At 46.0% G+C, this 72,089-nt stretch overlaps 1 protein-coding gene across 1 annotated transcript; it reads right to left on the bottom strand.

Moving 5' to 3' along the window:
• Positions 1–23,090: 23,090 nt before the first annotated feature.
• Positions 23,091–53,698, bottom strand: GOLM2 (golgi membrane protein 2). The gene is made up of 10 exons (XM_060259933.1): positions 53,331–53,698; positions 47,529–47,583; positions 45,798–45,900; positions 44,236–44,326; positions 43,864–43,999; positions 43,519–43,599; positions 40,987–41,085; positions 37,238–37,408; positions 27,810–27,977; positions 23,091–24,751 (listed from the first exon to the last, which is right to left on the bottom strand). Exons 1-10 carry the CDS (start codon positions 53,655–53,657, stop codon positions 24,681–24,683), a joined length of 1,302 nt encoding a protein of 433 aa, XP_060115916.1. The 5' UTR covers positions 53,658–53,698; the 3' UTR covers positions 23,091–24,680.
• Positions 53,699–72,089: the final 18,391 nt, after the last annotated feature.

The following is a 72,089-nucleotide window of genomic DNA, read 5'->3' as shown; positions in this document are numbered from 1 at the left end:
ACACAAATTTAAATTAATCTAACAGAGATGGTCAAATAAAAATAATTAATTGGAAGTTAGTACAGTTCCACAGCAGAGAAAATATGATGAAACCCCCCCCCCCCCACGGCCAAAATGACAGCTTTATAGTACTCATCCTTCCTTACAGTGAATTTTGCCAAAACTTTCCCTGAGGATTTTAAGATGCTGCACCGGCAATTTACAAAATTATCTTAAATTAGTGGACAAAATCTGCAAGGCTCCTATTGAGGTTCTGGAACAAAATGGTCGATTCTGGAGACAACAAACTAATTCCCTGGATTAATAATACATCACACTGAAAATTCAAAAGCTTATTTTTGGAAGTCATTGCGTTACAAAATTAGTATAATAAGGGCAGATCCAAGTAGGCAGCCGTGTCGGTCTGAAGTAGTAGAACAAAACAGGAATCAATAGCACCTTTAAGTCCAATTTAGTTTTATTCAGAACATAAAGCTTACTTTCTGAATAAAACTAAGTTGGTTTTAAAGGTGCTATTGACTCCTATTTTGTTATAATAAAGGCAGACTGCTAAAGCTCCCTCATGGAAAGTCGTGACCTCAAATAACAACTTTACAGGTATTTTTGAAATACATACTTTAGACATTTTATTACTTTTAAATAAAATGAAATGCTGGGTAATAATTATAAGTTTTAGAAAACATTTCAATGGCTTCTTTTGTTGTTCCTACACGTATTTGTTTGAGCTGATTTTTACAGTGCTCAATCAGTGTCTGTGTGTGTGGTTTTGCCTACTATTAACACTTAATCACCAACTATGTGCTCTGCAAACACAGAAGTGAAAGGGCTTCTCCTCAGCTAAACACCTGAGGCATTTCAAAAGTAGTAATCAAAGTCAAGACAAATTGCGCCAGTTCTCAGGGCTGTGTAAATTGTTTTATGATAGGCTGCATACTTCTACATTTCAGCACCTCTCTAGAGGATCTCATCTGATGATCTGCATTGAAATGGCCCTTTGTATCTGATGCTCTGCCAGAACATAAATTATTGGCATGAAACTACAATTGCTCAAAACACCTGTAGGAGAGGAGCAAGTCTGTAAGGGCAGGACGACAGACCAAGGACTCTAGCTAGGAAGAGCTATACTAAATGAAGAAGTCCTAACTGCTGACCACAATACAGTCCCTGTTCTGTGTGTTTTCACAACAGATTTACTGATTTATCTTTATGACAACATGAGCAAAGTACTTCTCTATTAGATGCCAAATTCTAGCCATGGCCTGTCAACTCCCAGGACATCCTGACGATTTTGCATCTACTGTACTGGGCAGGAAGCAACAAGGCCTGGCTCTGTGCTGCAGCCAGACAGAGGCTTTTCTGCTCCTGTACGAGTGTGACACGAGCTGGTCACTCACACAATATTCTGAGCAGGAGTGCCAAATGTTCAGACTGCAGAACAGAACCAGCCCGCCCAGGGCTTCAATCAGGCCCGTGGGGCTCCTTTCTCTCCCCTCCTCCCCAGAGACTGTTGAAGTTCCCTGCCATGTCTTTGCAGGCTGCAGCATGAAGCAAAGCTGCAAGGAAAACGGGCAATGGATTTTCCACGAAGGTTTCTGTGCCCAGACAGACTACTACAGATAGTCTATCTGGGCACAGAGACCTTCATGGTAAATCCTTTCCGTGGTTTCCTTGCAGCTTTGTCTGTGCCTTTACATGGCCAGTTAGAAGCTGTTCCTTGCTGGAGTTGTATGACCTTGAAAATAAAGGGTTGATGCTTTGAGCCAGCATGTCTCTGCTGAATGGACCTTAGAACTGGTGCCCAGTGAGTACTCTACCCTGTGCACCCACAGTTAAAGGGGGATATTACACTGAAGAGCCAATGTCAATCTGAGTAGACTAGGGGGCAGGGGGAGAAGCTTGCAATGCCCAGTCATTTCATGTTTTCCTAAGCCCGCAGCATTTTATATTTTCGGTTAATATTTTTAGTTTCTGCTGTGATCCTTGTGCTTTTTCTTGATGTTTTATTTTTTAAAATTGCATTGCCAAATCCCACTATTCATTCCATTTTAAGCAACGCTTTGCAAGAATTTTAAGCATGTTTGTATTTTAAGTAAAAAAATAGTATCTTTAATTGTGCTTGTCTGTATCCTTTATAAAGTTTCTATCTCCACTACCTGGCATTACATTTTATGTTACACACTGCATTGCCTAGCCCCACAAAGTCCGGCTTATGTCAGATCTGGCCCTTGTAATGAATGAGTTCAACACCCCTGGCCTGCAGGATTCTACGACAGTCATGTGCTGTTTTCCTGCCATCAAGATGCAGCCAGCTCATGGCGACCCCGCAGCATTTCCAAGGCAAGAGATGCTGCTCAGAAGTGGCCTGCTCTGCACAGCAACCCCCTCGCCTTCCTTGGTGGAGACTGGACTAGCCTGGCCGATCCAGGTGAGGGCAACCGTATGCTGCGCAGTACAAAACTGCTCACTGTGCCCCCACCTGCAAGAGGGGACAGAACACGCCCCCCCCGCCCCGCAGAATTCACTTTTGTCAGTCGAAGCCAGCACGTACATTTGCAAGATAACTGCGGTCACTATCGTCTTGCTCAAACGCTGAACATCCTTTTCTTCCCTCAAGCCGAGAACATTTTCAGTCTGCAAGCAACACCCCATTTGAACTGTTGCCGCCAACAGCAATCTTAAGGATCCATTAAAAATCAAGAAAGCACCCTTATTTTCAAGCACACGAGACACACTTATCTCCTGAAGAACATTTGCCTGTGCCCAGAGAGCTCCCTGCTTGGGGCGGGCATCCGCTCTTCCCAGGCGCAAGAGGCAAGCTGATGAAGAGGAAAATAAAGCCGGTGGCAGCAGGGAAGTGACCACCACGCCAGGCAGGAAAAGCACCAATGAACCTTGTAGGGCATACTCCTAGGTGGAAATGCTTAAGCAGCGGCGCCAAGAGGTTCTTGAAGCGTAATTTAAAATTCCAACCGGTACAACTAAATCAGTTCCCATGTACAACCACGGTAATTTTGGGAAATGAGCAATGAACCAAATGAGATGGCGGCATTAATACGTTCAGCAGAATAAAAGAAGTTAGTTAAATCTTAGATCCAGATTGAGGTCTACACCAGTGATTCTCAACTGCTGGCACATATACTGCTGGGTCACAGAATTAGTCCAGGGTTTCATAAGCGTTAAGAAATCGCTCACATTCAACTCCAATAGGCATGATTTTTAAAATCTGTATGCTTCACAGTTACCATAGCAATAACATTCGTACTCAACAGCATTATTACAACTGTGAATTACTTACGGAATTACTATTTTTGTTTGTCTTTTAAAGCCACGGCAATAAAATTTACCCCAAACAATACTACTGTAATATTTATATCCTTAAAATTTATCATCAAGGAGAAAATAAACATTGCCATTGGAACAAGAGAGCTTTTTTTGTTTCTATCCTGTTGAGACCGAGGCCTGCTGGAAGGGTGGCTGGCGGAGTGTAATCCGTGAAAGGCTGAGAATCACAGGTCTCCGCTGTGGTACGAATTCTGTCCCACGTGAGAATTACCTCTCTCCCTCAAACCACGGCTTAGACCAATTATTCTCAAAAAGAAAGGTGACATACAAGGTGCCAACTGCAGGGGGCAAAAACATTCTCAAAGGTCGCCAGGTTATCAAATCTGTGACAAATTCTGTGTCACTCCGGCACGTACCGGAAGGAAATGGAAGAGACCGCCAGGCTGAGACCAGGTGAAGTTGGGCTACAAGGGACTCTCTGCTCAGCAAGGAACCTTCTGGAGAGCTTTCTGTTCCCTGCCTAAGTTTCCCCATATGTAAACTAAGACTTTTGCAACCACCTAATGCGATTCAATGAAATAACAACTGGGGAGCACCCTTCTGTACCACCAAGTGCAACAGAAATGACACAGATAGATAGCATGGGGACCTTTCATTTTGAGGAATATCAATTAGTATGGATATCTACAGAGTTTACAGCAGGAGTGGCGCTCCCACGGAAACCAACAGTTCCTAAAGTCCTTGATTGAAAAATAAAAACCACTACATAGAAAAGGTAACAAAGAATTGAAAAATTAAGGAGCGCCTCAAAAGTTGTTTGGAAGCACCAGTCTTAATTATCTTCTCGCAAACAATCTTTCCCCCTATGTGACATTCTCAAATTACATTCCTCAAGGTTAAGATCATGGTAAACCCCCCGCCTGCCACGCTTGGTTCTTTATAGCTCCAGCCGGAGGTGAAAACACTAAGAGTAACTAGCAACAACAAAGGCACAATCCATGGAAAAGCCTTCGGTCCAAATCAGCTTCCTCCAAGCCATACAAGATGTCAATGATGGTGCAAAGAACTGGACTTTGCTCTTCCACGCTCCTGGTCAGTCTTAGAGCACCCAAGTTTTATCTCCTCAATTTGCATTTGACTGGACAATTAAGTAAAACAGAAACTATTGGGGGGGGAGGGGAGGTGCCCTTCAAAAAGCAAAACAAACAAACAAAAAGCCCTAACCTTTAGTTGGAAACAAGTTTCCAAATTTAAGTGAAAATTATTTTCAGATATGTACACTTCAGACTGCAACATGATGGAGGTTTGTGTGAAAAGTCAAGTCACTAATATTAACAGCTTAATATTATTAACAGGTGCTGTACTAACTGCACTGTGGAAGTGGTTCGGTACCCAAGATAAAATGCCACTGCCAAAAACAAGTCAATGCGACCCCCAGGCTGTACATCTGGCAGCTGCCTAAGGTGGGAAGACTTGCTGCCCGAGTACAAGCAGCTAAGCAGAGACCTGCAGGTCCAAGACTATCAGCTCTGTCCCCTCAACTCACTCTTCAAGAAGCCCAAGAGGCTTTTTGCTGCTGCCTCCTTCTCAGCACAGGTATCAACAGAGGCGTGGCCAATCTTCTCTTTAGGCACCTGAGCATGCAGTGAGAGACAGGACAGGGGCTCTAGCATACTCCTTCCTCTCCCAGCATGAACTGCATTGAACTTTCTTGTACATCTCAGTATTTGCTTCCTTTTCGTCTTGGCGTGCAAGCCAAAACAAGCACTTCACATGAAGAGGGAGCTCTTGGCACTGGGACCAGACTAGCTTCCAGATAGGGAGCCACCGAGAAGCCCAGAATTATTCTTGAGGCTGGAATTATTAGTTGTCTGTTCTTACAATAGTCAATAAATAGATGCTCTCTCTGGATCAAGGTAAGATCCACGACATGGATCTCCCTGCATATTTTAAAACGGAAGTATACCCTGCATAGAGGGTTGTGTGGCTGTGTAGAGGGCCACAGAAAGATCTGGATGAGAGCCACAGAAAGATTATGATTTCACCAATCAACACCAATCCTTCACCATGCTGCTATTAGCCTGCAAAAAGACAGGCTGACTTTTTTTTCCTTTGAAGGCTAAGAACAGCAGGGGGAAGATTAGCTTCAAAATAATAGACAGGCCGAAATGTAAGAAACATACTCTTCCACCCCAGCACTGGTTTTATTAGTATTTTTAAAAGGCAGAATCACAAACATCCCAGATTAAAGAAACAATGGAAAAATCAGAAATTTTGGAGAACACTGAAAAATAAAAAATTCCTCCTCCAAAATATTCTCTCTTTAGAAGGAGTGAAATACTTAAGACAAGATGTTATGCACTCAAAATGTGAACTATATAAAGATTTTTATATAAGACAATCTGCAGCAATAGCAAATGATAATCCTTGTTTATATGGTAGAGAAGCTCTGCCATATTTTTAAGGACTGTTTGTTTAAATGGGACTAATTTGGTCTGCAATCAATACACTGTCATGGGTATGATGAGGCTACATTGCTGACAAATTCAGGAATTCTACATTAAAAAGTACCCCAATATTCTGCTAGTCATGTTGTGACTTTGAGGCTGTTTCTGTCCAAAAAATACAAGTGTGCATTAGTTACACATTAAATATATAGCAACATATTATTAAACTTGTGTTTTGCTTGTAGAATAACTTCTTAATTCATAATTATTCCAAAAAACCCCAATTTTATATGCAAAGTTATAAATAATGTGATCAATGTTGCAAAATCAGTAAAATAAGTTTCGGTTGTTAAGTACAGCATTTATTTCAGTTTCTCCCAAAATTCCTGTGTTTATGGAAATTCTACATCCCAGAATCTCAGCTGTTACTTTGTTCTAAAAAGTTCCATTTTGTAATCTTTGGATCAATTCAAAAGAATGGTATGTTCTCCTCTTTTGAGTTTGATAGAAAAGGTAATACTGGATTCTTTTCCTAGTAAACTCTTATTGGCTCTCCTCTCTGGTTGTTTTTGTACATCCTTTTTTAAATTTTATTCTTAAATATACATTTTATATTGTTTTCAATGTTTTAAAGCCTCGATGTTCACCATTTTGGGCAGAAAGGAGGAACAGAATTTTCTTAAATAAATGGTATTTCTCCCCACATTAAGCCTTATTCCCAGTAATACTTTTTTAAAAGTGGCTTGTTTGTGCTAGAAGAAAGGAACATTATTTAATAGAATCATAGAGTTGGAAGGGAACTCTAGGGTCATCTAGTCCAACCCCCTGCACAATGCAAGAAACTCACAAACACTTCCCCCTAAATTCACAGGCTCTTCATTGCTGTCAAATGGCCATCTAGCCTGTCTAAAATCCTCCAAGGAAGGAGAACCCACCACCTCCCAAGGAAGCCCATTCCACTGAGGAATCGCTCTAACGGTCAGGAAGTTCTTCCTAATGTTGAGCCAGAAACTCTTTTGATTTCATTTCAGCCCACTGGTTCTGGTCCTACCTTCCAGGGCCACAGAAAACAATTCCACACCATCCTCTATATGACAGCCCTTCAAGTACTTGAAGATGGTGATCATAGCACCTCTCAGCTGCCTCCTCTCCAGGCTAAACATCCCCAGTTCCTTCAACCTTTCCTCATAGGACTTGGTCTCCAGACCCCTCAACATCTTCGTCGCCCTCCTCTGGACCCATTCCAGCTTGTCTATATCCTTCTTAAAATGTGGTGCCCCAAAACAAACACAATACTCCAGGTGAAGTCTTACCAGAGCAGAGTAAAGCGATACCATCACATCACGTGATCTGGACACTAGACTTCTGTTGATACAGCCCAAAATTGCATTGGTCTTTTCAGCCACCGCATCACACTATTGACTCATGTTCAGCGTATGATCCATTAAGACCCATAGATCCTTTTCGCACATACTACTGCTAAGACAAGTCTCCCCCATCCTATAACCATGCGTTGGATTTTTCTTATACCTAAATGCAGAACTTTACATTTATCCCTGTTAAAATTCATTTTATTGGTTTTAGCCCAGTTTTCCAGCCTGTCAAGGTCATCCTGAATCCTGTTTCTGTCTTCTTCTGTGTTTGCAACCCCTCCCAATTTAGTATCGACTGCAAATTTAATAAGCATCCCCTCTATTCCTTCTTCCAAATCATTGATAAAGATGTTGAACAAAACAGGTCCCAGGACAGATCCTTGAGGCACTCCACTTGTAACTCCTCTCCAAGAGGATGAGGAACCATTCACAAGCACTCTTTGGGTGCGATCTGTCAACCAGTGACAGATCCACCTAACGGTAACAGGAGCCAAACCACATTTTACCAACTTGTCAACAAGGATAATATGTGGAACTTTATCAAAAGCCTTATTGAAATCAAGATAAACGATGTCTACATTCCCCTGATCCAGCAAGGTAGTCACTTTCTCAAAAACAGAGATCAGGTTAGTTTGACATGACTTGTTCTTGAGAAAACCATGCTAGCTCTTAGTAATCACATCCATTCTTTCTAAATGTTCCAGGACCGACTGTTTGATGATTTGTTCTAAAACTTTTCCAGGTATAGACGTCAAGCTGACGGGTCGGTAATTACCCGGATCGTCTTTTTCCCCCTTCTTGAAGATGGGGACAACATTCGCCCGACTTCAATCTTCTGGCACCTCTCCTGTTCTCCAAGCATTCTCAAAAATAATAGCCAGAGGCTCAGAAATTACATCCGCAAGCTCTTTTAGAACCCTTGGAAGCAATTCATCTGGCCCTGAGGACTTAATTTAAAGAAACTAGGTGTTTATGTATTACCCATATGCTGATCCTAGGTTGGAACTTCATACCCTCCTTATATGTTCTGTTTTTGCCATGTTGAGCAACGTTTCCCTTAGAAGAGCAGACTGAGGAAAAGTAGGAATTGAGCAGTTCCACCCTTTCTTCATTACCTGTTACAATTTCACTTTCTTACCCTCGCAATGGGCTTACCATGTGCTTGCTCTTTTTCTTACTCTGAACATAAGAAAAGAACCCTTTTTTGTTGTTTTTAGCATCTTTGGCCAGCCTAAGCTCCTACTGAGCTTTAGCTTTCCTAACTTTTTCTCTACAAGCACTGGTGATTTGTTTATAGCCATCCATAGTTATAAGGCCCTCCTTCCAATTCCTAAAGGAGACTTTTTTATTTCTCAAGTCTTTAGAGAGCTGTTTATGGAGCCACTTCGGCTTCTTTAGGCTTTTTCCATTTTTTCTTCCCACAGGAATCGTCTGTGATTGCGCTTTCAGTATTTCACTTTTAAGAAACTCCCACCCCTCCTGAACCCACTTCCACCTAAGTATTTCTGACCATGGGATTTGATAGCTTTTTAAAATGATTTTACTGTTTGCTTGTTTTGTGAGCTGCACCGCACAGGCAGCACTTAATTTTCTAAACAAGATAATGGATGCCAAAAATCAAAACTCTAATTTTGTTTTAGGTCCTAAAATGTATTTATAAATATAATTTAAAAGAGCAGCTTTAAACAAACAACAAACGCTAATATTTCATATGATAGGGCCTGCCAGAATAGCATATGCCAGATTGTGGAAAATCAAACAAATTTATGTGTGAGCACATATTTAATTATGGCCACAGGAAACATCACTTCCGATAGTTAACTTAGCAAAAGGCTCAGCTGCAAAGACAGATGCCATTCATGAGATACTGAAATGCCCAATATACAAAGTTTTGATTTTGTATATTGGGCCCGTATCCTCTTGATATGAGGTCTGAGTTCTGTGGTTTGTACTCTGCAGTTGTATTTTCTCTTTGCGAGTGCTGTAAGCCTTTTTTAAAAAAAGAAATAGATGCTCAAAGTCAAGAACACGAATGGGAGGAAGAGAAAGACATAAATCAGGGAGAACAACTTTGAGATCTCATACATAGGTCAGATTTCACAGGAGTAACCTGAAACAGCATTTCCGCATTTTTGGCGCTTCTGTCCATCTTCCATTGACAAGACAACATGGAAAGGTCTCTTGCTGTCTCTACACCCTCTCTGAAAACTCCTTAGCCTTTTACATGCACAAACCATTAACGCTGTCACCTAAACTGTGAGGAGTCTTCTTTTGAAAACCTTACTTGAGTACTTTGGATTTGAAATCTTTTTCTAGCCCTGCTCCCAACATACCAAAGATTCATGCTGCTTGAACTCATGAAGAGGGCACTAATATGGAACTGGCAAATATAAGGCAAGAGAATCCTTTGAAAAGTGGACATCCAATGACTAATTTATGTCAATTACCTGATTATCAATATTGTACACCTACTACATATAAATATATACAAAGTATACTTGCTTCAGTCATATTTTCGTCATAAACCAATCATTCTAAAGGATCTCCAAACATCTACTTATTACAAAACTGAGCCTCTTATAAACGGCTTCGATAATGGTGATAAAACACTAATATTAAAATTCCCCAAACCTGTGCAAGCAATCAAGCCACTGAAGAGACCTTGAAAAAGTGAGAATACCTTCCTACCAGTTATAAAATCTGACATCGTAATCATGCAATTCTGCCAAACAGTCTTTTAAAGGTACTTGCAAGGAGTACACTACCTCGTTTGCTGTATTTTATCTCACCAGTCCTCTGAGAAGCTCAGGGGAGGGCATGCAGTTCCCACTTCCTAGTCATATTTCCTCACAACAACCCTATGAGGTAGATCAAGATGGGTAGCCATCTGTAGCAGCAGCAAAGAGCTAGAGTTCAGCAGCGCCTTCAAGACTAACAACATCTGTGGCAGGGGGGGAGGTTTGGGGAGTCACCTGAAGAAATCTGTCTGAAAGCAGTGACTCCCAAGAGTTCCTCCCCTGCCACAAATTTTGTTAGTCTTTAAAGTGCTGCTGGACTCTGGTTCTTTTCCACTGCCGTGAGTTTCACAGCAAAGCGGGGCTGAACCACTATCTCTGAAGGCCTAATCCAGCATTCTAACTGCATCACCTGACTAACTCTATTGTGTCCCTCTTCACACACCAGATTTGTAAATGGATAAGGGAATTGACCAGGCCTAGGAAAATGGGGCAAAGCAGCATTTCTCAAAGACAGGCAACTCGCTTGCAGCCAATCTATTAACGGCTCCGGGTTTTCCCTAAGTGTGGGAGGAAGACAACCCATTGAGCCTCTGAGGGGGTGGGTGGGGGTTGGAATCCCAGACTGCCAGAGGCTCAGGCTGGCAAGGGAGTGGGTGGGTGGTAGAAGTCCAAAGGGGAAGCCAAGGGAGACACTGGAGCCCTGTGCAGGATGGCTGTGAAGGCGCTCCAGACCCAGCTGCTTTGACTTGGCAAGGGGTGGGGGGGCAGGAAAGCCACAGGTGTACCACGGGGCTGCACAAAGCAGAGGCACACACCTGAAGGCGAAGGCCAGCCTTCTGTTCTCCCACACCTGGGCTTCCCCCCACCCACCTGTGGCTCCACCAGGTGGCTTTGGGGAACCAGGCACAAAGAGCTGGGGTTCTCCCCCCCCCCCCCCCCCGCCATGGAGCTTCCAGGCAGCCAGCAGCAGAGTCCCCTCTAAGCTGAGTGAGTGTGAGCCAGCCTTCAACTCACAGTTCTGTGTCTCAGCTCAGGAAGGAGGGCCCCAGAGCGCACCGATGGACGCAGGAGCTGGCCATGAATGCCAGGCGCTCCCAAGGCAGGGTTTTCCCTCTGCAGCTCAGAGGGAGAGCCCCGTCCAGATGCTCTCTGGCATGCCCTGGGTGGAGGAGGCTGGGCCTTCCGGCCCAGGGAGCCCACAGCCAGCCAGCCTCCCCTCCCCTGGAGAGCAAAGTTCCTCCGCTGCCGCACAACGTCCCCGCGGGGCCGGCCCTGCCCTCTGCACATGCTCAGAGGCTGGCCAGGCCCGTCCTAGGCCCGGGGCTCCCCTCCGTCCTTGTGGCGCGCGCGGCCCGTGGGCGTCGCCGGTTACCTGCGAGGCGAGGAGGCGCGAGGAGGGCGGCGGCCTCGGTGGGTCGGGGGCGCTCGGGCCGCAGGTCCCCGGCGGCGGGCGGGCGGGCAGGGCAGGGCAGGGCAGGGCGAGCCCCGGCCGGGCCCCCGAGCGGGAAGCGCGCAGCAGCAGCAGCAGCCGCCCCCCGCCGCCCCCGGGGGCTCGGTCGCCGCCGCCGCTCAGCAGCAGCAGCCGCGGCCAGTCGCCATTTCCCGCCTACCGACCTGCTGCACCGCACGCCAGGACCCGGATGATGACGTCGCCCCGGAGGGAGGGGCCGCGCCAGGCCGCCGCCCGACCGCGCACGCGCGCCCGCGGCCAGCCTCGCGCCCCCCCGCAGAGAGAGAGGCGGGTCACAACACACGGCAGCCAGCCTTTCTGCCGCCGCTGCTGCACACAGACTCACCCGGCTCTGGCTCAGAACCACTCCCTCCCAGCTGTTGGCTCAGGGGTTGGGAAGCAGGTTCAATCCCCAGCACCTCCAACTAAAACCTCAGCTTGAGAGCCCTGAATGGGGCTGTGGCTCAGTGGTGGAGCATCTGCTTGGGAAGCAGAAGGTCCCAGGTTCAATCCCCACTGGCATCTCCAACTAAAAAGGGTCCAGGCAAGTAGGCATGGAAAATCTCTGTCTGAGACCCTGGAGAGCCATGAATGGGGCTGTGGCTCAGTGGTAGAGCATCTGCTTGGAAAGCAGAAGGCCCCAGGTTCAATCCCCGGCATCTCGAAAAGGGTGCAGGCAAGCAGGTGTAAAAAACTTCAGCTGGAGACCCTGGAGAGCCATGAATGGGGCTGTGGCTCAGTGGTAGAGCATCTGCTTGGGAAGCAGAAGGTCCCAGGTTCAATTCCCGGCATCTCCAACTAAAAAGGGTCCAGGCAAATAGGCATGAAAAACCTCAGCTGGAGAGCCATGAATGGGGCTGTGGCTCAGTGGTAGAGCATCTGCTTGGGAAGCAGGAGGTCCCAGGTTCAATCCCCAGCATCTCCAACTAAAACCTCAGCTTGAGAGCCATGAATGGGGCTGTGGCTCAGTGGTAGAGCACCTGCTTGGTAAGCAGGAGGTCCCAGGTTCAATCCCCGGCATCTCCAACTAAAACCTCATCTTGAGACCCTGGAGAGCCATGAATGGGGCTGTGGCTCAGGGGTAGAGCATCTGCTTGGTAAGCAGAAGGTCCCAGGTTCAATCCCCGGCATCTCCAACTAAAAGACTGACTTTGATGGATCAAGAGTCTGATTCAGTATAAGGCAGCTTCATATGTTCAGAGAAAATGCAGTGCCAGAGGTGAACAACAGTACACGTCACTGGGCATCCGAGTTAATCACATTTATACCCCCACCCTTGGCCAGAATGGGAACCTGAAAGCAGCAGATAGCCTTCTCTTCTCCCCTCCCAAGGGCACCCAGCCCAGCAAGCTTTCATGGCAGGGAGTGCAACCTGGGCCTTTCACTCACTACAGCACACTGTCTCTCTTTAAGAAAGGAGAGTCACACTGAACTCCATAATGAGTGCAGAACGGTTAAGGCGGTGAATGCACTCACACCCATTGAGCAAGGCCAAAATCTTTTGCCAAGACAAGGATTGTGCACACTTTCAAGCTCACAAGAACTCTTCCCCAAACCAAACTAGAGGGGTGGGAAGCAGATTTTGCCGGCCCTGACATTACACCCATCCTTTTGGAAATTCTGGCAAGCATCAAGCAGCGCCTCAATCACTCCATTGGTTACCCATCAGGTCCCCGATTCAGTTAGCAGTCGAAGTTATCACTTCTCTAGTCTTTATAATTCCATTTCCTGCCCTGCTAAAAGCATGCCTAAGACAATGAACAAATCGGGTGCTTCTGCAATTCAAGGTGCGTTGCATTGTTCACTAATTGTTTTATGGAGTTTGACTGCACTGTCTGTAATCCAACCTTGAAGCAGAGCGAGAAAAGAGGCTATAAATAAATGGCGAGGAAACTGAGTGGGGAAGGGCTGTTTTCAAAGAAATTCTAATTCAGATGCATTCTTCTTTTAATACAACAGATTTTTTTGGAGTAGCTTCAGTATGTCTTGTGCAGCACCACAAAGCAGCGACAGGTTCACAGGCATTCATTCATTCTGTGGCTTTACTTTTCTCATATAACAGCAGCAGAAGAGCCCTGCTGGATCAGACCAGTGAGGGTCCATCTAGTTCAGCATCTTGTTTTCATACAGTGTAATACAGTGTAAGTCTCCCTTTTCTCCCTTTCTCACAATACAAGAACTCGTGGGCATTCGATGAAATTGCTGAGCAGAAAGGTTAAAACGGATAAAAGGAAGTACTTCTTCACCCAAGGGGTGATTAACATGTGGAATTCACTGCCACAGGAGGTGGTGGCGGCCACAAGTATAGCCACCTTATTTATTTATTTATGACTTATATCCTGCGCTTCCCAACAAGTGGCTCAGGGCGGCTCACAACACAAGAATCTGACATAAATACATTTTAAGCATAAAAACATTTAAATTTTAAACATTAAACCATTTAAAACATTTAAAACCCCTTCAAGAGGGGTTTAGATAAAAATATGGAGCACAGGTCCATCAGTGGCTATTAGCCACAGTGTGTGTGTATGTATAAAATTTTTTGCCACTGTGTGACACAGTGTTGGACTTGATGGGCCGTTGGCCTGATCCAACATGGCTTCTCTTATGTTCTTCTGTGACACAGAGTGTTGGACTTGATGGGCCGTTGGCCTGATCCAACAGGGCTTCTCTTATGTTCTTCTGTGACACAGAGTGTTGGACTTGATGGGCCGTTGGCCTGATCCAACATGGCTTCTCTTATGTTCTTATGAGCAGTCAACCAGCTCTTTTAGAGGGCCAACAACTGGGCAGAGAGGCCCAGGCTACCCCCCAGATGTTGCCTCCTGGTTCTGAATGTGGAACTGAGTTCTGCAAAGGGTGGTATCCTTTGTGGCCCTTGTATTATTATTGCAGCCATCTTTTTCCAGACTGAAAAATCTCATACTCTTAAGTATTTCCTTGTAGCAAAAATGTTCCAGCCCCCTAATCACCTTGGTTGCCCTCTTCTGTACTTTCCCCTGCTCAGCAACGTCTTTTTTGAGATACAGTGGCCAGAACTGTACACAGAATTCCAGATGGGGGTCACCATTGCTCTGCACAAGGGCATCACAATATAGGCTGTTCTGTTTCCAGTCCCTTCACTAATAAATCACCTTTTGAATGACTCACCAATTCTGCCAGTGCGGATGCAAGTTCATAGGCTGCTGCTGTGGGGGATTTTTAATCGGACATGTGCTATTAAACCCACTTCTGAATACACTTGTTCATAACTTCAGCGTGATTTTGGTACTGAAAAGCAATGAACACAAATGAGATGTAGTGAGCTGAGGCAGCGGACATCCTTATTCCCATCTGCTTGGCCTCCCTTGATGCTATTTTGTTTTATCTTACTTCATTATTTCATCTCTGGGCCTCCTGCTGGGCTGATACAGAGAATGGGCCCAACAGAACCACCGCCTCTGATGCAGGTGTCATCTGCTTTATTGCATGTTACGGCTTTCACTCTTCTTGTGTGATCTGCCCTGAGCCTGCTAGCCGAAAAGGGCGGAATGCAAATTAACAAATAAATAAAATTATAGTTTGAGATAAGTCAGGAACCTTTAAGGCCAATATTTATTCATGGTATAAGGCAGGGGTAGTCAACCTGGCTCTTTCACACACATTGTGTGGCTCTCAAGGTCCCGTTGGCTGGCTTGGTGAAGGCATTTGCCCCTTCTTTAAATCACTTCTCCAAGCCAAACCAGCCAGAGGCTTGGAGAAGGCATTTAAAGTCAAAGCGGCTTTCTTTCCACCTCTCCCTCCTCCCTCTACCATCTATTTGCCTTCCTTCCTTCCGGCTCTCAAACACCTGACATTCATTGTCTTATGGCTTTCAAACATCTGACATTTATTCTATGTGGCTCTTTACGAAGTTTGGCCACCCCTGGTATAAGCTTTCATGTGCAAGCACACTTTTTCAGTTAACACTGAAACAGTTTCCTCAAGCTTTACTTATAGGGGGTGAGGTTGGAGGTTGCTGTCCAGAAGAATTTGGACAGCAACCCCTCTCCCCCACCCCCACCATTTAAGGGTTGAAGAAGTCTGTTTCACTACATCTGCAGAAGTGGGCACACACATGAAAGCTTATACCTTGACTGAAGCTTTGTTGGTCTTAAAGGTGCCTGACTGGGCTCTGTTTTCTGCTGCTTCACACCAACACAGCTACCCTCATCAAAGGCTCCTTAGAAAGCTCGAGAGACATGGAGTAAAAGGACAGGTCCTCTTGTGGATCAAAAACTGGCTAATTAATAGGAAGCAGAGAGTGAGTATAAATGGGCAGTCTTCGCAGTGGAGGACGGTAAGCAGTGGGGTGCCGCAGGGCTCAGTACTGGGTCCCATGCTTCTTAACTTGTTCATAAATGATTTGGAGTTGAGAGTAGGCAGTGAAGTGGCCAGGTTTGCAGATGACACTAAATTGTTCAGGGTGGTGAGAACCAGAGAGGATTGTGAGGCACTCCAAAGGGATCTGTTGAGGCTGGGTGAGTGGGCGTCAACGTGGCAGATGAGGTTCAATGTGGCCAAGTACAAAGTAATGCACATTGGGGCCAAGAATCCCAGCTACAAATACAAGTTGATGGGGTGTGAACTGGCAGAGACTGATCAAGAGAGATCTTGGGGTCGTGGTAGATAACTCACTGAAAATGTCAAGACAGTGTGCGATTGCAATAAAAAAAAAGGCCAACGCCATGCTGGGAATTATTAGGAAGGGAATTGAAAACAAATCAGCCAGTATCATAATGACCCTGTATAAATCGATGGTGCAGTCTCATTTGGAATACTGTGTGCAATTCTGGTCACCGCACCTCAAAAAGGATATTATAGCATTGGAAAAAGTGCAAAAAAGGGCAACTAGAATGACTAAAGGTTTGGAGCACTTTCCCTATAAAGAAAGGTTAAAACGCTTGAGGCTCTTTAGCTTGGAGAAACGTCGACTGTGGGGTGATAGGATAGAGGTTTACAAGATTATGCATGGGATGGAGAAGGTAGAGAAAGAAGTACTTTTCTCCCTTTCTCACAATACAAGAACTCGTGGGCATTCAATGAAATTGCTGAGCAGTCGGGTTAGAACTTCTTCACCCAAAGGGTGATTAACATGTGGAATTCACTGCCACAGGAGGTGGTGGCGGCCACAAGCATAGCCACCTTCAAGAGGGGTTTAGATAAAAAATATGGAGCAGAGGTCCATCAGTGGCTATTAGCCACAGTGTGTATATATATATATATATATGTGTGTGTTTGTGTGTGTGTGTGTGTGTGTATATATATATATATATAAAAAAAAATAATTTTGGCTCCTGTGTGACACAGAGTGTTGGACTGGATGGGCCATTGGCCTGATCTAACATGGCTTCTCTTATATTCTTATGTGACACAGAGTGTTGGACTGGATGGGCCATTGGCCTGATCCAACAGGGCTTCTCTTATGTTCTTATGTGACACAGTGTTGGACTGGATGGGCCACTGGCCTGATCCAACAGGGCTTCTCTTGTTCTTATGTGACACAGAGTGTTGGACTGGAGGGGCCACTGGCCTGATCCAACAGGGCTTCTCTTGTTCTTATGTGACACAGAGTGTTGGACTGGATGGGCCACTGGCCTGATCCATCAGGGCTTCTCTTATGTCCTTATGTGACACAGAGTGTTGGACTGGAGGGGCCACTGGCCTGATCCAACAGGGCTTCTCTTATGTCCTTATGTGACACAGAGTGTTGGACTGGAGAGGCCACTGGCCTGATCCAACAGGGCTTCTCTTGTTCTTATGTGACTCAGAGTGTTGGACTGGAGGGGCCACTGGCCTGATCCAACAGGGCTTCTCTTATGTTCTTATGTGACACAGAGTGTTGGACTGGAGGGGCCACTGGCCTGATCCAACGTGGCTTCTCTTATGTTCTTATGTGACACAGAGTGTTGGACTGGAGGGGCCACTGGCCTGATCCAACAGGGCTTCTCTTATGTTCTTATGTGACACAGAGTGTTGGACTGGAGGGGCCATTGGCCTGATCCAACGTGGCTTCTCTTATGTTCTTACCCTACCTGAATAACTGCCAGATTCTGTGCATCCTCAACAGCAATGTCTGTAATTCCAGACACAGCTTCTAGCATGATGCCACCTAGTGGGTAGAAAGCAGTTTATAATAATCCTAAATAAATGCCCCCACATCACACAGGACTTCCACATAAGCTTTCCAGGGGTCCCGGCAGAGAAAATGGGCTAAAAATACATTCCTGAAAAATAAAAGTCTGTTTTGCTCGTTGTCATTTAGAAGCTAAAACACTTAACTGATTACATCATTTCCACACAAGTCTACAGCATTGTTTACTATAGTGTGTAACTGCATCATTGTACTTTCCGTAATCCACCTGAAGACTTTCCATTTTGCATATACCTCATGAAAAACACCTTGCTAGGATAGATCTGGGTATGAATTGCTTCGAGTCCTTTCAAGTCAATGCTAGCATGATGCAGCTCTGTCTATCTTCAAGGCTTTCAAGATTTGTACTGTGCTTTCTCTCCAAAGTGCCATACAAAAAGGTCAGGTGGCAACAGTCTCTGGCTGCTGAGAAATAACACGGTGGGTAACTTTGTGCCCTCCCAGCTGAAGGGCCCAGCCTTGTTTCTTTTGCCCTGCCCACTTGCAAGGACTCAGAGGAGAACCCTCAGGATCTTCCGAGGCTGAAACTGGCATCAAACTGAGCAGCAAGGCTCTCTTCCAGGTGAGCGGATCTGTCAAGGAAGGGCGGTGGGGTGGGGGCAGGGCTGGCCTCTTGATGTGGCTGGAGGCTACTCCGCACCCTGCCTCTCTGGGTTTGTATTCTGATTGATCAGATAAAGGTTGCCCTGCTGATGAAAGAGAACTGGTTATGCTAACGAAGTGGGAGGACAGGAAGTCATTGTGTTTGCATCAGCCTTAAATCCAAGAAAGCCATCTAAGAAGCTGAGCTGCTGCTCTAACAGAGCAGGTCTTGCTCTAACTAGAAAACTAAGGAATCCGGGTGCTCCACAGCAGACCAACATAGCTGCCCTCTGAAACTATCCAAGCAGCCCAAGACCCTCTCCTGGAACATTTTCTTTATGCATATTTTAAAAAATTATATGAAGGCTCCCAAGCTGTAGCAGTTGCTCTGTGAAATTACTCAGTTGAGCACGCGTCACCGCTCAGAGTATCATTGCTGCTATTTATAAAACAGATCCTTGCCAGCTACGGCATATTACACTATTATGTAGCTTTCGGCCCCCGCGGAAGAGGAAATTCTTTCAGTTTTTTTGAAACCAACATTACTCTGAAGGCGAGCTGCTGAATTTAAAGTGCCTGCAACGGGCCACCATTGTTCACATTGAGCTGATATCTGTTTCCATGGCAATGGCATCATACAAAATGCAAACCACCCCACTGCAAAACACAGCCCCAAGCGAAACCCCACTTCGCTCATTCTCAGTGTTCTCAGCTGCCATAGAAACAAATTCAGGAGTCAGAAACCACCCCCCCCCCCAGAAACAAGAAGAAGCAGGGCCTCTAAAATGCATTTTAAAACACAACCCTCTCTTCAATCTTTTACGTTTAGGACTCTACAGAGTGCAAGAGCGCACGTGTGCTGTGTGAACGTTCTAGTCGCTTCCTACAAATCAGGTAGGAGTGGTTAGCAAGGATGCTTTGGAACAAGCAGCGGCAGCCAAGCACAGGATCACTGCCTTCCTTGGGTCATTTAGCTGTAAACGTTATGGCTCTTGGGGGACTATGGTGCTTCTGCCCAGCTCACGCCAACATGACTGGCAAGAAACCTGTGTAGAAGGTGTCAGTGGTGGGCTTGAGCCCCCCTGCCCTCCCCCTGGACAGACAGCTTGCGGGTGCATGCATATGAAGCTAGAAGGCGGGGGGGGGGGGGGGCGGGATGCAGTACTGTGGACTTATTCCTATCAATAGAAGGTGTAGAAGTAGACAAACAGTTTCTCTACTTCTACACCTGTAGTGTTGCATTCACAGAGGAAGTATCACTCCCATAAAGGAAGAAGAAGAGAAGAAGATATTGGATTTATATTCCACCCTCCACTCTGAAGAGTCTCAGAGCGGCTCACAATTTCATTTACCTTCCTCCCCCACAACAGACATCCTGTGAGGTAGATGAAGAAATTGGATTTATATCCCGCCCTCCACTCTGAAGAGTCTCAGAGCGGCTCACAATTTCCTTTACCTTCCTCCCCTCACAACAAACACCCTGTGAGGACAACCTCTGCCAGAGCTATGGCTGACCCAAGGCCATTCCAGCAGGTGCAAGTGGAGGAGTGGGGAATCAAACCCGGTTCTCCCAGATAAGAGTCTGCACACTTAACCACTACACCAAACTGGCTCTCCTTTAATGTAAAATAATGTAAAATGTAATGGAAAATAATGTAGACTTTATGTTTACTGCAACACCTAAGAAATATACATGTATTTTTGAACGGCTGGCATTTTTAAGGGTGTTCCCTCCCCCCTTCTATTTTTGGTTCTAATAAAAAATGTTGAAGTATTATTGTAAGCTGCCTTGAACCACAAGGAAAGGTGGAATATAAGTTTATTTATTTATTTTGATTTATATCCTGCCCTCCCCTGCAAGTGAGCTCAGGGTGGGTTACACAAGTCAACTCAGCAAATGTAGTGACTGTAATAGTGACTAAAAACAACCTTGGTTAGGGCATCAGATGACTAAATACGATCACCTTGTAGATGATGCTATGATAAACTCATTCAGTGAAGTCTCTAGGTGTTTAAGCACTGAACATATCTCCGTGTCACAGCAGAGGCCCAGATGTAATGGACGACCCTCAATTCACCCAAAGTCCTGGCGGAACAGCTCCATGTTCTCAAGTCCCACCAGGCTGGGGCCAAGGCAGAAAAAGCCCTCCCCCTGGTCAAGGCTAAACGGATCTGCAGAGCACAGGACTCCGTGAGGCACATAGGGGGAGAGATGGGCATGAAAATATGCAGGTGCCTGGCAATGCTCCCTCTAAGGGTGGAGTCTTCTGAGCAAAAATTCTACTTTGTGAGCTACTGGCATTAAAGTTGGGAGCTGCTGCATAAATTAGTGTGTTCTGGGGCTATCCTTCCTGAGCTAACACAAAAATGTGTGAGCCGAGGGCTAAAAAAACCTGTGATAACTCAGCTTGGAGGAAAACACTGATCCCTGGCCTCATAGGGCTTTAAAGGTTAAGACCATAACCTTGAACCAGATCCTTCATTTTCTCTATAATGAATAAAATTTGTGTTCAGGTTTTTTTGGGGAGGGGGGGAGGGGAGTGCCATGATGTGTATATTGTGCAGGCACACATAAAGGATTGGATCTAAAGCTTCTTTTTCCACCGGGGAAGGACTCTTCCACCACTTGGGGGACATTTTCTCCAAGACCCCAACCACTGGAGATCCTCACATTATTCCCAGTGCTGTCTATGGAGTCCCCTGACCCCTTGGGCAACATTCTGAGAGGGATGCAGTGGGCAGAGGTGGGAAGAGGAGTTCCATCTGTAATCCTCTGCTTATAGTATTCTGGAAAGTAGGCTGGCAATTCCCAGTAACTGTTATGCATAAAGAGAAATCCAGGAGGGTAGCTGTCTTGGTCCGAAGCAACAGAACAAAGTTTGTCCAGTCAGGCACCTTTAAGACCAACAGAAGTTTATTTCTGGGAATTATACTCAGGTGCACCTGATGAGTTGCACCTTTAAGAACAACAAAGTTGGTTGGCTCAAACTTTGTTCTATTAAGTCATCAAGTGGTCTTGCTTGCAGGCCAGCTGTGATGCTCTCAAGAGTATTCTAGCATGCAAGGAGTGCTCTCCCTGAAGTTTACCTACCCAATCTGTCGCATGCTAGCAGGAGAAGGAACGCTCTTCCTACTGCTGACACGTCCTCTGACTGAGCCAAGACAGCACAGAAAACCCACAACAGAGAAGGAAGGCAGGGGGGGGGGAATGCGTGCCTGCACAGAAGATCACTCTAGGAACAATGGTTACACAGTAAATACAACCCCATTTTCATCTCTGTAGCTTCTGGGCAGGCCCAGAATGGTAAAGTAGCAAAGCTGGCTTACCGTAGAGGCGGGTGGGAGAACAAACCTCAAAGGACCACCTTCTTCACAGAGGCATCTTTTTTGGAACAGTCATCCACCAAACAGTACTTGACAAAAGTTGAAAAGGAGAACCAAGTAGCTGCCTGGCAGACTTCATAGGCGGGTGGCACATCCTGTAGGGAAAGTGCTGAAGATGTAAGGAGTGGAGTATAACCTGAAAAGGACATGGTACACTCACCAAGTCATACCAAAGCATGATTGCCTGGGCTCTGCAGACGGTGTGTCCCTTCCTAAGGTCAGCAAAAAAGGGAAAATCTTTACAGAAAATTGTACTCTATTTTAATAAAAAAAAATAAAGCTGCCTTGACCTCCTATGTGAGCAAAGTACACACAGAATTGAGAGCAAAAGACTGGTCATGCGGTACCTTTGAGAGACCACCTCAGTAGGAAGACATTTGGGGGATTTTGGAAATCGGAGGACCATGTTGTCAGACAGCCAGCTTGCCTCCCCGGCAAGCCAGTGACGGCCACTCAAAAAGGCCATTTTAAATAACAGCAGGAGAAACGACACTGAGCCATAGGTTTAAGATTAAAAACAGAGAAAGGATCCAGAGAGGGACCAAGGGGGTGGGGAGGTTAAAAGGCTGCTTAACATCAGTGTGAACAAATATCAACTTCCCCTCTACTGGAGAATGCCTAACTGCAACCACAGCAAAATACACTTTAGCAGAGGATAAGGATGGCCCAGGGTCTTCGAGCTGCAACAACTAATCAAGCACACAGCAGACAAGAGAAGGCATCTTGTGTTTCAGTTTCAGACTCAAAGGTGGCTCTGACTGGCAGGACAAGAGCACAGAGTTTGTGGATCCGATCGTGGAACCGAGGCTGCCTGTGAATCCCAGCCTGAAGCCACACTAGTATGGATGGGCAACTGGGATGTCCTGAAACACAGAACTTAGGGTGTGCATTTGGGTTTACCTGGGCCAAAAAATCTATCCCAAAACACCTTACTGGTGTTTTGGAGTAGATTTTTGGCATCCCAAATCACCTGGGGGAGGGGGGGAATTCCTGAAATAATCCTGTATATATTACAGGCAGATCTGAACAAATCCTGTCTATATGAGAGGCAGATTGCTCGCTCCCACCTCCCAACTGTTTGCGTGGGGCTAGTGTGTTCTGTGCAGCACGGCAGCTCCTGGGGCTCCCTCCCTCCCCCTGCAGTGCAGTTTAAGCCCAAGGGCGGGAGAAGTGAGTCCAGCCAGGATCTCCTGTGCTGTGCAGAGCAAGGTGTTCCATACGACACAGCAGTTCCTGAGGCTCCTGTCTCCTGCAGCCTGGTTTAAATTTTTCTTCTCGGGTGGTAGCCAGGATTTTTTGTAAATCCTGCATTTTTTTTTTTGAGCAGTGGGGGGGTCCAACAGACCCAAACCGAAAAATACTCTTTAAAAATTCTCTGCACACTCCTATCTAGGACTTCTGAATTCACTGAAAAAGTGATCAGTATCGCTCAGTGTTTGGCTGGGAACGTCTAGGTTTCAGGGATCACCCCAAGAACTATTTCCAAGCTTCAGTTCTTCCATCTCTAAACCGGGTATGCCATGGGGCCCAAGGACAAAAAGGAGCATTCAGCTGCATAAAACTCTCCCAGTGACTGAATTATCAGCTTTCACAAAAAGGTTAAGAGCATGCATTATTCAGACTACCTTTGCACACCAGTTATTTAAAGCAGCACATGAAATCTAAAGTGTTATTAAATTTTATTAGAACTTATTCATTTTTGAATTTCATTGGTAGATTCCTCTTAAGAGTTACAGCTAATTTGGGGCAAAAGTATCACAGTAAAATCACAAAATACAATACTGAAGACCGATGGTCACAGAGGTGTTAAGGAAATAACACCTCTAAAAAGATTTAGCCTTTAACTTTTGTGCAAAATATAGACAGTTTTGTGTCATGGAAATAAAACTGTAAGAATGATCACTCTCTCGCATACATATGTACACAAACTGACTTTGCCTTTTCATTTAATGCAAGTTCTCCATTAAAAGAGCACTAGTGAACCTTACCTTACTGAGGTGAACTTTAACCTGAGTACAGAAATAGTGAAGTACAATCAACCCTGTCGTAGGACCTATAAATTCTATTCACAGTAGCCCTTGTTGATAACTAGTTAGGGTTAATAACCTGACACTTGGGAGTGTAGCATAAGTGGACATAACCATTTCTGCAAACTTCAGAAAGTGCTTTAAACCATCTGCTAACAGACACACACACACACACACACCCTTACGCTCAGAAGACAAAAAAAACACAAAACCACAAGAACATGCCCAATGTGATGAGCAATCCCTTCTACAATGCTGGAAATGCAACAAGGCATTCATTGCCTGACAGCGGGGGGGGGGGGGGGGGGGTCATTTTTATAACACATTAAAATTGGAGTTTTAGTCACTGCGACAGGTTTGTCTGTTGCTTGGGACTAAAACCACTGCTGTCAAAGCAGAGGTGAAGGGCTCTTGCGTGCTGGAAATACTGGCTGCACTTTAACCGATTTAAACTCTGGCACATATTCTATAAAAAATATCTATACTATTGCCAGATTCCCTATGGATAATTTTAGTCATTCATCTATGGTTAACTATATTATCTTACATAGGATTAATGTACTAAGTTTCACTGTCACATAGATCTTTCTTGATATACTCAGGAAAGAATCTTTAGAAACACATAGAACACATCTTCAGTCAACTTTCAAATGTAATGTAAAATACAAACCACAACAGCAAGAGAAATGAAATGAAACGACTGGTTTGTATGGATGAATACATCGCTGTATCAAAAGGTGTTCCCATCTGTACACTTATTTCTGCAATGAAGTTGTTAATGTGTCAGATACAAACTGTACAAGTTTTCCAGTTTACAAAGTTGCTTTTTTTCATAAACATGTTAGCCTAAACTGTTTTGTAATGTCAGTTGTTATCTTAAGGGGTACAAGTAAAGCTACAGTCCTTCAGCCTGACCCTTTGTGGTGAGGCATTTGTCAGCTCACTGATTTCAATTCGCTTAAGGGGCACTTGATTCTCCATAGTACTGGAGTATTAACTGGCTTGCTGTAGAAGGAGAAACCATTTCTAATAATACAATTTGCAAAAAAAAATACAACTATGCACATATATACAGTATTCTACCGCTGTGTTCCATCACTTAATGTCATATGTTTTTGGGCAGCTTGACACTACTATTTTCAGTGTCTTTTACAGTAAATATTAGGAAGAATTAATTCCATTCCTTTCTGTTGCAGGATTCCTCAGCCGAAGGCCATTCGGGGATTTAAAGGACATCATTGAAGTGTTGCTTTCCATAGTCAGCAATATCCATTTGAAAGTCTCTCTCTTCATCGTCTACAGTGGAGAAAGAAGGAAAGCCAAAACTAAGTCAACTCTGTAAGAGCCCCCCGCAACAACACCTCCACGTCAAGCTCATGCCCAGAGAGATGCCCCCCTGCCAGTATTCACAGTACTCCCAAATCAATTCAAAGGATGGTACAGATGTTTATCCAGCATCCAGGTATGGTATGTATATTTGCTGGGAAAGGAAAACATCATTTAAGACCTTTGAGATGATGATGATGATGATATTGGATTTATATCCTGCCCTAGACTAAATCTCAGAGCAGTCACAATCTCCTTTACCTCCCCCCCCCCCCCCCACAACAGATACCCTGAAGGTAGTTGGAGCTGAGAGAGCTTTTACAGCAGCTGCCTTTCAAGACAACTTCTACGAGAGCTATGGCTGACCCAAGGTCATTCCAGCAGCTGCAAGTGGAGGAGTGGGGAATCAAACCCGGTTCTCCCAGATAAGAGAGCTCTGGCTGACCCAAGGCCATTCCAGCAGCTGCAAGTGGAGGAGTGCGGAATCAAAACCCGGTTCTCCCAGATAAGAGAGCTCTGGCTGACCCAAAGCCATTCCAGCAGCTGCAAGTGGAGGAGTGGGGAATCAAACCCGGTTCTCCCAGATAAGAGAGCTCTGGCTGACCCAAGGTCATTCCAGCAGCTGCAAGTGGAGGAGTGGGGAATCAAACCCGGTTCTCCCAGATAAGAGAGCTCTGGCTGACCCAAGGTCATTCCAGCAGCTGCAAGTGGAGGAGTGGGGAATCAAACCCGGTTCTCCCAGATAAGAGAGCTCTGGCTGACCCAAAGCCATTCCAGCAGCTGCAAGTGGAGGAGTGGGGAATCAAACCCGGTTCTCCCAGATAAGAGAGCTCTGGCTGACCCAAGGCCCTTCCAGCAGCTGCAAGTGGAGGAGTGGGGAATCAAACCCGGTTCTCCCAGATAAGAGAGCTCTGGCTGACCCAAGGCCATTCCAGCAGGTGCAAGTGGAGGAGTGGGGAATCAAACCCGGTTCTCCCAGATAAGAGAGCTCTGGCTGACCCAAGGCCATTCCAGCAGCTGCAAGTGGAGGAGGGGGGAATCAAACCCGGTTCTCCCAGATAAGAGAGCTCTGGCTGACCCAAGGCCATTCCAGCAGGTGCAAGTGGAGGAGTGGGGAATCAAACCCGGTTCTCCCAGATAAGAGAGCTCTGGCTGACCCAAGGCCCTTCCAGCAGCTGCAAGTGGAGGAGTGGGGAATCAAACCCGGTTCTCCCAGATAAGAGAGCTCTGGCTGACCCAAGGCCATTCCAGCAGGTGCAAGTGGAGGAGTGGGGAATCAAACCCAGTTCTCCCAGATAAGAGTCTGCGCACTTAACCACTACACCAAACTTAAGGGGGCTGAAATTCAGCAGTTTTCCTGCTTGTAACCAGGCATTTTTACCCTTACCATTAAAATAATTTTTCCACTTACCAGTATCTTTACTTAAACTACAGTTCAGATCTGTTCCACTGTTAGATGTATAAGAACTTGCAAACAAAAGCAACTTTCTCTCCCTCCCTCCCTCCTGAGAATCAACCAGAAGAATTATTTTGCTCTGCTGCTTCTGTACTGGTGAACTCTCGCCAACTAGAATTCCGCCAAAGCACTGACAGCGGGACTGCCTCAGGCATTCCACAGACACGCCTCAATCAAGAACCTTTTTCGCGGGCAGCCAGAAGCATTACAAGAGGCAGCACTTCCCAGACATGCACGTCACCATTCATCTAAAAAACCGCTCTGTGCAGCATGCACAACGGCTATAGCAAACGGTATAATTAACAGTTCACATACAATGCTCATGTTCTGAAGAGCACCGCTAAAGTTTTAATTAAAACTGTGTACCATCAGGGGGGTTCTGGTAGGAATACATTTAGAGCGTAGATTTATTGTGCAGATGATTATGTTGTACAGTGCGGTGTGAATCAGAGTGTGCTTAACTGAATACGATGTCCCTGGACGTATGCCAGACCTACGAAAGTTTACTTAGGCAGGGACCAAAATGGCTATCTTATCTGAGAGATGCCAATAACTTATAAGGAGTTTCCAAGATTCTGTAATCCTCTTAAGTTTCACACAAAGTTCTGTCCTTTACTTTCAGTTTAGGGAGGAGAACTCTAAGAAAACTAGGACACCTCAATCAAAAAGGTGGCTTTTGAAAGTAACGAATGCAAATGAATTTCGCAAGAATTTCGTGAGATGATTTCTAGGAACTGTGTGCTCATAAACGGAAGTTACAGAAAGAATTTACAAGGATGCTATCCTGAATCAATGGGAATTGTGCACAGGGTCTTCAGAACAGGGACATCTGCACAGGGACAAGCTTCCGCTCTAAGTGCTTCAGAAGACAGGATGTTAGAAGTTATTTCATGCCTCTTCCCGCAATGAGTAGGACATTGCCTACTCTGTTCCAAACATGGAGGATGCAACACCACATGCATGAATCATCAGAGACCGCGAGGAGCAGATACAGTGAGGCGCATGCAAGATGAAAGAAGGGACTTATGCACACAGATGATGCGGATGTTAGAAGCAACATTTCTGGTAACAGGGGAGGCCCACTGAATCTACATATTAGAGAGGAGTCTAGATAGTAAAAAAGTTGGGAAAAACAAAAGAGATACCAACATTCGGGTGGGGGGGTTATTGCATGCCAACATACCAGGAACTGGTGCACATAAATACTCCTGCCCCCCCCCCACCACCACAAACAGTGATGAATTCTCTAAAAGCAGCCACATTAGTTCTTAGCAACAAGAAAAGAGGAAGTGACTGAACACCTATGAGATTAATGGGCTTTTCACAGACGACACCATCACATGCAAAAGTCAACTTCAGCATTAAGAACTCAAGACCACCGAACAGTCGATAACACTTTTGAGCTATCCCAAATGCACAACAGCTACCCAGAAAGAGTTAGAACAGCCAAACTAAAAAACCCCCCCAAACAAACCACTCGCAAGATCCCCCTCTTCCCGACAGCTAGCCCTATCACAAGCCCAGTGTGGCTCTCAAGCAAGGGAGCTACATGAATGGGATGCCCAAGCTCACCTTGGACGTCTTCTTCACCACCATCACCATCCTCTTCCTCATTGTAAGCCAGCTCAGCCTGCTTGTCTGCCTCGTACTCACCCACGTTCCCATCATCCCCGTTATAATCCGCCAGTTTAGACCCATGCTGCGGATCCGCGGGGGACTCGTTCTCATCAAAGAACCGGCCTGTGAAGTAGGCAAAGGATTTACAGTCAGAAGCAAGGAGGGAGGAAGGAAGGAAGGGGAGGAAGGAAGGGAGGAAGGAAAGGAGGGAGGAAGGGAGGGAGGGAGGAAGGGAGGGAGGGAGGGGAGGGAGGAAGGGGAGGGAGGGAAGGGAGGGAGGAAGGAAGGAAGGGGAGGGAGGAAGGGGAGGGAGGAAGGAAGGGAGGAAGGGAGGGAGGAAGGGAGGGAGGAAGGAAGGAAGGGAGGAAGGGAGGAAGGAAGGAAGGAAGGAAGGAAGGAAGGAAGGAAGGAAGGAAGGAAGGAAGGAAGGAAGGAAGGAAGGAAGGAAGGAAGGAAGGAAGGAAGGAAGGAAGGAAGGAAGGAAGGAAGGAAGGAAGGAAGGCATCTGAAGGCAAGAAAAGTCCTCCTTTTCAAACAGTAGCTCCTTGTTATTTTAGAAACTGTTAAAAGGACTCAGAAGTGCTCTCTGAAAACAGAAGCAAGCATCCAATGGGGATTGAATTTTCAGAAGATACTTAGTCTAAGCACACCTGGACTTCTATTGATAAACGTTTATTGAGATTCCAGTTCTTTTAGTTAGACCTGATGATTGTAATAATTGACACAAAGTACTTCTTAATAGTTTCCACTTGGAAACTGCTAAAATTCTTAGCTGTAAACGCAGTCTTTCATCTCTTAACACTGTGAAGAGCAGTTCTACGCTGGGGAAATAGAAAGGTGCATAGCTAACACGCATGACCAAGAGCAAGAACCGGCGTCATGCCAGTTGAGACAGAAATGGTGAGCCTGGGATAGGAATCTGTGATGTGCTGCTGTTTACAAAAAGAAGTTGGTGATACTTCAAGACAAGAACTAGCAGAACCTTCAAAGCTTTTAGAAAAAGGCACCACAAACTGGATGCTTCGACTAAACCATCAAGAGGTCAATTTGCTGGCCCCTCCCTCCCCCCCCCATAAAAAAATAAGAATGAAAGCTGAAGCAGGAATTTGACAATAATCTTTATGTAAAACACTTTCTAGGAAATCTTGCCACACAAAATACAAAGAAGTGTAAAATAAACCGTTTCATAATTATTTCCGCAACTTCCCCCCGTCTGTGCCTGAAGAACTACGGTCAAGAATTTTTGCAGCAAGTAATTCCAGGCTGCATGAAAGGAAGTTTATAAAGCTTGTTTCAGTGCCTGTGTTATCACCTCAAATCTGACAGTCATTCAATTCGGGAGTCACCCCTGACCAATGAAGCCCAGATTCTCCCCCCCTGAACTCTTGATGAGTTTTAAAAGGCTCCAGAAGTTGATACGTAAGGCTGTACCAATGCTCAGAAGTCTGCATACGGGGATATGCCAAAAGGAGTCCCATACGTGCCTAGAAGCATGCACATAACTGGAATGAGGGACATCTTGGCAGTCTCCTTTGATACCGGAGCATGTTTTGTTAATCTACTCTAGGGGTTCCCAACCCCCGGGCCATGGACTGGTACCAGTCCGTGGCCTGTTAGCAACTGGGTCACCGAGTGAGGCAGAGGCACTGCACTGCCCCTTTGGCCTGCCTGGCAGACGAAAGAAGCAGCACGGCTTCGCTCCAAAGCACAACCTCTTTCATCTGCCCGGGTCCTGGGTGGGTGGAAGGGGCAGCATGGCAGCAACCTTCACCTAAAAAAAAAAAAAAAGGAAAAGGAAAGGTCCCCTGTGCAAGCACCAGTCGTTTTCGACTCTGGGGTGACGTTGCTTTCACAATGTTTTCACGGCAGACTTTTTACAGGGTGGTTTGCCATTGCCTCCCCCAGTAATCTCTACTTTCCCCCCAGCAAGCTGGGGACTCATTTTACTGACCTCGGAAAGGATGGAAGGCTGAGTCAACCTGGAGCCGGCTACCTAAACCCAGCTTCTGCTGGAATTGAACTCAGGTCATGAGCAGGGAGCTCAGACTGCAGTACTGCAGCTTTACCACTCTGCGCCACAGGGCTCTTTAACCTTCACTTACCCCTCATTTAAAGACCCCCAGGGGAGCAGGGATGCGGCGTGGCTGGGGGGGCAGCCTGGGGTGGCAGAACCCCCAGCACCTCCCCACACACACACACACACACACCAGTCCATGGAAAAATTGTCGTCCACGAAACCGGTCCCCGGTGCCAAAAAAGGTTGGGAGCCACTGATCTAGTCCAAGGAATTCTTGAGCCACATGGGGGAAATCTCTGAAGTGATACTTGCGTGCTGTAAACTGCAATCCTAAGAGCACTCTCCCGAGAGGAAACCCCACTAAATAAAACAGGGCTTCTGAGTAGGACCTATCCCTAAAAAGTTGAAGATTCCAGGAACATCTTAATATGGACTGCGTAAATCTAAAGATATTGGGCATATGGATGTTCTAGAGCAGGAATGTCAAACATGTGGCCAGGGGGCCGAATCAGGCCCCCGGAGGACTCCTTTCAGGCCCCTGAGCAACTGGCTGTCATCTGCTTCCTTCTCCCTCTCTCTTGCTTCCTTCTGCATCACCACTTGCTATGCAAGGCTTTCTCAACTGCACAGGAGCTGCAGAGCAAAGCCTCTATTTTCTCCATTAGATGAGGCTCCTCCCTTGGGAAGGAAGGGGGGGAAGAGGGAGAGCTGGCTTTACTAGACTCTCTCAATCGCACAGCAGAGCTACTGAGCCAAGCCTCTCTTCCTTCTACTGGCTGAGGCTTCTCCCCCTCCTGGTCCACTGAGGAAGGAAAGACCGACCCAGAACTTCTTTTGCCCAGTTCCCTGGATCCCATGGGAGAAATACAAAGAAAGCACCTTTAAGACCAACAAGTGCTATTGTTTTAAGCATGTTTTATTTTAAGATTTTTTTAAAAAAATATTTAATTGTGTTTGTGTCCTTTATAAAGAACAGGCCCGGCTGACAAAGTCACATTTATGTCAAATCCGGTCCTCGTAACAAACGAGTTTGACACCCCTGTATGAAAATCTCAGCACACAGCTTTTCTGAAACACCCAACAGTCCCACATACTACACTTTCATACACAGGGATGGCTTATGGGAGAACACCGGTATCTATTTATATAGTGAGAAACCCCAGCAGTTTTAGATACATAACATTCAACACAACAAAATTCAGCGTCTAGTTGCACCTTCAAAATCATTGTTTGTTGATTACAACAAAACACACCAACCCTCTATGTCTCCAGTTCCCAGCCTAAACACAGCAAACAATCCACTGTCTACACCCAAGCTTTATGCTACAACTACATCTGCTCCAGTTTCTCTAACAGAGATTCTCACCTGAGGGATCTACAACAGACATGTTTGGAATTACAATATCCACCTGATGCTGGAATGGTACACATAAGGGTAAAGTGCGACAAAATCAGCCACACAAAACAGAACACCACTTTTGGTCATGCAAACCAGTTTGTCATTAATGAATGACAATCTGTGCTGGATAGTGATATGCCTCTCTCACAGGCAGACAATTTTTGTGCACATGTACAACTCCAACCTTGAGACCAGAGCCTGTAACAAACCCCTTAACACCACAATCATCAGACCTAACTACGCCAGATACACCATCTCTGGTTCATTCGCTTGCTCATTTTCCAACAATATGACATCAAGTTTCAGCAATGCCCTTCTACTCTCTTTGTTGCACAAACAGGCCAATCCTTACCCACTGACACAAATCTGACCTTAAAAAACAATACTAAAACCTGTGGGAAATGTTTTAATCTTCCAGGACATACTGCTGCTGACCTATGTCTGGCAGTTCTTCTACAAAGCTTCAAAGGAAGATTATAATGTGAGATAGCTGAGCAACAATTCCTTAACAAACACAGGACAATTCTCCTGCCCCCGGACTGAATAAGCACACAGGATTCTTATAGATAGATAGATAAATTTATTGTCATTGTTCTCAAAAAAGAAAATGAGAGCAACGAAATGAGGTGCTCTTCCACAAACATACCAACGCATCAACACCCACAAAAGGACATATACATAGACCATTTAAATGCATCTAAAAACAAATAACCATTCATAACCCTGCATTTAGCCTAACCACGGCACTTGGATAGAAGCTGCCCTTGAATCTATTTGTCTTAGCCTTCAACACTCTATATCGCCTACCTGACGGTAAGATCTCAAATAGCAAGTGGCCCGGATGTGAAGGGTCCCTTAAGATCATTTGTATCTTCCTTTTACATCCCATATCATACAGATCCACCAATGAGGGGAGAGAACATCCACAAATCTTCTGTGCTCTCACCATCACTCTTTGGAGCACCCTTCTCTCTGCTTCCGTGCAGCTCCCAAACCACACGCAGAGGCAATAGGATAAAATGCTCTCAATGGAACTACGATAAAAGGCAACCAGCAGACTCCCTGACAGTTGTTGTAATCTTAAGAGTCTGAAATAGTATAGTCGTTGCTGGGCTATATGCTCAGCATTTCCTACCTCTATGGATCTCTCCTAGCTCTGACCAGCCTAATTATGATTTGCCTTGTACCTCTGCGCCAGGACTCCAACTGGCCCCTCTCTGCAATGCACCTCCCACCTTCTGACCTGGACATGAGGATTGTTGGAGCTTTGATGCTTTTTGTAGCCGATGACATCAGCTTTGGCTCATGAAAGCTTACGTTACAACCTGCAAGAATTCTGTGGGTGCTCAAGGCGCTACTGGACTTGGAACGCTGGTCTGCCACCTTGTATTCAACACGGAGCCAGTGAGGTGTGGTGTAGTAGTGAGGATGGCAGAGCAGCATGTGGAAGACTCAAGTTGGAATCTCCGCTCTGCCAGGGAGCTTGCTGGGCCATCTCGGGCAGGCTACGCACGAGCAGTGATGGCGGGGAGGATAAAACAGAGGAGAAGGAGGCAAGCTGCTTCGGATCCCCAGCGGGGAAAGAGGTTGTGCACAAACGAAGTAGATAAATAGTATCGTACCTGTATGACCAAAGACTGCCAACCAATACTCCCTCTAAGCTCTTGAGTCTTGTGAGCAAAAATCCTGCTTTGTGAGCTACTGGCACAAAGTTGTGAGTAAGCAATTCGGTTACTGCATAAATCAGTTTACCCTGGGGCCATCCTTCTTGAGCAAAGACAAAAATGTGTGAGCCAGAGGCTAAAAAACTGTGGTCTAGCTCACACTAACTCAGCTTAGAAGGAGTACTGTTGCCAACTTAACCTGTTCAGGCAATCCAGTCTCAGAGCTGGTTCCAGGTGCCTGGAGTGCCCTGGCCTTCTTCACTAAGCATCCCACCAACGCCTCACCCTCCTCTTGCCCTCGGTCACACACTGAGGTGCCCGTCCCAACTTTCTCCCCAGCATCAGTGCCGGCATGACTAATGAGAACAGGACCACTCTGCTCTGGAAGCTCCTCTGGAACAGAATCTGTCCTTCCTCCACCTTCCTCCAAGCAGCTCAAGAGGGCAGTGTACGTGAATCTCCCTTCCCTCTTGTGCTCTCTCAGGCGGGACGAGAATGGACAGCCCAAGGTCACCCAGCAAGCTCTGAGGGGGAACGGGGAACTGAACCCAGATCTTCCAGATCTTCGCCCAGCACTTACACCATACACCCCTTTTCCCACTGGAAATCAGGTGACCGACTTTCCACCTGGCCCATCCAACTGTCAGCTGCTGACATTGAACTTCACGCCATGGAAAGCCTCAACCACCCATCTCCAGTCATCAAGCCTCTCTTAAAAGGACAGGACATTTCCCCCTGTCCAGCTGACACCCTCAGAAGGAAGGTGAGCTGGGCGGATTTCCACTTACTCCGCGTCAACATCATCAGGGCTTCAAGCAGCACAAAACGGGTCATGCTACCCTGTTTTCCTTAAGCACCCTCACAAGAGCCTGTGGGGCGATAAGGTAAGGCAGGGCAGGCCTGCTATTGCCCCCAAGTGCTCCCACAACCAGGAAATGGGAGGTTTGCAGGCCCTTCTGGCGTCGCCTCCCAGCTCCTTGCGGGAGTGAAGGTCCAAGCATCTCTCTACTGAGTGGAGGGCTCTCTGCCGAACTTTGGCAGACAGCCCCCTTTGCTGCCAGACCTCTTTTGTCCATATCTTATGAAATGAAACAGCAGCTCTCTTAACGTGAAACTAAGCTGCCTCCTAGGAGAAAACTCCAATCAATTTTCATTTCCAAGGAGTATTTCAAGCAAGCAAAATAATACTCAAATATTCCCAACTTGAATAGAACAAGTATTACAAAATGGTTTTTGTTATTTCTTTGCGGCTCTATCAAGATGATCTTTGTGCCTGCAGAAGTTATAAAAAAACTGCTAAGCGCTATAAAAAAGACACCCAAGAGCTTAGCTTAACTAGCTTGAATAATAAGACGGCCTTGGTTTACAGGTTTACAACACCCAAAGCAAAAGTTATCAAAAGCACAAGTGGCTGTTCTCAGAACGCTGCAGTAAAAGACCTTATTAGGAAGCTTTCAAAAGATAACATCTCACAGAAATTAAGAAGAAAATTTTTCAGTGACTTGTGCAGCCTCCCTACTGAAGCATGTTGCTATTTTGTTTTGTTTTCCAATCAGCAAGGATTCTTTGAAACAGAACTTCTCAAAGCATCCCAACTCAGCCATGAAGCTTATGGGGAGATCTTCAGCTACCCATACTCTCTCAGCCTAAAACAGGAACAAAGTCTGTGTCCAGTCAGGCATCTTTAAGGCCCGCAAAGTTTATGCTTCTGTGTGCAGGCACCCAGAACTGTACTTTCATGGTCTTAAAGGTACCACTGTATTCAAACTTTGTTGCTTCAGACCAACACGGCTAACCGCACCCCCCCCGCATGGATCACACCTCACAGGTTTAAATTAAAATGGAAGAGGGAAGAACTATGCCTCTGAGCTCCTGAGGGGAAATAAAAACATGACAGATAAAAACAATATGCTCTTAAATAGCTTTCCACTGTACAACAATCCACTGGGACAGAGGTTTTTCACAAGCGTTATGTGAAGTGTGCCCATTTAACACAGCACTTCTCACTGCACTGACATCAGAAACTGACAGACTTTTTGCATTTCCCCAACCCAGTTTATTTTACTATATCTCCAGACCTCCCTGCTGCCGCCGCCGCTCTCCACAGGCCTTTAAAGATCCTGGCTGAAACTAGCAGCAAGCAACTAAAATAACAGAGCTAAAAAAATCCCCGGAAATTCTGAAGCAATTCTGGAAACAAGGAAACCTGGAGAAAAACTGAAAGAGATGCAATACTTCCTGTCCTATTGTCTAAACTAATTTTACTGCTTTGGCAACAAAATTCAGCATTTATCACTTACTTGGCATATAAAATTGTAATGTTTGGCATATTTATAGAATTTAAAAGTTACACGTGCTTTAGTTTTGTACAAGCAAAACTGTACATACCAGAGAGAAAACCTTAAGCTGACTTAGCACAGCAAAAGTTAATTTTGGTCAACCACATCAGGCCAAAAGGACAACAGACAGCATACAGCTGTGGAGAAGCCATAAAAGCCCAGTGTGCTCCCCTCATAAAAATCAGGTATTAGAAATATACCTGGGATTTAAGAGCTACATATGTCTAAAGCATGCCCACTTTTTCAGTTTTCCATCTGAAAAACCAAAAAAGATGCCTTGGGGAACTTTTCTGTTGTTTTGCAAGCCTCCACATCTCTAACCAAGAGTCAAGCTGGTTGTATTAGTGTTTTCAGACCACCCTGTGCTATACACTTTTCATCTGTCTATGTCCGTTCAAAATACAGACTATGTCTACAGCACTCCCCTGATCCAGCAAGGCAGTAACTTTAAAAGAGAGAGAGAGATAAGGTTAGTCTGACGTGACTTTTCTTGAGAAACCCATGCTGGCTCTTAGTGATCACAGCCATCCTTTCTAAATGTTCCATGACTGACTGTTTGATTCTATGAAAACATATTATGATCAGAGTTGGAAGGGACCTCCAGGGTCATCTAGTATAACCCTCTGCACAATGCAGGAAATTCACAAATGCCTCCCCCCACCCCCAGACCCATTTATCCCTGCTCCATGCCCAGATGACAGCAAAAACAAAAACCTTCCAGGGTGCCTGGCCAAACTGGCTTAGAGAAAAAAATGCTTTCTCACCCCAAAGTGGCAATCAGCATTTCCTTGGGTGTGTAAGAAGGGTCCACTAGAATTACCCACTGATGCAACCTTTCCTCCTCTCCCTTCCATAATCTGCCTAAATTTACCAAATAAGTCCAGAACACGTCCATTTAAGCATACAACCTTATGTTGGATATACACCATCTCTACAAAAACCATTAAGTTCACCCCACCCACCCCCAGCACTGACTTAATTTTAATTTAATTTTTAGATTTATTTCCCACCCTATCCCGCAAGCGGGCTCAGGGTGGTTTACAACAATAAAACAACAGAGTTAAAATAATATCATAGAAACAGACATTATGAAACAGGAGCAGTATAAACAATCTTATTGACACAGGCGGTAAACAGCATGGATTTTTTTGGATTTGTTACTGCACTTACTACCTGACTTAAAAAGGCGTTAATGACTATTCACTCTTAAAATGCACACAAGTGAGCTGAACTGGTGCCAACCTGCTGGTGGAGATTCTTAAAAGGCTTCAATTCTCACCCTACAATCCTTGCAGTTCAACTTTTCCTGTTTAATAAGATTAAAGAGAACCCCAATTAGGAGGTGAAAGACACTAAACAAGTATTTTAAAGTAGCCTTCCATACATGCCTCACGCCCGTTTAAATTCCCTTAAGCCCAAATCTCATTGCTATCCCAGATGCCAGAAACACCAGGCTTACAGAACTCACTTGCCCCACTTGTTCTAACCTGGATATCAAAGACACTGAGCTGTTTCTCCAGACATTCCAAAAGCTCCAGCTCCATGGCCCTGCACTCCCGGGGGGGCGGGGGGGGGAGGAATCTCCTCCCACAGGCTTCTCTGCAACAGGGACAGCCCCAATATTAAACTGACATCCCTGCAAGCCAAAGTGAACAGTTCAACAGCTGTGTGCTTTGTGGTCCCTTCCCTCTAAGGAATATTACAAAGCAGCAATCAGAAGCTATGCAGAAAGTTTTGGGTTTGTTTTTTTTTAAGCAAGATCTTTCAAATTAAAGTGATCTGTACAGCAACCAGAATTTTTTTTTTAAAAAAAAAATTCATCTCACCCAATATATCGACCACAAGCAAGCTTTCCTCACATGTGTTACTGTGGTATTACAATCTGGCATTCCAATCAACAATATAACACTACGTTTCAGTCATTCAGAGCCTGCAAGTCGTTAGGACGGCCCAGACTAACTTACTTTGCTTCATCCTCTGGAAGTCACTGACTCTGTCCTTTGAAGCTTGCCTTACGACCTCTTTGTCAGCTTTCTGACTGTCTACGACATGATCGGGCGAGAGGTGGTGAAGAGGGTTTGGTGGAATCTGCTTTACCACGGCATCAGCATTTCCGTCGTGGTGGGCTCCTGCATCTACAGCAAAAAAAGGCACAACGAAAAAGACAATGGCGACTGGCAGCGTACAGGACCAAGGAGACACAGCATATGAAAGCCCTTCTGGAAGGCAGCAGATAAGTCAAGGTCTCCACCCCAGCCAGAGCATCTATTTATCAAAGTTAATCATTCATTGGGCTCTCTGTTCTATCGATTCCGATTTGCAAACCAGAATTGACATGCTCCTCACCTGATCATCTTTTAAAAAGATTTGCTCATGGGTAAAAAAAAAATGTAACAGAGAAAAGATGGAATTAGTAAGGGGCGTTTGACTGAAAGGAATGCCGATGGTAAGGTGTTTGTGAAAACACTCGGACGAGGCAGACAACCATTTTGGCCCAAGCCCTGAAAAAAAATGCAATAACTACCTGTAAAGATGATGGGTGTTCTGACAAGCAAAATAGGGTGTGGGGGTGTCATCCCTAGCTAAGCCCAATGGTGTTGCCAGTATCTGTGACATTCACTATGGACTCAGTCAGTAGCTGTGCAGGTTTGAGAAGCAGTGATAGCCTTCTCCTATCCTGCTGGGTCTAGCAGTACGCCAATGCCTTGCTCACTTGGGCAAGCATCTGGCCCTAGACACTGAGCAAAATGATCGGTGTGCCTTTGTGAGCGCACAAGTCAGAGGAGGGCCTACTTCCCCCTCTAGGAAATACCTGGCCAAAATCATATCCCTCACTCCTTCATCCATGGAACACCTCTCCTGCGCCCACTGGAGAAGTCAGAGCCTCCGCAACCACCAATTCCCTTCTTGTGGAAAGGGTAAAATTCTTGGGGCTAAGCGGGAGAGAGCAGATCTCTCTGTAACTGGATATCTGAGCAGATCTGGGAAGCAAGGAAGGTGGTTCTAAATAAATGCCTGGGTGTACAGGAAACCTTCGCACACTTTAGACAGGAAGACACTCCTGGCAGAGGCTCCTCTTCCTCCCACCCTTTCTAGATTCCGGTGGCCTTGGCAGACGGAAGAAAAGTCTGCCTCCAAGGTGAGTGCTGAGGAGGGGGCAAGATGGAGGAAATCATGAAGGCAGGCAGGACACAGGTATTTGAATATGTATCTAAACCGACAGTTCTCTTTCTTGAGGCAGATACTTCTACATGGATAATGGGCTATCCAAGCGTGAAGTGGCCCCTAGGCAATTTGGGGACATACTGTATATTGGCGTGAGAATGGGGATCATCACTCCACGGGGCTCTTTTTTGTGTCGGAGGCCCCTCTGGCCCACTATGGGCACTGCTCCCTCCAGAGACCTTGCCAATTCTAGAGAAATCTCAGCTCTGACTCTGTAGAGATACAAGAACCCCTAGTGAGAGATGGCAGAAGCAGCTCTCTTTCCACCTGTGCTGGGCTGCTCATTTGGTCAGCTGGCTCCTCCGCTGCCCACCCCCTGTGCTGCAGTGGTTCAGGCCAGAGGAGACAACTTCCTCACGTGCATTTCTTTGCATTCAGTGCCCCTTAGAACCACTTTTGGGATCAAAGGAGAAGGCTGGCAGAAAGCAACTAGTGGATTTTATTCCTGCACACGCACCACCCACCCACCCCTTTTTTTTACTCCATTTATACCTCACTTTTCTCTGCAATGACATCATTCTCCTCTCTTCCATTTTACCCTCACAACAGCCACCCCATGAAGACGGTTAGGCAGATAGTACGTGATTAGCTCAGAGCCACCAGCCAGCTTCCACAATGGAGTGGAGAACCAAACCTGGGTGTTCTAGTCTGACACTTCAACCGCTTCACCAGGCCTCCTAGCCATTCCATATCACCCTGAGTTTGTCTCCCTCACCCCATTTATTGGTCTACCTTACACTTCTCTTCTTTGACAGAGAGCAGAGAACTCTGCATATTCACACACGCCCCTCCATTGTTCCAATCTCTCTTCCACCCCACATACTACTGATGTAAAATTTCTGGGAAAAGGAAATTTGGCAAAAAAGCTAAAATGATTATTACACCTAAACCTGTTTTATCATTTATGTTTTAAATTGGTAGCCGCCTTAAGTGGTTTGTTAAGGGCAGAAAGGTAGGATACAAATTTTCTATTTCCAGAGGAAGTGACCAGTTCTGCAGGGCCTGCAAGACCGCCCTTTTCAGACAAGCGTATGCTGATATCGACTGCTGAGTTGCTAAGAATAAAGAACCGCCATCTATAATACGATCACGGAACTATCTAAACTGGCAGAACCAGCGCCAAACAATTTTATTGCTGCCAGATATATTTAATGTAATTTGAATTATGTATTTTAACTTAATCAACTGGGTTTTTTTATGTCTAATTTCTTTCTAATTGTTAAATTTAAAGTTTTATCTATTTATGTTAATTGTGTGAAATGTTGTTAGCCGCCCTGAGCCGCCTAGGCGGGGAGGGCGGGATATAAATAAAATCTATTATTATTATTGTAAATAAATACAGTTTACTGCTTTGACATATAAAGTGCACCTCTTAAAGCTTAGTCAGCACATACTAACGGGCACATGTATGGAATTTAATAATCTTTTGTCTTAGTTTGCTAAAAACTAAACTGCAAAAAATACCCAAAACTTGTCAGTGAACTGCAGGCTGCTGCACCCTTCGCTAGCTTTAGCACACGGCTCTTCGATTTTGCCACCCTCGTGGCAGAAAACAGTACAAGTCAAAAATAAAACAAAATACGTGAGCAAAAAATGTTTTTGCAAGCAGTCTCATGGTCATAGCTTACGTGTATATCAAGTTAAATATCGGTGAACTCCTGATCCAGTTGTCAACACCGTGTACATTAGAGCACACTGATTGTGCACAAATCTATTCACAGCTGAACAACTGATATATATACATCCTTGAACAAGCAAGGCATGCCCACATGCGGGGCTTTTTTTGAGCAGAATGCACAAGAACACAGTTGCGGTTGGCTTGATGCCAGGGGGTGTGGCTTAATATGCAAATGAGTTCCTGCTGGGCTTTTTCTATAAAAAAAAGCCCTGCCCACATGTGTACATAAAGATATTCATACTACACTTTTTAAGTGAACAAAGCCTGGTCTTAAGCATTTCACTAATGTCTGATCAGAACATATCTCACAGGCATTCCCCCCACCCACCCCAGCAGCGCTTCCAAGATTTCCAAATTTTCTCCACTGGAATGTTTTTTTGATCCTGAAGGGAAAATAACAGCTTCCTCCCTCACCCTTCTATCTCTGCCTACCCCACAGTTAGAGCAGTGGGGGAGAGGGGGGGCTGTTTGGTGATTAGCTATGAAATCATCTTGCCTTCTGGGTACCTGAGGAAACAACCGCTTACTGGCATGCTCTCTGGTTTGCTTGTTTTTGGTAATGCAGCTCCTGAATGGAGCTGCCTGTAGCTCCCTTTTTCACTCTAAATTCCAGAGATGCAAAGGCCGGGACGGGGGTGGGGAGAGATGGAGCCAGAGCAGTGACACGCAGGGAGGAAGGCTGAGCGCTTTTCCCTCCTCAGAAGGAAGTCTGCTGATTTCTGCTTTGAAGTGGGATTGAGTCAACTGCTGCGGAATGTCCTCTTCATCCTACTCCTGTTCTGAAACATAGCCAATTCAAGAGCTTTTTACCTTGAGCCAGGTTAGAAGCGTGAGGTTGTTCTGTGGGAAGATTCACATTGACCTGCCGTCGCTCCTTTTGAAAAGTTGAAACAAGTGGCTTCTTCAAAGCTAAACAAAACACATTTTTGTTACAACCCACTCGTCATCTAAAACCCTCAGCCAGGCAGGTTCTACAGCAAACGAAAACTCCATGTTTACAGAGACCGAGAACTGATCTCCCTGGCTTCTTGCAACTAGAACAAGTCTGGTATATATACAGCTCCGGTGGTATCTCTTCCAATTTTCACCACGTACATAGCATGAAAAATGTTGCCGATGCAGCATTTGCAAGAGTTCCCAAAGAGAAGGTTCTTTTTTGCAGAAAACTGCAAGCAGCTTTTATAAGAGACATGGGACAACCAGCCATCCAAAGAGCTTCAGCTGTCTTTACATATCAAACCTTTCATCTTCGAAGACCACGTACTATGTATCATGAGAACCCCCCCCAACCTTTTTGAGCCTGCAGGTTCCTTGGGAATTCTGATATAGTGATGAGCACATTCACAAAACGGCTGCCAGAAGAGGTGGAGCCAACAAACCAAAAAATATCAGGTTATGAATAACTTTAATAGTAACTCATCAGTATTTCAGGCAGAAGTCTGGTTTGACAGGATACCTTTTAAAATGAATACAGTGATCAAAAATATTTTAATACAGTGAAGATTCTTGTGCTGCAGTGGCAGCTGCTGCTGAAACAGCTTTTTAAAAATCTGCACAGCCAATCAGATCTTTAGTGGCCAATCAGAAGCCTTGCTGGATGAAAGTCCCACTTGCCCCGCCCACTTTTAAAAAAAATCTCTTGGCAGGCACCAGGGCTCACACTGGAGACCCCCACATTATATTATACAGAGCAGACATATTATTTCACACTTTTTCATGGCACACCTTTTCATGGAAGCTGTCTTAGAACAAATTTTATTCATACCTAATTAGGTGATTATTGTGAGCTCAGTTACATGAAAGGTGAGGAGTCTATCTGCACAAAGGATAACTGAACTCCCTGCTAAGACATCTATGTTAATACAGATGCTCTCAGATGTATCTGCTCAGAACAGAGCAGCTTATTTTATTGGGAATCAGACACTAGGGCCCCCAGAAAACCAAGCAAAACCTCAGGGTTAATTATGCTTTTCAATAACATCTAACTCTTTTATTAAGAAAAAAAACCCAAGCAAGCATAACAATTCCACAAAGGTTATGCAAACAAATCCCATAAATAAGGATAATAAAAACAGATCGTAAACCAGTTAACACTCGTAATGCTATTCACCTCCATTACTTATAAAGAATTTCACCAAATAAGACTGTCAGATTCAAGGTCCTACATAATGGAGATTAAGTATACAAATCAAAGCAGCCCACTGAATTAAGAGTTTCTTATGCAGCACCTGATCTCCCACTCTGAAGTCTTTCCGCAGACTAGCTTCCCCAATGAGCAGTATACTTTCAGCAATCTGTAGCAAAGTATAAAGCAGGGGTGGCCAAACTTGCTTAATGCAAGAGCCACATTGAATAAATGTCAGATGTTTGAGAGTCGCAAGACAGATGTAGGAAGGAAGGAAGGAAAATAGATGGGGAGGGAGGTAGAAAGAAAGCAAGTTTAACTTTAAATGCATTCTCCAAGCTGCCAGCTGGCTTGGTTTGGAGAAGTGATTTAAAGAGAGAAATGCTTTCTCCAAGCCAGCCAACAGGGTAGTGGGGACTTTAAGAGCCACACAATATGTGTGAAAGCACCACATGTGACTCCTGAGCCACAGTTTGGCCACCCCTGGTATAAAGGATTATCAAAACTTGTAGGGACACCTTCCATAACTTTTCTACTGTCACATTCTTCTACTTTAGAAGCAAAGCAACTCAAACTATAGCCAATCATACAAGACATCCCACTTAGAGCTCAGCAATTAAGAATCAAAGAATCAGAGCTGGAAGGGACCTCCAGGGCCATCTAGTCCAACCCCAACCCCCACAATGCAGGAAATTCACAAACACCTCTCCCACACATGCTCCATGCCAGGAGTTATAAAAGACACAACCAAAAGTTATAGTGACCACTCCAGAAGTTGGCAAAGATGATGATGATGATACCACCACTACCCTCCAGGATCCCTGGCTAAAACTGGCCTGGAGAAAAATTGCTGCCTGATCACCAAGTGCAAACAGCATTTTCCTGGGCATGTACCCACTCAGACTTTTTGAGGCTCTGCAGCTTCAATACAAGAAATCTGGAATGCTTAACAAGTTTGTACAATTATCTTCTCTAAGGACATAGAGGAACTCATGCCACACATTTAACAAGCTCGCAACTAAAACTGCACGAATTCTGAGAAATAATATTACATTGATTTTAATATGCATTTAATCAATATAATAAAGTTATCCTGTTGAATTCTCTTGGCCATGTTCTGCAGCTAACATGGAGCATTAACAAAGTAAAATACTGTGAAGTTTTAGAAAATTATCTACTAGATTTTGTGCTTTAGAAATAAATACAAAATGGCTAACCAGTGAGGTTGTCTTCCGCTTTAGCAGGGTCATTCTCTTCTATCCCAGGCATGCCCGCGTCATCTCCTGGCTTAATTTTCTCTACCAAAACACAAAGAAATTTCCCCCTTACTACCTCTCAGTCCGAAGTGATTCCGCAGCTGCTACAGGGGCTGGACTAGTTCCAGAGCAAATGGCCTAAGGCCAAATAAGACACGCTCCTAAGTGACACTGCAGAGGTACCTTCTACAGGTTTTCGACAGGTGGGCCTTGTGACTGAGGAGGTCCTTGGCCCCCACCAAGAAATTAACAGGGGCATAATTAACTTGTATCTGTGTCCTACCACAGTTATGCCAGACAACAGACCTTTGCCATCTGAGATATTGTTTACGGAAGGCTCTTCACTCTTCATGACATTCCTTTCACCCAGCTCTTGCGTTGTCTTCAATACTGCAGCGTTACTGTTCAGATCTGCCTCCATGTATTTGCTGGACGGGCTCCTCTGCACAGGAAAGGAAAATGTACATTCCCTTTGAAAGCTGGCAAACTTTTCAGATGAATTCCAGGAGTCCCCCACACTTGCACTGATTCTGCACACAGCAACCCGGCGGGCACAATGCAGAAATATCCGCTCTTCCTCTGCCTAACTTCCTCTGTCTCGGGGACAAGGGTCAGCCACTTCACCCATGCTTACTAACACAAAACACCATCAGCAACCAGCATTTTAGATAACTGTACCTTTTGCTCTTGTAAAACATGGTCCTCTAATTTTTTCAGATTTTCTTCATGCTGCAGCCTCAGTTCTTTGATCTGCTGCCCACACTGAAAACTGAAGCACAAAGATGGGACATCTTATTTGCCCGTTACTTTTCCACTCTGCCCTTCCACCAGGGAGCACAGAGTAGCAGCAGCCATGGTTCTCTCCTCCTCTTACCCTGCGAGACGGGCAAAGCTGACCCAGTGTTAGAACAGGGAACTTCATGGCTATGTGGGGATTTGAACCTGGGCCCACACAGTCCTAGACACTAATCACGGCACACAGGCAAACTCTCATCTCAAAAGTTTCTCAGATTATAGATTTATATACTTGTTCACACGCAGCGCATTACTGTGAATCACTACATTTGGCTGAAGAATCTGTGCTGCGAATTATGCTTCTCTGACAAGTTTATTTTCTACTTCCTGGGAGGTACTGAACATATGAAGCTGCCTTCTGCCCATCTAGGACTCTCCTGGCTCTCTGCTATGAAAATCTTCCATTAGAGATGCTGAGGACCGAACTTGGAAATTTCTGCATGGAAAGCACACACTCCGGAATTTCTTTAGGTGGGTCTGAAGAAGAACAGAGCTTGAGTCCAGTCAGGCACCTTTAAAACCAACAAAGTTTTACTCAAGATATAACCTTTCGTGTGCACGCACACTTCCTCAGATTCAATGAAATGGAATTTTCCAGCCCATACATACAGGCAGAGGCTGAGCAATAAATTAGCATGAACATAATGAAGATATTTATCTGATTCAGGATCAACAAGCTTGGTTTATGTGGTTACCATTTAACATAACAAACGTTATCTTTATTACACTCCATGCCAATTTACTGCTCAACCTGTGCCTATGTGTATGAACTGGTAACTTCATTTCATTGTATCTGAGGAAGCGAGCATGCACATGAAAGCTTATACCTTGAATAAAACTTTGTTGGTCTTAAAGGTGCCCAACTGGACTCAAAGTTTGTTCTGGAGTTTCTTGCCTCCCTAGACTGCTGTTCTCCATTAGAGAAACATTCCTTGCAGAAGCAAAACAATTACTTGGGAAAATTCAGATCCAACCTCTCCCTATTCAGCTCAGTTATTAATTATGCCTTGATGGGGTCAAGATGTAGGATACGGACACCATAAGTCATTCCACTCCTGGTGACCAATACTATGTTTAGACAACAAAGCCCCGCTTGTACAACTCCTGGCTTCTCCCAGGGAAATCCTCTTTGGATATCTCAAGGAATGGTCAACAGAAGCTGGATTACATGCCCTGCCTCCCCTCCACCCCACCCTTCCAGGCAAGCCCAACATCGGAAATTATTCTGCCTGGCCTTAGCGCTAGACAGACCTTAACTACGAGTACTTGTGTTAAACTTTGACACACCTACTTCCTACAACCAAAAAAGCAGGGGAAAAAACAACAACTGAAATGAGTATTTTGATCTCAAAGGAGACACCAAAAGGGTACAGAACACTCATGACCAGGCCATGTTAGTACCAGCTCAGAGCTTTAAGAAATGCTGCGACAATCAAATCTCATACCTTTCATACTCCAGCCTTTTAAGAAGCTGTGTATTGTTGCTCTTGTATTCATGAAGCTGGTCTTCTTGACGGATGAATTCCTGTCGTAGCTCCGCAAGTTGTTCTAAGTGTAAAAGCCAAAGAGATTAAAAAGTCCCTTGGTGAGTTAAACCTGTCATTTTCAAACAGACATTTTCTAAGTTTAGCTACTTCTTTTGAAAATTCAATATAAGCCGGTCTCAGCTAAGTGACATGAAACCCAGAGCTTAGTCTCATCTCTTGAGCACAAGAGGACCATCCGGGGGGGGGGGGGGGATTACTTTTGTATGTTGCATCTCACTAGCACAGCACAATTACGTTTGCTGCCTACAGATTATGCCACACCACATTTGTTGGGGTTAAAATGCCTCAGCATTTAATCAAATGAGCACCTATGCATACACAGCATTCTGTCACCCACGCTCCAGATGAAAAAGCAAGAAAAAGCTGGAGAACTTTTCAATTTTTTCCAGCAAAAAAAATGGGAAATTTTTGGGAGCACTGAAAAAACCTCCTCCCCGCCCTTTCGGAGTGAAATGAAATACGAGGTTTTATGCAAGATAATGAAGAACCAGATAACAATTCTTCTGTACAATGCAAACAAGAACATTTTCAGTACTTGTTTACATTTTGATAATGTTGACGATTAGCGCGCTATATATTTAAAAATACATTTAAAAAAAAACATCACTGTTTCCAAATGTCACAAAGCTTAGTTTATAACCCAGATATGTTGGCAATCCTGCAATCCTACCCACTGCAATCCTGAGGCAGTTCCTTTTTTGTTTACTATAGAATTTGTTCTCTGTTATCACCTTCTATTTTCATGCTGCCTCTCCAATGGCAAAAATTAAAGAGAGAAGTACAATTATAACACAGGTGCTGTAATTTGCAACTCTTTCTCAAGTATTCCATGCACATTTTCTTATACTTTTCAACTCTACAAAAATGCCAAATAGTACAATATGTCCTAAATTATAAATGATGCATTTTATCTTATTAGTCAAAGATTATTCTGGTTTCATAGGAAACTAAATATTGCATACATTTAAAATTTTCCACAAAAATGGTTTTGTATGGGTTCAAAATTTCCATAAATTTTACATTTCTGATTACCAGCCATAATAAGAGACTCCCTTTCCATCAGCATACAGCATAGTAATTCAGAAGTTACTATTATAATAATGAACACTCAGCTATAATATTTCTGACTGAAGTGGCCACAATAGGTGGGCATATCATTACACCCACCAGTGGCATTTCCTATCTTTTCACTAGAGATGTTGTAACTTTCACTATTGTGTACATCAGATTCATGACATAACTTCAACCCAGGGTTGTTTGTGGGAAGAAGTATTCCTTTATGGTAAGTATTCCTGTCCTTGCTGTAGGAACAAGAGAGGTTACTGCGACTTAACAAGGGGTTGGGCTGTTAGGCACAAGCACTGCTGCTGCACACACAAAGCCCAAATTTTCAAGCTGCTAACTTCCTGTTGCGCTCCCCAAAATCCTGCTTTGGGTAGGGTAGTGGGCAGAGGAAATGGGTAAGTATGCTACTGAGGCCTACAGAGCAAGGCCTGGGACCTTCTACACAGTTCTAGTCAGCTACACCTCTCCACTCCTTTTTGTCACCCATGCTTGGATTAAGAGAACTGCGAGATTTAACTGTTGTGAAAAGTATTTCTCTCACTTTACTCAATCAGGATTTCTTACCCTTCAAGCGATGTATGTCCGCCATTTGGTAGGATATGTTATTCTGAAGCTTGACCTGTAAAGGAAAAATAGGACTTTAAAATGATGTAGATGTATAGTCCTATTATGAGATTAAAGTTCTTGTGAATTGCTGAAAAGAAAATGTCAAACTGATGCTGGGCAGCTAAACTTCATATCTATAATTACATCTGTAATTTCACACTAGATCAGAGTGTCAAACACATTTGTTATGAGGGCCGGATCTGACATAAATGAGACCACACTGGACCACGCCATGTGTGTTATAAAATGTAATGCCAGGTAGCAGAGATATAAACTTTATAAGGGACACAGACAAACACAATTTAAAAAAAAAACTTAAAACATTAGCATTTGTTGGTCTCAAAGGTGCTTTCTTTGTATATCTTTCATGCGATCCAGGGAACTGGGCTAAGGAAGCTCTTTCCTTCCTTCCCCAGGAGACTGGGAGGGGGAGGCGCCTCAACCAATAAAAGGAAAAGAGTCTTGGCTCAATAAGAACATAAGAGAAGCCATGTTGGATCAGGCCAATGGCCCATCCAGTCCAACACTCTGTGTCATGCAGTGGCCAAAAAAAACCCAGGTGCCATCAGGAGGTCCACCAGTGGGGCCAGAACCCTAGAAGCCTTCCCACTGTGCCCCCACACACACACCAAGAATACAGAGCATCACTGCCCCAGACACAGAGATCCAACGATAAGCTGTGGCTAATAGCCATTGATGGACCATATGCTTATCCAATCCCCTCTTGAAGCTGGCTATGCTTGTAGCCGCCACCACCTCCTGTGGCAGTGAATAGTTCAACAGTGAAATTGAGAGAGCCTGGCAAAGCAAGCTATCCCTCCCCCCTTCCTCCCCAAAGGAAGAGCTTCAGCCAATTGAGAAAATAGATACTTTGCACTGCAGCTCCTGTGCAATTGAGCAAGTCTGGCAAAGCAAGCTGTGATGCAGAAGGAAGCAAGAGAGAGGGAGAAAGAAGCACATGACAGCCAGTTGCTTGGGGGCCTAATAGGAGCCCTCCAGGGGACTGATTCAGCCCTCAGGCCACATGTTTGACACCCCTGCGCTAGACAGCCAGAAGTTCCTATTATTGCATTTCATATGACAAATACACCAGAAGCACTGCTTAGTTTCCCTTATGGTAAATTTGTTTATTTCCAGCCTAGCCTACACTCAAAACCAGAAGCAAAGCAGACAGGATTTCCTTTATAAGAAGACAAAAAACTAGAAGACTTATTACTTCTTGGAGAGTTATGTACCATGCCTTAACACAGGCCCTGGCCATAAGCACTAGTTGGCTTTTAATTCCATTTGTACCAGGTATTAATAACATTCAAAAAATGTAAGCCGCGCATCCGTAATATAGTCTTGATGCAGCAGACTTTGCAGCCACTGAACAACTATTAAGACTTGTTGGTAGCTAACAAAGTGCCATCAGAGGAAAGGGATAAAAAATTTCTATGTGCCTGAGCAAGCTGAACAATCAGGCTTCTACTCCAGTTGTCTAAGAACAGGGAGAAATTGCTTTTAACCTCCAAGACGAACACTTTTTTTACTTGTAGTGCAACATTCATTACCAAAGCACAGACTCAGCATCCAAACACAATGCAAACCTCAAGTTCAGCATTGCTTAGCTCAGGGTGGGGAACCTTTTTTCTGCCAAGGGCCATATGGATATTTATAACATCATTTGCGGGTCATAAAAAATTATCAACTTAAAAACAATGCTCCGCCAAGGGAGAACGATTCAGGCCAGCAAAATTAATGCAAATAATCTTTTTTCTATTTGAAATCATGTGGGGAGAACCTAATCTGGCACACACACACACACGGCCCGCCACCCTAGGCAAATTCATAGGTCCAGGGCTTTTTTGTAGAAAAAGCCCAGCAGGAACTCAGTAGCATATTAGACCACATCCCCTAATATTAGCTTATTAGGTCACACACTCATTAGTATATTAAGCCACACCATCTGGGGTAATCAAGTGCAAACTGAACGGTGACAGTAACTTTTCCAGGCCCTGCAGCAATTCTGGCCGGCCAGCCAGCCAGGCCCAAGGGAGGCTGCCGCACAGTACATCTGGGCCCTATGATCCCTGCCTGGCCCTGGGAAGGCTGCTGCACAGCGCGGCTGGGCCCCACGATCCTTGCTGGCCAACCCAGGCCCCAGGAAAGCTTCCACATGGCTTGGTTCGCCCAGCAATCCCCAAGGGCCACACCAAGTGACCTCAAGGGATGGAGGTTCCCCACCCCTGGCTTAGCTGCACAGAAAGTGTATTTCTGGCTACTGAAAAGAACATTGAAGGTTAAAACTCTCATTGCCCATACCTACAGAGAGAAAGTCTATGGAGGCAAGGATACAAGAAGAATCTACTACCTCCATTTGTTTTGTCAGATCTTTGAATGGGTGCATCTGGGACATTAGATAACCAATGTCTGAATGAATGCCAAGTGATCAAGTGCCAAGTTTAGCAGCCCATAGGCCAAACACAATAATTAAACGTCACAGTAAAATAGAAGTCTGCCATGTCCACAATACAGCTTTTGCAAAAACTGCTCAAAAGTAATCTTGAGGTGTCAGAAATGGCCAAATACTTTACTGGCCATTTTCTAAGAAATCTCTCTCCGGTAGTTGCATAGTTTAGACAAGAGAAAAAATATGGGGCAATGAATCAACCACTGCCAAAGGGCAAAGAACTGAAGATATCTTGAGAAAGCAGCCCTTCATATGGCTGTTGGCAGCACATTACAACTTATCAATTTTGGAACTGCCTGCATGCTGAGATAATGAGGCAGATCAAATTAGGTTGAGTACCTGATTCTCTGATGAAGTGGAAAACATTTCCATCTAGCTTCTTTTGAGAGAGTCTCCCGGTCCTATTTGAGCAATTTCTCTATGAATAATGTTCATCTTCTTCCTGCTAGTTTGTTTGACTTCCACAAATGTTGGATAACCAATATCTGAGTGAATCCTAGGTGGTCCACAGGGTAAATAGCACAAGAAGATTGTTTCCATCATAAATGTTTGTTTTCACTAGCAGTTTGTTTTCACTAGCAGTGAAATGTTTGTTTTCACTAGCAGTGCTGTAAGATCTGCAAAATTTTGCTTTGCCTAAATTAATTCTACCTTTTCCTCAATCCCTTAAAATCTGATTAGTAAGAGCAGCCCTAATTCAGGTGCTATGAAAGGTAAGAAGGCAACTGGTAAGGATGTATAAATAGGGAGTTGTCCAAAAAGACCACCACAACCACGTTTAACTTTAAAAGGGGTAAATACACTGAGATGAGGAGGCATGTGAGGAAGAAACTGAAAGGAAAGGTACATACGGTCAAAACCCTTGAGAAAGCTTGGACGCTATTTAAAACTATAATCCTAGAAGCTCAGATAAAATACATACCACAAGTTAGGAAAGGCACAAACAGGCATAAGAAAAGGCCTGCGTGGTTAACAAATAAAGTAATGGAAGCTGTAAAAGGTAAGAAGGACTCCTTTAAGCGGTGGAAAACCAGTCCAAGTGAGATTAGTAAAAGGGAACACAGGCTGTGGCAAATCAAATGCAAGACTGTGATCAGGCAGGCAAAAAGGGACTATGAGGAGCATATTGCAAAAAACATAAAGACCAACAATAAAACTTTCTTCAAATATATTAGAAGTAGGAAACCAGCCAGGGAGGCAGTGGGGCCCTTGGATGACCATGGGGTAAAAGGATTACTGAAGGAGGATAGGGAAATGGCTGAAAAGCTAAATGAATTTTTTGCCTCCGTCTTCACTGTAGAAGACGAGAACTTTTTGCCCGCCCCAGAACCACTAATTTTGGAAGGGGTGTTGAAAGACCTGAGTCAGATTGAGGTGACAAATGAGGAGGTCCTACAACTGATAGACAAATTAAAAACTAATAAGTCACCGGGTCCGGATGGCATACATCCGAGAGTTCTGAAGGAACTCAAAGTTGAACTTGTGGATCTTCTAACAAAAATCTGTAATCTTTCATTGAAATCTGCCTCCATTCCTGAGGACTGGAAGGTAGCAAATGTCACCCCCATCTTTAAAAAAGGTTCCAGAGGAGATCCGGGAAACTACAGGCCAGTCAGTCTGACTTCAATACCGGGAAAGTTGGTAGAAACCATTATCAAGGACAGAATGAGTAGGCACATTGATGAACACGGGTTATTGAGGAAGACTCAGCATGGGTTCTGCAAGGGAAGATCTTGCCTCACTAACCTGTTGCATTTCTTTGAGGGGGTGAACAAACATGTGGACAAAGGAGACCCGATAGATGTTGTTTACCTTGACTTCCAGAAAGCTTTTGATAAAGTTCCTCATCAAAGGCTCCTTAGAAAGCTTGAGAATCATGGAGTAAAAGGACAGGTCCTCTTGTGGATCAAAAACTGGCTGAGTAATAGGAAGCAGAGAGTGAGTATAAATGGGCAGTCTTCGCAGTGGAGGACGGTAAGCAGTGGGGTGCCGCAGGGCTCGGTACTGGGTCCCATGCTTTTTAACTTGTTCATAAATGATTTAGAGTTCGGAGTGAGCAGTGAAGTGGCCAAGTTTGCGGATGACACTAAATTGTTCAGGGTGGTGAGAACCAGAGAGGATTGTGAGGAACTCCAAAGGGATCTGTTGAGGCTGGGTGAGTGGGCGTCAACGTGGCAGATGCGGTTCAATGTGGCCAAGTGCAAAGTAATGCACATTGGGGCTAAGAATCCCAGCTACAAATACAAGTTGATGGGGTGTGAACTGGCAGAGACTGATCAAGAGAGAGATCTTGGGGTCATGATAGATAACTCACTGAAAGTGTCAAGACAGTGTGCGTTTGCAATAAAAAAGGCCAATGCCATGCTGGGAATTATTAGGAAGGGAATTGAAAACAAATCAGCCAGTATCATAATGCCCCTGTATAAATCGATGGTGCGGTCTCATTTGGAGTACTGTGTGCAGTTCTGGTCGCCGCACCTCAAAAAGGATATTATAGCTTTAGAGAAGGTGCAGAGAAGGGCAACTAGAATGATTAAAGGGCTGGAGCACTTTCCCTATGAAGAAAGGTTGAAACACTTGGGACTCTTTAGCTTGGAGAAACGTCGACTGCGGGGTGACATGATAGAGGTTTACAAGATAATGCATGGAATGGAGAAAGTAGAGAAAGAAGTACTTTTCTCCCTTTCTCACAATACAAGAACTCGTGGGCATTCGATGAAATTGCTGAGCAGACAGGTTAAGACGGATAAAAGGAAGTACTTCTTCACCCAAAGGGTGATTAACATGTGGAATTCACTGCCACAGGAGGTGGTGGCGGCCACAAGTATAGCCACCTTCAAGAGGGGTTTAGATAAAAATATGGAGCACAGGTCCATCAGTGGCTATTAGCCACAGTGTATGGAGCACAGGTCCATCAGTGGCTATTAGCCACAGTGTATGGAGCACAGGTCCATCAGTGGCTATTAGCCACAGTGTATGTGTGTATATAACATTTTTTGCCACTGTGTGACACAGAGTGTTGGACTTGATGGGCCGTTGGCCTGATCCAACATGGCTTCTCTTATGTTCTTATGTTCTTAAATCTAATATGCAGTAGCTTGAATGCAAACTCAGTACTTCCCTGGCAAAGATTCAGAACCTGCTAAGCAACACCAAAGGCTTCAGTTTAAGAGGGTAGCCGTGCTGGACTACAGCTACGTTTGAGTACAGTAGCACCTTAGAGACCAACAAGATTTTAGAGGCATAAGCTTTCGAGAATTAATGCTCTCTGTCAGCGGGGTTCAGTTCAGCACCACAGAAGGCCTCACCTTGCTTTCCTCGCACTTCCTGATCTGCCCATCCTTGGCTTGCAGCTGGCCGCTCAGGTGGCTGTGGTCCACCTCCTTTTGCTCCAGCTGTTTCTTGTGCGACTCCACCTGCAGCAGGAGCTCGGAGTTCCTCTTCTCCAGGCGCCCGCGGGCAACATCGCTCCGCTTGGCCTGGCCCTGCAGCTCGGCCACTTCCTCCTGCAGAACAGCATGGCGAGATGAAGTGCTCCAGTAGTTGAAGGCCAGGAAAGCGATGACGAGCAGCAGAGCCACAAAAAGGAATGAAGGGAGACGGCCACCCCTCCGGTTGGCCCCAAACCCCACCATGGGGGAAGGCTGGGGAGGAGGAGGCGTCACCCTCTCACCTCACCTGGTAGGAAAGAAAACACAGAAGCCTGAGCAGCTGCCGAGACAAAGGAGAAGCAGAAATACCGCATGGGAAACCACAGCACTGCCCCTTGCTAGAAGATGATGTTGGATTTATATCCCGCCCTCCACTCCAAAGAGTCTCAGAGCGGCTCACAGTCTCCTTTCCCTTCCTCCCCCACAACAGACACCCTGTGAGGTAGATGAAGATATTGGATTTATATCCCGCCCTCCACTCCGAAGAGTCTCAGAGCGGCTCACAATCTCCTTTCCCTTCCTCCCCCACAACAGACACCCTGTGAGGTAGATGAAGATATTGGATATATATCCCGCCCTCCACTCCAAAGAGTCTCAGAGCAGCTCACAATCTCCTTTCCCTTCCTCCCCCACAACAGACACCCTGTGAGGTAGATGAAGATATTGGATTTATATCCTGCCCTCCACTCCGAAGAGTCTCAGAGCGGCTCACAATCTCCTTTCCCTTCCTCCCCTACAACAGACACCCTGTGAGGTAGATGAAGATATTGGATTTATATCCTGCCCTCCACTCCGAAGGGTCTCAGAGCGGCTCACAGTCTCCTTTACCTTCCTCCCCCACAATAGACACCCTGTGAGGTGGGTGGGGCTGAGAGGGCTCTCACAGCAGCTGCCCTTTCAAGGACAACCTCTGCCAGAGCTCTGGCTGACCCAAGGCCATGCTAGCAGGTGCAAGTGGAGGAGTGGGGAATCAAAGCCGGTTCTCCCAGATAAGAGTCCGCACACTTAACCACTACACCAGACTGGCTCTTTACTAGAGCTATGGCTGACCCAAGGCCATTCCAGCAGCTGCAAGTGGAGGAGGGAGGGGGGAATTAAACCCCGTTCTCCCAGAAAAGAGCTCTGGCTGACCCAAGGCCATTCTAGCAGGTGCAAGTGGAGGAGTGGGGAATCAAACCCGGTTCTCCCAGATAAGAGAGCTATGGCTGACCCAAGGCCATTCCAGCAGCTGCGAGTGGAGGAGTGGGGAATCAAACCCGGTTCTCCCAGATAAGAGAGCTATGGCTGACCCAAGGCCATCCCAGCAGCTGCAAGTGGAGGAGTGGGGAATCAAACCCGGTTCTCCCAGATAAGAGAGCTATGGCTGACCCAAGGCCATTCCAGCAGCTGCGAGTGGAGGAGGGAGGAATCAAACCCGGTTCTCCCAGATAAGAGAGCTCTGGCTGACCCAAGGCCATTCCAGCAGGTGCAAGTGGAGGAGTGGGGAATCAAACCCGGTTCTCCCAGGTAAGAGAGCTATGGCTGACCCAAGGCCATTCTAGCAGGTGCAAGTGGAGGAGGGAGGGGGGAATTAAACCCCGTTCTCCCAGAAAAGAGCTCTGGGTGACCCAAGGCCATGCTAGCAGGTGCAAGTGGAGGAGTGGGGAATCAAAACCCCTTCTCCCAGATAAGAGAGCTCTGGCTGACCCAAGGGCATGCTAGCAGGTGCAAGTGGAGGAGTGGGGAATCAAACCCGGTTCTCCCAGATAAGACTCCGCACACTTAACCGCTACACCAAACTGGCTCTGCTAGAGTTTTAAAAAAAAACATCCAACCAGGATGCAACCAGTGTTCCCTCTAAGCATGAGCTAGCTCACAGATTCTTAGCCTCCGGCTCACACATTTTTAGCTCAGGAAAAACGTCCCCGGAGCACACTAATGTATGCAGCAGTTTAATGCCAGCAGCTCACAACGCAGAATTTCTGCTCACAGCCCCTGCCGCTCAGAGGGAACGCTGGATGCCCCCCGACTGCATCACTCTGGGGGTTTTGTCCCCCTGCAGAGCTGGGGCCCCGCAGGGGTCTCCGAGGCGGGAGGTGCCCTTGCCTGCCTCTGCGTCGTGACCCCGGCGCGCTCCCGTCCAAGGACTACCCGAGGCCCGGGCCATTCACTCGCAGCCAGTTTCCGGGGCCAGAGGCCTCTGGGCCGGGCCGTGTCACCAAAAGGGCAGGAAGAAGCGAGTCCCAGCCGGCGCCTCAGGCCCGCGTCCCGAAGGAGCTTCGGTGGGGCCGCTCGCAGCTCCCTGCCCGAGGCCGGGCCTTGGAAGGCTCCGCGGCTGCTCAGCCCGGCCGGCAGCTACCTCGCCGCCGCTTCGCCTCCTCCTCCTGAGGCGCCGCCGCCACTTCCGCGTTCGCGTGGCCGTCGCCCTGGAGCCGCCTCTCGCGAGAGCACGCGCCGCACGCACGCACGCCCGGCCCTCCTTCTCGCGAGACCGCGGCCGCCATCTTCTCCGGGAGGGACCGCCCCCCTCTCCTCTACGCCCCGCCCCCGAGTTAGAACCTCGCTGAGGAGGAAAAAAGGCGGGATTGGGAGCGCCTGCGTGGCCAGGTTGCCAATCTCCAGGTGGGGGCAGGGGATCCCCCGGTTTGGAGGCCCTCCCCCCGCTTCAGGGTCATCAGAAAACAGGGGGGGAGGGGAGGGAAATGTCTGCTGGGAACTCTGTTGTTCCCTATGGAGATTTATTCCCATAGAAAATCATGGAGAATTGATCTGTGGGTATCTGGGGCTCTGGGAGGCCTGTTTTTTGAGGTAGAGGCACCAAATTTTCAGTATAGCATCTAGTGCCTCTCCCCAAAATACCCCCCAGGTTTCAAAAAGATTGGACCACGGGGTCCAATTCTATGACCCCCCCAAAAAGGTGCCCCTATCCTTCATTATTTCCTATGGAAGGAAGGCATTGAAAAAGGTGTGCCGTCCCTTTAAAAGTGATGGCCAGAACTCCCTTTGGAGTTCAGTGATGCTTGTCACAGCCTTGATCTTGGCTTCACCCCCCAATGTCTCCTGGCTCCACCCCCAATGTCTCCTGGCTCCACCCCCAATGTCTCCTGGCTCCACCCCCAAAGTCCCCAGATATTTCTTGAATTGGACTTGGCAACCCTAGCCGTGGCCGCCGCCTCTTCGGAAATTGGGCGCCGCAGCGGTGTGGTTTTGTACTGCCGGGACTTTGTGGCTGGCTGTTCGAGCAATCCAATGCCACGCAGCGTTCCGTTTTTTTTAAAAAAGCTTTATCGCTGCGGAGTTATAAGAGGAAATGTGGAGGCTGCACCGTTCACCTTATAGGAGATGACGTGACTGCAGCTAAAAGGGCCGGAATCAGCCTCCCCCCCCCCCCCGCTCTCTAAAGGCAATAGTTCAGTATAATACTATAGCAATTAAAAACAAAAATGCTATGTGTTCGCAGTTTCAGAGTATAAATTACACAAACTGGTTAGCTACCAGTTTGGCCTGGGATCCTGGAGGGGTTTTTTGCCACCTGAGCCTGGCACAGGGGTCAATGGGAGTGCAGGGGGAGGGGTTTGTGAATTTCCTGCATTCTGCAGGGGGTTGGACTAGATGACCCTGGAGGTCCCTTCCAAGTCTTCTACGATTCTAACAGGCTTCCTTCTTGGGAGGTGGTGGGCTCTCCTTCCTTGGAGGTTTTGAAGCTAGATGGCCACCTGACAGCAATGAAGATCCTGTGAATTTAGGGGGAGGTGTTTGTGAGTTTCCTGCATTGTGCAGGGGGTGGACTAGATGACTCTGGAGGTCCCTTCCAACTCTAGGATTCTATTAGGAAGAACTTCCTGACCATTACAGCGGTTCCTCAGTGGAACAGGCTTCCTTGGGAGGTGGTGGGCTCTCCTTCCTTGGAGGTTTTGAAGCTAGATGGCCACCTGACAGCAATGAAGATCCTGTGAATTTAGGGGGAGGTGTTGGTGAGTTTCCTGCATTGTGCAGGGGGTGGACTAGATGACTCTGGAGGTCCCTTCCAACTCTAGGATTCTATTAGGAAGAACTTCCTGACCATTACAGCGGTTCCTCAGTGGAACAGGCTTCCTTGGGAGGTGGTGGGCTCTCCTTCCTTGGAGGTTTTTCAAATGAGGCTAGATGGCCATCTGACAGCAATGAAGATCCTGTGAATTTAGGGGGAGGTGTTGGTGAGTTTCCTGCATTGTCCAGGGGGTTGGACTAGATGACCCTGGAGGTCCCTTCCAAATCTGTGATTCTATGACTGCAAAGCTCCAAGTTAGGGACTCTGGATTCCCCACCACCACCCCGCTCCTATTACCAACTGCCACCCCAAGTGACAATGGGAGACAAATCCTTTTTAAAATGTGGTACCAGCTATGGCTTCATATCGCTTCCAGCAAAAAGACAGATGGGAGAGTGAGAACACTCAGGGTGGCTGTAGGAATTGCCAATCGTAACTATGTTAGCCTTTGGGAAACTTGCACTTCAGCTACTATTCAGATGGTCCAGCATATTAGAAGAAAATGATTTTGTGCTATATAATATGCAAAATCATTTGAAACGTAATACTGGAGGAGGAGGAGGAGGAGACTGCAGATTTATCCCTGCCCTTCTCTCTGAATCGGAGTCTTAGAGTGACTTACAATCTCCTTTATCTCCTTCCCCCTGTGAGGTGGGTGGAGCTGAGAGAGCTCTTACAGCAGCTGACCTTTCAAGGACAACTCCTATGAGACCTATAGCTAACCCAAGGCCATTCCAGTAGCTGCAAGTGGAAGATTGGGGAATCAAACCCTGTTCTCCCAGATAAGAGTCCACGCACTTAACCACTACACCAAACAGGAGTTTTATGGATATCATGGACCACCAAAAAGACAAATAAGGGCAGGGGGGAGGTGATATGGTGTGGCCTAGTCTTGTCAGATCTGGGAAGCTAAGCACTAGCAAGGTCACAGCTTGGAAGAGAGACCACCAAGGAAGACTCTGCCTTGGAAGCCCCTTGCTGGGGTTGCCATAAAACAAAATTGGAGTCCAGTAGACCTTTAAGACCAACACATTTTTATTCCGAATGTAAGCTGAATGGGGTACCGTGAACAGTGGGATTGCCATAAGTTAGCTGCGACTTGATAGCGCTTCATGCACAAAGATCAAATCAAGCCTGAATTCTCTCTAAAGCTCAAATGACTAAACTGAGGTGGCATGCTATGCGAAAACAAGAATCACTATAAAAAAGAATCATGCTGGGGAAAGTGGAAGGCAGCCGGAAAAGAGGAGGAGCCAACAGGAGATGGACAGACTCCAACAAGGAAGCTACAAGGGCCCTCAGTTCCCAAAACCTACTAACTAGGCTACTAATGAGAGCACATTTCGGAGGTCAGTCATTCAGAAGTCAGAAGGGGCTTGACAATATTTTGCATGCACAATATGCAAACAAAAAAAATCTTCTGTAAAATGTCTTACAGAAAAATTTTAAAAAACCAGAAATAACACATTTCCTCAGAGCTAATGCTTTGAACACCTTCCAGTGAAGGTTGCCACACAAACCTTCACAGACCAATAAAAGCAAAGTAATACAGCTGATAGTTCAAAATAAACCCAGGTTCTGTTCTGAGACAGAAGGGGCATTACTTTTATTTCTTCTCATTCTCTCTTTTCGTTTGGGTTGTGAATCGTCCACAAAAGGGGCATCATGCCCTTCTGCCCCATTGAGGGTGGATCACTTCCCCCCCCCCACCCCCAGGCAATGATTGACAAGGAGAGAGAAAAGTTCAAATTTCAAATCATTCAAATAGAGGACAATTCCAGGGCGTCTGATGATGGCCAATGACACAAGGTTATATGAGGAATGAAGACACAGAGGTAGATAGATGCCAGGTACTAAAAGGCACATTTTAAACAGCTCTCAGAGCAAGGGCATGCCAATGGGAGGAGGAATTTGGGGGGGGGCAGCTGCCAAGCAAGAATCTTTCATAACATTTTATGGCACATTTGGCTTAAATAAATGCCAAGTTGCCCAAATCCATCCCTATTCTAGTGGCAAGCATTTATTTAATTTATATTCCACGTCTCTTTTGTGTCCTGTGGCCATGGGTGATTTCTTGGCAACTCATGAATTAGTAAACAATTTTGCTGGTGTGCCCCTTAATAAAATGGGTGTTTGGGCTTGAAACACAGGGACTCCTTTTTATCCCTCCTCTATCCTGTTATGTTCCTTCCCCAACTGCATCCATCAACATGCATTAATCCCTCTTTAGATTTTATTTATTTATTTTTAAATCTAATTGTATTTAAAGCTGTGCCTTCAGCAGTTCTCCCTAACGGATCTGCCTTTTTGTTCCCCACATTTTTGTTTTGGATGTTACCTATCTCTGCAGTGCTCCTAAGTGCATGGGCAATGCTAATCGAGGGTGCATTTTCAAAGCATGGAACTTCCTCTGGCAATGGAAAGAACAGTCATGTTTACAGGAGAATGAAACCGCAATGGCAGCCAGCAAGTATGCTAAAGGTCATTTTGTCCACCTGGACCTGCCCACACACATGTCCACCTGGATCACACTCTGGACAAAGGTATAAACCACAGTGTCTTGGTGGGGGTCTTTGCACCTCTTCTAACAAAGTGAAGCACAAACTGCATGCCACAATAAGACCGATGTGTTCTGCTACCTAAGAATGCCATAAAATGGCAGTGACTGACACTCAGTGGGCTCTTCTGTCGTATAGGTTATATGTACAGTGAGACAGATAGATTTCAAGCCCAGTAGTATTAGGGTCACCAGTCCCAGCTTTGGAAATACCTGGAGATTTGAGGATAGAGCCTGAGAGAGTGGGGTTTAGGGAAGGAGGGACCTCAGTAATGGCATACAGTCCACCTTTTAAAGTGGCCATTTTCTTCAGGAAAAGTAGAATAAATGTTTTAAATGAGAAGCAATTTATTTATTTATTTAATTTATTTTGTGATTTATATCCCGCCCTTCCCAGCAAGTGGCTCAGGGCGGCTCACAACATAGAACCCCACATAAATAGGGTTTAAGCATATAAACAGTTAAAATAATTAAAACATTTAAAACTTTAAGGACAGCAGAAGTCTAGTAAAACCACACTTAGTTTCTTGTGCCAGCTAGTTATAGGCCAGCCGGAAGAGGGTTGTCTTACAGGCCCTGCGGAACTGAGCAAGGTCCCGCAGGGCCCTCACCTCTTCCGGCAGCTGGTTCCACCAGGAAGGGGCCATATTTATGTAGCCTATCAGTTGTCTAGGAAACCTCTGGCTGCCAGCTGGAGGTTGGCAACCCTAGTTAGCACCTTAGAAACCAGATTTTCATGATATAAGCTTTCAAGAGACAAAGCTGATATTGGGAAGATCTTGCTGGTCTCTCATTTGTTTCTGGACTTAAATCTAGCAGTTCTAATGCAGACCTGCCTGGCTACCCTCATAATCTATGGAAAGCAGGAGAAAAGCAAGGTAAAAATATTTAAATAAATACATTTTAATAAGTGATGCCTGTAAATCTGGAAAAAATGCACAGAGAGAAACAGCCTGCATTTTTACATTTCCTAACCAGCAGATGGCACTAGCCACTGAGGCACACCATCATAGATAATTCCACCCCCAGAAGTCCATCAATTAAGTCATGAGGACTGAAGCGTTAAAAATCAGTAATTAAGAGAAATGCTCATTGACAATTAGGGAGAGTCAGCCAGAGCACACTGGAATATTAGGAACTGTTAATTCCTTGCTAATTTCGCCCTCAGTGCACAGCCAGCAGGCAGGATGCAACAGCTCAGCCAGGTGGCCGCCAGTGCAATCCTAAGAATGCTTTCCTGCGAGAAAGCCCCATGGAATAGACCTCAGCAGGATCCGGAGCAGCTCTGCTTGGGCCTGGTCTCTTAGCGCACATGGAAGGCGGAGGCGATTCAGAAGGGATGCAGGAAGAATCCTGTCGTGGGAGTGAATGTGGAATGAAGACCACATAGATAGAGTAGGGTTGCCAGTCGCCAGGTGGGGGCGGGGGATCCCCCCGTTTGGAGGCCCTCCCCCCGCTTCAGGGTCATCAGAAAGCGGGACAGGGGGAATTGTCTGCTGGGCACTCCGTTATTCCCTATTAAGACCAATTCCCACAAGGTATAATGGTGAATTGATCTGCCTGTATCTAGGGCTCTGGGGGGGGGGGCTGTTTTTTGCGGTAGAGGCATGCAATTTTCAGCATAGCATCTGGTGCCTCTCCTCAAAACACCCTCCAAGTTTCAAAAAGATTGGACCAGAGGTTCCAACTCTGTGAGCCCCAAAAGAAGGTGGCCCTATCCTTCATTGTTTCCAATAGAGGGACGGCATTGAAAAGGTGTGCAGTCCCTTTCAATGTGATGGCCAGAACTCCCTTTGGAGTTCATTGATGCTTGTCACAACCTGGCTCCTGGCGCCACCTCAGTGTCTCCCGGCTCCACCCCCAAAGTCCCCAGGTATTTCTTGAATTGAACTTGGCAACCCTAAGATAGAGCTTGCATTTCTTGACTCCGCTCATGGCTGGAGGCTTACAGCAGTGACCTCAGAAGATGATGTCTGGTGAATGGGGGACAGCTCATTTAGAAGCTTGGCTTTCAAATGAAAAATGAATAATAGATTTCATTGTTCTGGATGACTCTGGGCAGGCCTGCTTGACATATAAGCATGCACCTAAGAAGCTCTGGGCACCTAGTTTAGCCTATTTCAGATCATTTCATTTTTGGAAAGAGGTACGCCTCAGCAGTGTCTCTGGTTTGTTATGGGTATGGTGCTTATGTAATATTGCTTGAATATTTGCATCCGTTTTATCCTTTATTACAGCGTAACTGTTTTGCATCTTTAACACTGATTAACTCGGAAGAAAATTATACCATCCATTACTGCTACCTGGATAAAGGAGAGCAACTACGTGAGTCCCTTAAAATATCTCGCCCAAACATAAGCAGGTCACAGTCAAGGAGCCTCTTCTAAGAAGCAGCTCTCAGTCAATTCAGCTTCCTATACTCATAGGTTTTTAAAATCATCTCCTAACAATAGCCAGCTGTCCCTCTCTAGGTTAGGAAGTCCTAGATATGGGGCTTAAAGCCATGTTCTTGGCTTCAAGCCACCTGACAAGGCCACACATTCTGGGCTAAACAATTATCTTACAACTTCAAACACCATCTAAAGCAGGGGTGTCAAACTCATTTGTTATGAGGACCAGATCTTCACCTTGTTGAACTGGGCTATGTGTGTCATAAAATGTAATGTCGGGCAGGGGAAATATAAACTTTGTAAACAACACCGACAAACACACACACTCAGCCTAATCCACCTCATTGTCTTGTTGAGTCTCAGCCAACAGAAGGAAGAGAGGCTTGGCTCAGTAGCTCTGCTGTGCAATTGAGAGAGCCTGGCAAAGCTAGCTTTCCTTCCCCCACTTCCTCTCCAAGGGAGGAGCTTTGCTCTGTAGCGCCTGTGTGCAGTTGAGCAAGCCTGGCAAAGCAAGTTGTGATGCAGAAGGAAGCAAGAGGGAGAAGGAAGCAGCAACAGTGAGCTGCCCTTGGACCTGATAGGAGCCCTCTGGGAGCCTGATTCGGCCCCCGGTCTGCATATCTGACACCCCTGATCTAAAGCTTATCTGTACTTGAAATATATGAAAATTGTTACTTCATTCTTGCCACTTTTAATCAAAAACACTTGAGAAATTATGATTAAAAGTTTCTCATGGTGGTCTGGTTTACCTGTTGGTTCTCAACCAGTCTTTGAACTATATCTTCGCTGCTGTGGAGCTGGACATTCTTGCTATTCTCAGGTGCTTCCTCACTGGGGCCTCATCAACACAGAATATGGTTACATGGTTTCCTAATCTACAAAAGGCCGTAATAATTGTGTTACTTCCTTGTTTCTTACCCTTCTCCAAAGCTATTCTGTTCTGAGTGTCTAGAGTCTGATCGATTCCCCACTAGCCTTGTCCCGGCCTCACGCTCCTCTTCTCCGCGGGGCTTCTGTCCAATTTCATACAAGCTGCCCTGGGGCCGCAACTCGCTCCACCTCTTTCGCTTGGCAAGCAGAAACCGGTTTTCAGAGGATCTTGCTTGAACAGGAGAACATAAGAGAAGCCATGTTAGATCAGGCCAATGGCCCATCCAGTCCCACACTCTGTGTCACACAGTGGCCAAAAAAATTTCTTTATATATATATATATATATATATATACACACTGTGGCTAATAGCCACTGATGGAACTGTGCTCCATATTTTTATCTAAACCCCTCTTGAAGGTGGCTATGCTTGTGGCCGCCACCACCTCCTGTGGCAGTGAATTCCACATGTTAATCACCCTTTGGGTGGAGAAGGACTTCCTTTTATCCGTTTTAACCTGTCTGCTCAGCAATTTCATCGAATGCCCACGAGTTCTTGTATTGTGAGAAAGGGAGAAAAGTACTTCTTTCTCTACTTTCTCCATCCCATGCATTATCTTGTAAACCTCTATCATGTCACCCCGCAGTCGACGTTTCTCCAAGCTAAAGAGTCCCAAGCGTTTCAACCTTTCTTCATAGGGAAAGTGTTCCAGCCCTTTAATCATTCTAGTTGCCCTTTTCTGGACTTTCTCCAATGCTATAATATCCTTTTTGAGGTGCGGCGACCAGAACTGCACACAGTACTCCAAACGAGACCGCACCATCGATTTATACAGGGGCATTATGATACTGGCTGATTTGCTTGCCTCGCTGTTGTGTATGTGAACCCTTGAAATATGTTTTACCTGTGTCCCTGCCTGGCTCATTGGAGCCTGTGGACTGAGCTTGAGGACTCTGGAACAATGGGGAGTAGGATCCAAATCCCTGCTGCCCTGGTCCAATCACAGGCCCCTGCTGGTTCAAATGACCCAATGATGTTCTAGCACAGGAACCTGGGTCTATATATAGTTGGCTCTGTTGACCAGTCTTCTAGTTTACATGTTACCCTGCTGTAACTAATAAAGAGAGCTATGATCACTGCAACCGCATCTCCTCCTTGCAATGAACCCACTATATTATACTCACAAAAGAGGCAGAGCGGGCAGCTTGTGCGAAACTGGACGGAAGCCCCATGGAGAAGGGGAGCGTGAGGCCGGGCCAAGGCTAGTGGGGAATTGGTCTCCCTTTTAGCAAGACTAGCTGAGGGCCTAAGACAGCTCTCTCTCCAGGATTCAGAAACACCCTCCATGATGTTTTTGGTTAAGACCAGCAACTATTCCCCTAGAACCAGCTGAATATCCCTGGGCCCGGATTGAAGACCACCTGGGATCGGGCCTTCTCAATTGCAGCCCCACTATTATGGAATCAACTCCCGGAGGAGGTACGGGCCCTGTGATGCTAAGGTCAATTCCGCAGGGCCTGTAAGACCCACCTCTTTAAAACAGCCTTCACCTAATGCTGAGCTAAGGAAGTGTTGCTGGATATGTTTTTAGCCACAGAATGTATTAAAGATCTAATTTATAGCACCACGATTAATTTCAATACAATTTGTTAATGGATTTATGTCGATTTTATAATTATAAATGTAAGTACTATGTATAATTTTATAATTTTATTGTATTGTATTCATATGTTGTGAGCCGCCCTGAGCCTGCCCTTGCGGGGAGGGCGGGATACAAATAAAAAGTATTATTATTATTATTATTATTATTTTTTTTTTTCCTGGCCATGTCTGTAACAGAGTTAAACATTCCAGTTCCTCTAATAAGTTGCTAAATAGTTAGGATCTTGCTTCTTCAAGTCCACCTGTATCAAATGTACAGAGGCAAAAGAAGAAGTTACATTTCTGTTTTAATACCAGCTGCTTGATGCCTGCTGTTAAATTAAGGAGGCAGCTTGGGATGATGTGAACAGCCTCTCTCTGATAGCCAGTTTGATGTAGTGGTTAAGAGTGGCAATTCCCCACTCCTCCACATGAATTTGCTGGAGTGACCTTAAGTCAGTTGTAACTCTCTCAGAGCTGTTCTGCTCAAGAGCAGTTCTGGGAGAGCTCTCTCAGCCCCACCTACCTCTCAGGGTGTCTGTTGCGGGGAGGGGAAAGGAAAGGAGATTGTTAGTCGCTCTGAGACTCCTTCAGGTAATTAAGGGTGGGGTATAAATCCAATCGCCTCCTCCTCCTCCTCCTATGCTGGGCCATTCAAAGCCGTCATAATAATTAGCAAACATGGTTTGCCATCATGGTCTAGTCTCCCTGAAAGGTCCATTATTATTCCACTGGTCACCAGCATGCAGCAACTCCACTGTTGTTCCACTCCCAGAGACACACTTTGCATTTTCATTGATTCACTCCTCTTCTGCTGCCACTCCTAAGACAGTCAAAACAAATCGATGAGTTGATCTTGGGATTCCCTCCTCCATTTAGCCTATACTTTATGGGCAGAAGCTTGTATCTTTAATAGTCCATCACCGATTGTTTGGGTCAGCTCTGGATTGACCAATAATGCTAAGTACCTACATTGCTGAATAGAACTCCTTCCAAACTGGGGTTTGGCTGTGAAGCACTCAGGTGGAATATTCCCGAGCAAGAAAGATGCTGGTCATCTCCTATTCCCAAAGCTTCTTTAAAACCCCTGCAGCTGTGAAACTGTGACTGCTCTCTTATCGCTGGAGGAGGGATTAGTGGCTGTTTTTGCCAATGCAGCAAATTCAAGGCCAGCAAAAGCAAAGGAAGCAGTTCTTAAAGGCAGTGTGAAAGCAGGATGATAAATATAGGAGCAGGGACTGTGCATATAGCCTTGTGGCTGTTCTTATCCTCTGGCTGGGGATGAGGCAGAACAAGGAAAACAGCTGCTCAGATCCAACCCTGAGACCAGTTTCCAGCATGTGGAGTTGAGGCAGGACTGGGACTTCCTGGCGCAAAAAAGACGCGGAGCCCCCAGCAAGGCAGGATAATCCTGACTGTGTTGGCTGGTGGGGGAGAGCTGGAACCTTCAGCAAGACCTGCGTCTTCACCATGAACAACAACCAAAATAATCTTGCTGCAAAGAAGACAAAATGGTGACACGAATCCACACTTTCCAACTGCAGTTCCTGAGCCACTTATTTTGGAATACCCACGCTCGTTCATGTGACAGCTGAAATGTCAGTGGCTTTAAAGATGACAGCTTGAACTGAAGGCAAACACATCTCACCCACAGCCGCTTCTGCATCATTTGGAGCTGAGAGTAGAACCCAAGAACGAGGTAGCTCTGTCTGAAGCCTTCCATGTTCAATAGCACTGCAACGTGCGGTGCTATCGAATTGTCTTTACAAATGATCTGCTTGAAGAAAGGTGGCATTTGATTTCTTGTTTCAAGGATTTCTTCTTGTGCCACCATTCTGCCTGACAACAAACCTCTGAGGCGGCTCACAAGCACACAAAACGGAGAGGCAATGAAACTAATAAAACATAGGGCTTTGTGTGTGTTTTAAGGCAGCGGTGATGAATTAAAGCCCTGCTGGGGTGAGGTGAGGTACCCTCTCCCCAGTCTTTGGATGCGATTGTTGTGCCACAATGGCTCTGAGGAATTGCTCCCCCACTCCTGAAAGGTGCTACCTAGGAAACAGTCACCAGGTAGAACAAAACCCTTTTGTTCCTAGGGTGCAGAATCTTTCTGGACCGTCTGCCCCCAAAGACTCTTCCTGGTGGCAAAAGTGACCCTGGGAGGATGGGTAGCAGAGGTTCAACCTCCTTTTGCAAGAGGGAGACCAGCTGCTCTGCGTTATCTGGGGCAAGCATCTCTTCCACCTACTTATAGGCATTTTCTGCGCTAGGAGATGGCCCATTATTTGCATAATAAATCCTCACAGGACTAGAGACTGGATGGAACAGCATCTGATCTTTAGGATTCCTTTTTTAGAACTCATCTTGGGCTCCTTTTCCTGAGAGATGATCTAGCCAGGGAACTCTGGGAACGTTAGGATTTCTTTGTGTTGATTAAAGTCAGCTTTCTCGTTCAAGTTCTGCTTTGACTGCAGTCACCTTGAGCTTTCCATAAAAGCAAGAACTTCAGCACTGGAGGGGTCCCAGCTCAAAAGGTCTCAGGTTCAATCCCCAGCACCTCCAGCTGAAAGAATCAGGGGGTGGTTGATATGAAAAGCCTCTGCTTGAGACCCTGGGGAGCCACTGCCCATCTGAGTAAGTACTGGTCTTGATGGACCAGTGGTCTTCCTCTGAAGTTTCCCATCTATTACTGCTTCTTGCCATATTTAATGGTAGATTGGCTAGCCCTTTGTGGATGTCAGAAGCCGCTAAACTGGGCTACTAATAGAGGAGGAGACTCCTCCATGTGTGCAGAATAATATCACTTTGTAAATTCACCAAAAGGAACCCTCCCCCCCCAAAAAAAAACCTCACCCTAATCAGGAGGGTTCACTATGCTTTGCCCTAACCTGGACATCCTAATCTGATCTCTTCCGATCTCGGAAGCTAAGCGGGGTCAGCCTTGGTTAGTATTTGGATGGGAGACCATCAAGGAAGTCGAAGGTTTTGCTATGCAGAGTCAGGCAATAGCAAGTCACCTATGTTAGTCTCTGGTCTTGAAAACCCTACGGAGTTGCCGGAAGCTGGCTATGACTTGATGAAACTTTCCACCACCAGCTATGCTGTAGAGTGGATGGAACACTGAAGGCAGCAGAATCAGTTCAAGAGTAAATTGGGGTGGGGGCAGTGGAGAAATGCAGCCAGCAGAAGCCTCAGGGGAGGGAGAACTTTGCGAGGGGGGACTTCCAAATGGATTCTTCAAGGGATATGACAAATCCATGCAAATATTTGAGTGTATGACACCGCCCCTCCCCCCCCCCGGTTATGATGATGAAGGCAGGAAAACCAGGTCACCTAGAGAGTGCCTGCACACCCTGGGAACGCCTAGATGGAGGAGGTAGAAGAAATAGAAAATACAGTTTAATGAGAACTGAATATGCTCCAGGAGGCACTGAATGTTGAGAAGAGCTGAGGCTCAGTGAAAAGGGAGGAAGAATCAGTCCACTGATGCCCATGGGAGCATGCAGAATTTTAGAGGGGAAGGTTTCCAGATTGTTCCCCCTCCCTACAATTCCAGGACCAGTGCCCACCTTGCTGCCGCTTTCTTAAGGAGCTCTAGGTTACTGTGAGTATCCAACCATCCATTTTCAGTTGGCCGCCTGCCTTTTAGCCCAAGATGAAACCTGCAAGCCCCTCGGCAGCTCCAGCAGAGTCCTCACCCTCCCAATGGCAACCTTGCTGCAGTGGCTGAGACAAGGCAGGAGAAAGGCACAGTGTGCATGCATTCGGTGCACATGGGCGATCGTGTGCCAGAGCTGGGAGGACATTAAGACTCTGGCTGCCTCTTCAGAATCAGACACTGGAAGAATTGGGCAGAGTTCAAAGCAAGAAATGCCACAAGGAGTTTGGAGGAGACCCAAATTAAATCCAGCGCTTGTCAAATGCTGTGATATTACGTCACCATGGATGGGAAAGGGGGCCTGCCAGCCTGGCCGCTCTTCCTCCTCTCCAGCTGCTGCATCAGCTTCCTCTAGCACAGGCCAGCCCTTTTCTTCCCTACCTGCCCCGCAGAAAGCATAGGGTGGCTCCAGTTCTGAAGCCTTAGCTGTGAAGAGGTGAGAAGAGGTGTGGATGCCTGCAGCTGCCCTGGAATCAATCTGTCTGGTTCGTTGGTTCCAGATCCCTTGACCCAAGCCCCAGGACCTGCCCAGCAACCTCTTGGAGGACCAGACTAGGAACTCTGACAGAGAAGCCCTTCTGGGAGGCTTCTGTCTTCTCCACAGAGCCCTTGGCATGGAAAGGCCTTCCTAACAGTTTCATTTCTGCTCCCTGGAACATATGAACATCTGAAGCTGCCTTCTACTGAATCAGACCCTGGGTCCATCAAAGTCAGTATTATCTACTCAGACTGGCAGCAGCTCTCCAGGGTCACAAGCTGAGGTTTTCCACAGCTACTTGCTTGGACCCTTTTTAGTCGGAGATGCCGGGGATTGAACCTGGGACCTTCTGCTTACCAAGCAGATGCTCTACCACTGAGCCACCATCCCTGCCTAGAACATATGAAGCTGCCTTCTACTGAATCAGACGCTGGGTCCATCAAAGTCAGTCTTGTCTACTCAGACTGGCAGCAGCTCTCCAGGGTCGCAAGCTGAGGTTTTTCACACCTATTTGCCTGGACCCTTTTTTGGAGATGCCAGGGATTGAACCTGGGACCTTCTGCTTACCAAGCAGATGCTCTACCACTGAGCCACCATCCCTCCCTAGAACATCTGATGCTGCCTTCTACTGAATCAGACACTGGGTCCATCAAAGTCAGTCTTGTCTACTCAGACTGGCAGCAGCTCTCCAGGGTCGTAAGCTGAGGTTTTTCACACCTATTTGCCTGGACCCTTTTTAGTTGAAGATGCCGGGGATTGAATCTGGGACCTTCTGCTTACCAAGGAATACCAAAGCTGCCCCCCCCCCCACACCCACAGATGTCCTCAGAGGGAGGGGGGTTGCAGTCCCCTTCTTCCTCCTCCCTTCAGGCAATCTAAAGCAGATAGCTGAGAAGGCCTCCACCACACGTCCTTTTAAGGGCAGCATCACAAGCCAAGGAGTGTTGCTGTGGCTGGGTCCCAAGGAGCAGCATCCGTGTTTCCTGAGGTGGGGCAGCTGCCACGGGTGCGAGGCTCCTAGTGGGGTGACTTTCCCTGCTCCTTCCCAGTTTGCCCTTCTCTCCCCGTTTGCTGCCTACACTCCCAGTTGAAGGCAGCAGTGAGCATAGTGGTGAGGGAAGGTGGTAGGAAAACACACATGAGCAGAAGGGGGGAGTGTGAGCAGGGGGCTGGTGGTTGCCCAGGGTCCCCCCCCCCCAGAGCTCCCACCTATCAGCTGTGGAGAATGTGGGCAGTAATGTGCCTCTGGAGTGCTCCGCCCTGTTGTGGCCCCCAGGGCCCAGAGAAGACAGGTGAGCATCGTCCCTCCATGAAACCCCCCATACAGGTGACTCTCAAAGTGTACATGTCAGAGGCGGCACTAAGGAAGGGCAGAGGGAGCAGTCCCACCAGGGTCACCAGCTCTGAGTTGGGAAATTCCTGGAGGTTTTGGGGAAGGCAGGGACTTCAGGGAGGTATAATACCATAGAGTCCACCTTTGAAAACAGCCCTTTGGATCTCTGTTGCCTGGAGACCAGTTGAAAGCCCATATCTCCAGCCACCCCCTGGAGGTTGGTAAGCCTTGGTCCCACTCGCTCAGTCCTGCCTGCCTGCTGCGTGTCTGAGTCTCTTCGCTGCCAGTTGCTATTGCAAGGTCATTCGTGTCCACAGGGCAGACCAACACCAGGCACAATCTGGCAGTGGGGCTGCCAGCGCTTTTCCTCACAGGAGCCCCAGATTTCTGCACTCTAGCTAAGCTCTGCCTGCGAAACCCGACGGAATCCAAGAACATTCGTCCCATGGTCTTCCCAGCTGGCTATTTACTCTGCAATGGACATCGTTCTTTCACACAGTTTTTACTGCCAAGCAGCATGAGTTCCTCGCCAGCCCACTGTATTCCTGTGTTTCCCCTGTTATTTTCCCTTCTGCTTTCAGATCTGATGGAGACAATTTGAGGCTTAAACTGGGGCCGTTGGCTGGGCTGGGGCTTTCCAAGCATCTTCCTTCTTTTCTGAAGATGATTTTTGGCTTCCTTCATTTTTTTCTCTCGTTGCTCTGGGCTTTTTTGAATGTGCCCTTAATGAGATGGGCCTTTGTTTTCTACAGTTGTGGGGAAGCTTCCATTGTTCTCAGCCAAAGTGACTGTTCACTGCCCCCACTCCTCAGAACCACCTTTATGGAAAAGAACAAAAAGGGGAAAAGAACAAGAGCAAATAATGCTCTTCCCTTTTGGGGAACAGGTATTTAATAATTAAGGGTAAATTCAGCAATGTCATGGCCAGCAAAGTTAACAGGAAATAATTAATGGCCAAACGACATGATACAGTTTTTAATGAGTTGGGTTCCTTGGCAGCTCCAAAGTGGGACGTCTCTCTCCCCCAGGCTACTTTGGGAGGGGAAATGTTGGGGGGTGGGTGGGAGCAAGAGCCCTCCTTTCCCAGTCCCAAACAAAGTTTTCCCCCAGCAAACTTTAAATACTGCTTCCCTGTGCATCATGCAGATCTGTGTCTGAAATCTATGACTTTGCACTACATTATGAGCTTTTATACCCTGGGTTCAAATCTGCTCATAGCATCTTTGGTTTTTTACTCTTGGATTTTTATTAGCTGGCTTTTTGATGGTTGTTGGTTTTAACAATTTCATGTTCTAACAGCCTCCAGGCTTTATTTTGCGAGACTCTTAAGCTGGCAGCATACTTATTTTCTGAAGAAATGTCAGCCATTAGTCAGTAGAGCTGTCACTTTTGCTGTTAAATGTATAGACACAGAAGTGAGCTGTGATTGAAACACAGTACCTTGGCCAGTTCCGCAGGGCCTGTAAGACAGCCCTTTTCCGGCTGGCCTATAACTAACTGGCATTGGAAACTGGAGTGCAGTTCTGATAGACCGCTGTTATATGTTTTAGTATTTTACTGTTTTAACTGTGTAAGATGTTTTAAATTCAAAATTCATGTTAGATTTTATATGCTGTGAGCCGCCCTGAGCCACTTCGGTGGGAAGAGCGGAATATAAGTTGAAATAAACTTGAAACTTGAAAGGTAGGGTTTTTGGATGC

The sequence above is a fragment of the Heteronotia binoei genome, chromosome 19 (assembly GCF_032191835.1).
Source record: "Heteronotia binoei isolate CCM8104 ecotype False Entrance Well chromosome 19, APGP_CSIRO_Hbin_v1, whole genome shotgun sequence".
In the NCBI taxonomy this organism is placed as follows: domain Eukaryota; kingdom Metazoa; phylum Chordata; class Lepidosauria; order Squamata; family Gekkonidae; genus Heteronotia; species Heteronotia binoei.
The sequence above is the reverse complement of the archived record's forward strand: the minus strand, read 5'-3'. Positions and strand labels throughout refer to the sequence as shown.

Bases quoted from the DNA above. Each gene is read 5' to 3' on its own strand.
- GOLM2 (XM_060259933.1), bottom strand. From the start codon at position 53,657: ATGGTGGGGTTTGGGGCCAACCGGAGGGGTGGCCGTCTCCCTTCATTC. The intron at 47,584-53,330 runs GTGAGGCCTTCT...TTTCCTTTACAG, and splicing joins GGAAGTGCGAGGAAAGCAAG to GTCAAGCTTCAGAATAACAT. The intron at 37,409-40,986 runs GTAAAAAGCTCT...TTTTTGCTGTAG, and splicing joins CGCTTCTAACCTGGCTCAAG to ATGCAGGAGCCCACCACGAC.